This window comes from Ictalurus furcatus, chromosome 7, assembly GCF_023375685.1.
Source record: "Ictalurus furcatus strain D&B chromosome 7, Billie_1.0, whole genome shotgun sequence".
NCBI classification, from domain to species: domain Eukaryota; kingdom Metazoa; phylum Chordata; class Actinopteri; order Siluriformes; family Ictaluridae; genus Ictalurus; species Ictalurus furcatus.
This window is the reverse complement of record NC_071261.1, coordinates 147,406-215,398: the sequence shown is the minus strand read 5'-3', so window position 1 is coordinate 215,398 and position 67,993 is coordinate 147,406. Positions and strand designations below refer to the sequence as shown.

The following is a 67,993-nucleotide window of genomic DNA, read 5'->3' as shown; positions in this document are numbered from 1 at the left end:
GTTATATATAATCCTTCCTGATTTATTGTTCATTTTATTTGATTTCATTTCTCTATTCAAACTGTAATATTAACTCCAGATGCATATTCAGCACCGTGTACTCAGAGACAGGTGTAACAATGACACTGTGATGTAACCGCTCTCAGCAAACATGTGTCTCATTCACAAGAGATGACAGGAACGAGGCCTTTTCATTTGTATTTCTATTGAACGGAATGATTGTGTGTGGGTGTGTAACAGTTGAGTTTGATTCACGGTACACCGTGGCTCTCCCACTGCTGGGGAGAGGAGCCTTCAGCACTGTCCACACTGGAATCCGTAAGGAAGATGGGAAAGAGGTCAGTTTGAACGCTCTTTGAAAGCATCACCACAAGGCCTCAGTGCTCTACCAATGAAGCATGAGGTCATGCTGTAGTAGATAGATGTTTGCTGCTGTTGTGTGTTAGAGTGTTTTTCAGGAACCGCCAAATGCACCTCGCTTTGATTGTGAAGGGGGGAGCAGATGTTTGCTGCTGGTGTCCTTGATGTCACCCAAGCTGGCCTGATGGAAGTGTGTTGGACCATTTCTTCATTTTTGGCAGCAGCAGAATTGTATAATTTTCTATCAGAGCCGCTGCTGGTGCTGTTTTACTCTACAGCATACAGCTGTGGAAGAGTATTGATTTATACATCACAGTATTCGGTCTCCCAGAAGACGATGGGTTCCCTTTTAAGTCTGGTTCCTCTCGAGGTTTCTACCTACTGTAGAATCTCAGAGTTTTTTTTCGCCGACACCTCTGGCTTGCTCATTCGGGATCTAAACCTACAATCTGCTGCTGCCAAAATGAAACAAACACACATTAAAACTTTGTTATAAATAAATGTTTTTTGTTTTTTTTTACATTTGTCTGTTATTTTGTTGTTCTTGTCACACATAATATTAAAAAAGGTAAAACACTGACATTAATACCAATGAAATACACTCACCATCCACTTTATTAGGAACACCTGTACACCTGCACATTCATGGGCAGCAGTGCAATGCAAAAAATCATTCAGATAAAGGCAAGAGCTGCAGTTAATATTTACATCAAACAAACAAGTGTGAACTCTGGGACTGTGATTGTGGCATGGATGTTGGTACCAGAAAGGCTGGTTTCCTTGGTTGGACACCCCTGGTCTACAGGCTGAAACATCTAGTTGATGAGAGAGATCAGAAGAGACCAGACTGGTCTGAGCTGACAGGAAGTCTTTAGTAACTCAAATAAGCACTCTTTACAATTGTGGTGAGCAGAATAAAAAGCATCTCAGAACACCCAACACATCAAACCTTCAGGTGGATGGGCTACAACAGCAGAAGACCACATCAGCTTCCACTGCTTTCAGCCAGGAACAGGAATCTGAGGCTATCATGGGCACAGACTCATCTGGACAGTTGAAGACCGGAAAAAGATGAGGTGATTTGCTCAGCTCTGTATCACTCATTCACGTTGATTGGTTGAAGCATCGACAGTGGGCGGGGGAATGAACATAGGTGCAGTTACTTGGGCTTTAGATTAGTTAGTGAATTATCATAGTGTTGGATAACAGAGAAAACATAATAGTGGAGCACGCACACAAACATTTGACTGACTTTGAATGTGCTTGAAGAATGCAAAAAGCATTGTGTATAAGCAAATATGCAAGTGGTTACAGAGCCTGTGGTGGAGGGGGAACCGTACTCACAGCATCTACAAGCAGCTAATGCTATCCAGTAATTTTCAGCCCACAATTGGGCCCCATTATTAGCACATATGGGCATCGCCATGTGAGACCACCGTGGAAACTGCGTACAAAAGTTGGTGGGGCCCAGCTGAGCTGTCCACATTGGTCCTGGTTTCAAGCCCGTTTGGGACCCATGTTGGCCCTACATGAACATGCCATCTGAGAAGTCATGGGAACAAGATAATTAAGTCATGGTTATGACTTAGTAAGTCATTTGAACAAGATAATGGCTATCGTGTAGTAGGGCATAAGAAAGAGAAAATGAGGACACAAATGAAATGTCATGGGAATGAGATACTTAAGATACGGTTACCACTTACTAAGGCACAGGAATGCCCAAGTAATGGCCATGACTTAGTAAGGCATGAGAATGAGACAATTAAGTCATGGCCATGACTTACTAAGGTGTGAGAAAGAGATAATTAAGCCATGGCCACCATCCCCCACTGTTGCCACAAAGTTTGAAGCACACAGTTGTCTAGAACATCTAGCAGGAAACTCATTCATAGGTAAGAAGTGATACTTTGCTTACTTGTCACACTGTTAAATGGGAAGGAACTTGTAGTTGAAAAGACTCAAGTCATAGCCGCACCTAGTAATGTATGGAACCCTGCTGGTGACATCCCTTAATAAAATGAATGCGTGGCCATGACGTAGTAAAGAGAGTAAAGAGTGTGAACAAGATAATTAAGTGATGAACATGACTTAGTAAGGCCAAAAAGATTGAGATAATTTAGGTACATGTATGTTTGTTGGGAAATTCTTGACATCATCCTTCACAAGCTCTAGCAGAATTTTTTTTTTTTTTTTTTTACGTAATACTGCCTGAATGAAACTGTTATTCTTATATAACACTGGGCTATTATTAATCCTCTGCAGATAAGGGACGGGGACAGGAGCATGACAATATAGTGCATTGTACAGGGATAAGGACACAGTGTATGCCTAATTTACTTTACCTTTTCAATTCATAATATGTTCTTTAACCTTTTAAAGCCATAGCTTACTCAGTTATTCATCTAGAAACTCAAACATTATGAATTATTCAGAAACTGAGAAAATCTTAGGAAAGGTATAGTCAAGGAACCATCGGGTCATAAATGTTTAAGTGGTTACCTCCACAGCATAATGGTTTTCAGTGTGTTGTTCTACTTGCTTTCTTCAAGAAATGAATGAATGAATGCCTTTTATTGTCACTATACACATGTACAATGAAATTAAGAGCCACTCCTTTTTGTTCCGTTCCAACATGTACATAAAATAAACAAGATAGAATAAAATAAAATAAAATAAATAAATATAACAACACGAAATAAGTAAATAATAAATAAATAAATAAATAGTACCAGGGGGGAGGAGGGGTGGTGGGGGTTACTATAAAATGCACAGTTTTGAGACACTATATACCTATACTGTGAACTCAGTACATGTATGTGTTTAGAATGGTAATAGCTTTTGGGAAAAAACTATTCTTAAATCTATTAGTCCTTGTTCTGATGCACCTGTAACGTCTCCCTGAGGGCAACAGATTGAACAGATCAGAGCCAGGGTGAGAGCTGTCCTTAATGATGGTTTTTCCTCTGCTGAGGCAACGGGAGGTGTAAATATCCATCAGGTAGGACAGAGGGCAGCCGATGACCTTCTGTGCTGCTCTTACTACTCTCTGAAGCCTCTCCCTGTCTGCCGCGGTGCAGCTACCATACCACACCGTGATACAGTATGTCAGCAGGCTCTCGACGGACAAGCGGTAGAAGATCAGCAGCAGATTGGGGGCCAGATTGTACTTCCTGAGAACCCTCAGGAAGTGTAGCCGCGTTTGAGCCTTCTTAATGACCGCTGTGATGTTGTCCGTCCAGGAGATGTCTGCAGAGATAAGGACGCCAAGAAACCGGAAGGTGTGGACCCTCTCCACACACTCACCATTGATGAAAAGGGGGGCCAGCTCAGTGTTGTGCTTCCTGAAGTCTACAATGAGCTCCTTGGTTTTCTTGGTGTTTAGAGCCAGATTGTTCTCTGAACACCAGGCTGCCAAGTTCAGGACTTCCTCTCTGTAGGCTACCTCATCTCCTTTTGAGATGAGTCCGACCACTGTGGTGTCGTCAGCAAACTTGACGATAAGATTATTATTGTGGACTGGACTACAGTCGTATGTGTAGAGACAGTACAGGAGGGGGCTCAGCACACAGCCCTGTGGAGAACCGGTGCTCAACGTGCGAGTGGAGGAGAGGTGGGGTCCGAGTCTCACTGTCTGAGACCGGTTGGTGAGAAAGTCCTTTATCCAGGCACATGTGAGGGGGGGGAGGCCAAGAGTGACCAATTTGGTGATGAGAATATCCGGAATGATTGTATTAAAAGCCGAAATGTAATCCACAAAAAGCATCCGGACGTAGCTCTGTTGCTGCTCTAGATGTCTCAACACGGAGTGGACAGCTACGGTGATAGCATCCTCTGTGGATCTGTTTGCGCGATATGCAAACTGATAAGGATCGAAGTCTGGGGGGAGGTAGTCCTTGATGTGCTGAAGAACCAATCTCTCAAAGCACTTCATGATAACTGGAGTGAGGGCCACAACACAAGAAACCTCCAGTTTAGGATTACATCAGCTGAGAAATGTTAAACCATTGCATTTGCTCAGTTCAAAAATACAGAAATTACTGTGCATTATACAATTATGACTGACTATAGCTGACTGTAGGAATGTTACGGAACGAATTTGATGTTCTTCTTGAACTGACTGCAGATATGACACCTGTAGGGGGTGCTCATTAGCCTTTTTTATTTTAAGAGTATTGTAAAGCAGCATTAAAATGGTCCTGTTATTGACCTACATTATTAATGGCGTTCAGGTCGGGGGAACGTCTTCATTTTCAATTATTAGAACCATTTAATAATCTGTTCACCCCTGCTGCCTAGTGTAATGTTAGTACTAAATCCCAACACTTCTCCTGCTGTGGCTCCTCTCGCCTTCTAAACCTGCCTGATTCATCCTGTTGCTCTATTCCAGCTTTGCTCCTCCTGCTTCTTTTGCTTTCTTTATTATGACTCACCTCAAGTCAAGTGCAAAACAAAAATACTGTAGCACAGTGCACAGTAAAAGCTGAACATCGCCGTGAAGTTAAAACCAGTTCAAGAAAACGACTGTAAACTCTACAAAATAAAGCAACTGAAAAATTGGGACATTACGTTGTCCCAAATATCACAGTGGTTGAGTGTTGAGAGTGTTGAGTGGCAGTAAGACTGGGATAAAAGGTTTACCATAGCAGCATAATTGTCTCTGAAGGCCTAATACTGTCCAGATGCTTTAGTTATAAAGTGCACATGTGGTGATGGTCGTTCTAAGGTGGGTATTGGTGGGGGCAACAGGGTGTTAATCGTCTTGACTGCCTCTGGGAAGATATTGTAGAGTCTGTTGCTCTGGTACCTTCTGCTAGATGGTAGGAGGTTTTAAATGTCCATGATAGAGGTGGGACGGATCATCTATGGTGCAAGTAGCCTTGCGGCTGCAGCTCTTTCTATAGGTGTTGATAGTTGGTAGACATCCCAATGATTGTTTAGCAAAATCTACCGTAGAGTCTTACTGTCTAAGACAGTGCAGTTGCCAAACCAGACAGGATGGAAGAAAGAGGGTTTGCCCTTCAGATCTTCCACAAGAAGTGGACAAGCTGAGGTCCTCTGTGACAAACTTTTGACTCTCTCCACAATGTGCTACAAACAGTAGGTATATAGGTAGTAGAGAGTGAACACCTCAGGCTCTCCTGAAATCAACGATCACAGATATTGACTCATTAAATTAGCCTGTTACGACTTCTGCAAGCTGATCAACCCATCAAGTATGGTGTCAGGACCAGCAGCCTCCCACAGGTCAACTTGTCCTGATGTCTTCTACAGAAAGACAGTGTACTTGGTCAGCAGAGGGTGGGGTGGTCTTCCTTCAGTCACAAGGACTGCCATCACAGACACATTATATCACTTTGTAGTCAGTGATCACCTGAATGCTGTACCACCTACACCTTTACTCTGGTGTCTAAAAAGTGTCACCGGATTGACACTTATGAAATAATTGGATTTAATTTCTGATAGACCGGGGACTCTCTCGCTGTGCTCAGGGCTGTTTCGTTGTCTGAACTAGTTCCCTGGGTTTTCTGCAGTCAGGATACCTCTGCAGTCAGGATACCTCTGCAGTCATCTACAGCACCTGGTCAATGCAAATGGTGATGGTCGGTGCTCGGCCCTCGGCCCTGGCAACCATAAGATTCTGAAGAAATCCCTGTGGCCTGTTCTGTTTTGTGACGTGAAATGCCACCAAATTGATTGTGCTTTGATTTTTGGTATAGTTCATTCTGTAAGTCAGTGGATATTATTCAAGATTATGCCTGCATAAAAATGAAGACCTTTTATAAACATTAAGTGCTGTTGTGTAATGTAAACTTAATGTAGTACCCAACATTAGTGCTCGGTGTCTAGTTAGCTAGTTTGCATTTAGCTAGCCGTGACAGAAGTTAGGCCTGCACTTCAAGGTCAGCAGAGAACAGCAAGTGAAATTACAAGTACAGGGCAGATGGAAAGAAAAAAGGTTTAAGCTATCAGTCACAAGAGGCAATTTCAATAATTCCATATCAGTGATCGTTTTGAAATGAGATGATGTACAGGAGATCCTAATAAACTGGAAGGTGAGTACATTGCAGAGTGGTCGGTGGCCCCAAAACTGGGTGTATGGGGTAGTCTAGGTGGTTGTGAGACTCTTGGCCTGAATTGGCCCTGGAAGTGACATTATCTATGCACTTGCTAAAGTGGTCACACATGGCTGCAGTGTATTCCTATAAATCAGTAGGATAGTCACAAACAGCAGCCTGCTTGAACATATTCCAGGCCGGATACTCAAAACAATCCTGAAGTGGTGAGCTGGCCACCAAGTTCTAATTTGTTTCAATGCTAGTCCGGTATGTTTGAGCAGTGGTTTGTAAGCTGGAATTATCCGAACAAATAACTGATCCCAGCAGTCGAGATGCCTCAACCCTGACCAGGCAGTTACTAAGGATGCTGCAAGTGCATAAAACGGCAACTTTCTGACAAGCACAAATAAAATGAACTAAAAAGATCTGACCCATGAAAACATTTACATGCAACTTTATAACAATGTCACTATGTGAAGCTTACCTTGAATGCAAGCCAAGTGTCTGTACACTAGTTTTATACACTATATGGCCAAAAGTTTGTGGACAACTGACTATCACACCCATATGTAGGTCTTGCCCAAACTGTACAAAATTATATACAATGTCTTTGTATGCTGTGGCCTAAGATTTCTCTTCACTGGAGCTAAGGGGCCCAATTCTGTTCCAGCATGACAATGCCTCTGTGCACAAAGCAAGGTCCATGAAGACATGACTTACCAAGGCTGGAGCAGAAGAACTTGATGGCCTGCACAGACTGCACCCCTGTGGCCTAACCTCCCTAATGCTCTTGTGGCTGAATGGGCAAATCCCTACAGCCACATTTCAAAACCTAGTTGAAAGCCCTCCTAGAAGACTAGAGGTTATTATGACCACAATTAAGGGACTAAATCTGGAATGGGATGTTCTACAAGCACGTATGGGTGTGATGGTCAGGCGTCCACAAACTTTTGGCCATACAGTGTAGCTTCCTCCTTGCCTTATAGAAAATTGGCCAATCATTTATTAAAACACTGATTAAAAACAATACATCATTTAAAGAAAAAAGAAGATATAAATTTGGCTTTTATTGAAAACATTTTTTCATGGAACAACGAAAGGTATTTCTTGTGCTCCTCTAAGATTCTCCACAAATCCAAGTGGGAAGAGTGTGAAAGTTAATTATATCTTACCAGTGCAAACAGGTTGGCTGCCCGACAAGACGGTGTTTCTCAGTCCAAAATATGCCCAAGAAAATGATCATGAATATATCCTGTAATCTGCCTGCTCTCTATAAATAAATAAGCAGCCTAATATTTCAATGAAAGAGACAAATCGTTATGATTTTTTTTTATTCATCTCATATGACAAGTGTCATCAGGAAGAACATAAAACAGTATGAAAAGGGAGTTATGACAATAATAATAATAAAAAAAAGATATCAGTTTCGTTATCTAGCTTCGGGTCAGTTTGGATATCCTGTGAACTTGGCAGTTCAGTGCACAGAACCAAGATTAGAAAACTTTCAGTGGGTGTAGTGACAGTAAGCCCAGATGCTCAAATGTTACCAAGACTGTAACCAAATACAAAAAAAAATCATGCTCAAAACTGGCCAAAGCTATCAAGTGCTGCACTGTACTATTTTTTTTTGTTTGTTTGTTTTGACTAGAGACCAAAATTACATAATACGTCTCCCTCTACAAGCCAATAGTGTAAGACCGTCCCGCGGGGTTGTGAATGGCCGAGCAGATGGGATCGGTGACAGCCCACTCGTACCACACCTTCTTCCCGTTGTTACACCTCCAGAACTTCACACTCACCTCATCGCCACCAGACAGGGGAATGGGTTGCTACGGGGGGGATGCAGAGAAGCCAAAAATGCAGTGCAATCAGCTTCATCAGTCTATATGGGGAACTCATTAAAATAAGTCAGAAGTGCTTACCTTGAGAGGAAAGAGGATTGGGAACCAGGAGAACATTCCTGGTGAGTGGGTCTCTGGTCTAATACCTAAAATGGAAAACAGCAATGATCAAACCTCTATAACAGAGCTCATCAGTGTGTTTAACATCACTGTGCATGAAATCGCCGAAGTTTACAGTTCGACTCGGAAACCAGATGGACAGGGCTACTTCGGCTGTGATGAGCCATCTAGTGGAAGCCGCATTTAATCCTCCAGATGTACGTCTTGTGAAAGCACCGAAAAAGTGATACTTACTAAGCATGACGTCTTTGTACAACGTGGTCTCAAAATATCCAGCAAAACCATGAAGCACAGAGTTACAGGACATGGTGAAACACAGACACTGGTATCTATTGTTGTTCATATCTGAGAGAGAACAAAAAAGTAGTAGGTTTTAAAGGACTTCTGCCTGGCTAAACAATTACGTGTAGATGATGAGACGTTCTCTTTTGTATAAGGTCTGAGCATGTGTACCTGCACAACTAGGCCTCTTACCTGTGGTTGGGTGTACAAAGGTAAAGCAGGGTTTGGGGTCAGCAAGCTGGTGGAAGTTGTGGAGCCTCACTACATATGGGGTCTCAAAATGGCACTCAGGGTCCTTGTCGCGCTCCCGACACCCTCGAACTTCATTATACAGCTTTGATGAGGACAGGGGTGCCAAAAACGAGGTGTAGGAGCAGGGAATACTCACTCCACCTTCTGCACAAAAAAAAAGGCCACCAAGAGCATTGACATTATTGGCAATAATTTCGAAGTCAATGCTGAGGTCTGTGACTAACCGTGAAATGGTTACAACATACCTTTAAGAAAGTGCTGCGCTCCATCAAGGCACTCAGGCGAAAGCTCATTGTCACCAAAAGATCCTAAAAGCTCACTGACAATGATGTCAGCTTTCTCTGGAGCGGTCCACTCCCGCATGTCACATGATACAACGGTCACCTGATCTCCCCATTCTTCAAACTTCCAGTTCTCCAGTCTGCAGAGAACAACAAACAAACAAACAAACAAACAAAAAAACCTTTACTGCTTTTTTGTGACACCTTTAGCAAAAAAAACACTGGTTTTAAATAAAGATGTCACCATATGCCTAGAAATAAAACAAATATATAAGTGTACATACGTGACAACAGCATTGGGGTTCTTTTCAACAGCATACACACGCAGCTTTCTGTCTGCCTGCTTGGCGGCACGTAGCGAGGCATTCACCAGAGGGCCACGTCCAGCACCTAGCACCATCAGCACCCTAGGAAAGGCAGAGTAATGCCACAAAATTACAAAAAAACAACACGTTCCTGCTTAGTGAACTGTCAATCATCATTCTCCAGAATGAGGTTCGTTATTTAAGGATTTTCCTTTGAAGTCAGATTCTGAGAACCCGCTCACTCAGAGAAACAGAATTTGTGAAAACAAAAAGGTACTTCGGGGCTACAGGAAACTGCATCTGGAGATAAAGTTTTAATTTTTACTACTAACGTTGAGCTATAAATTACGTGTGAAGTGGCAAGGCCCTTTGAGGTTACAAGGCAAGTCAGAGAAGCTGACTCCAACAGCTCCACTGCATGAAGGCACAGATCACACTTTTTTTTATCTGGCACTTTAGCCATTCGAGTTCAAGATGATCCACACACCAGGGGCACAGTCGGTAAGTGGCAAATTATCTCTCCTGCCAAGGTGTTTTGGGGGACAGTCTGCTTAAAGGCCAGATGGCTCCATAGCCTGAGTCAGGCACTGGGGGTATGTGGCAGCGGGGGCTTGGTTGAGCATCAGCTGCGGACGGAAAGGATGCAGGTTGAAACGGCAGGTAATGCTTGATGCTCACCTTTGTTTTCTTACCGTTAGTCTGCACATGTAGCATGCTTTCAGTAACTGGCATAACCCGAAAAACATAGTGGCATAGCTGGCGGAGCTTGCAACACACACATGTACGGAACATGAACCGTGAACCTGATCAGAGCCAAAAAATAAAAATAAAAATAGGTGGTTCACCTGCCTCCCGAGTCTTCTTCCGCACGCATACACACAATTCTTCTAAACACAGTTTTTCACAAGCCAACAGACCATCATACTAGCCACGCCCCCTTGAGTCTCACACCAGTGAATGCCTTTGAAAATCAGAGCACTAATGTAACTAGCCATGTTTCATTTTGTTACATTCTAATGCACAGCTTTTGCTCCAACTGAAAATGAAGCCTGAGGCACGCATTCTGGAAATGCTACTTTCTGCTGCAGATTTGCATAAAATTGGAATTTTGTGTAATTATGTTCTTTAAAAAAATCTGGTGGAAAATACTCACTGTACATTGGTTTCTTTTTGCTCCTCGGGAACTCTGTCTATCAGACATTTATACACAGCCTAAGGAAGTGGATAAATGAATAACGTTACCGCCACGCGGTATACAAATACAATGTACAAATGAAACAGCTGAACCACTGTGTCCTCGTCTCACCTGCTGGTATTGTGAATACTTAATGGGATCTTTTTCGAAAACCTCATACGTCTGTGACTCCAAATTGTCCATCAGAGGCTTAAAAAAAAGGGGGAAAAAAGAGCGCATTTATAAGACATCAATGGGACACTTGGTGGGCTCTGAAGTTCTGTTTGTTCATGTATAGGTAGACACCTGTAATGGTGACTGCAGGTAGTCCTCATATCCCTTGGCGAACAGCTCATAAGCGTTGGGTGCTGGACGGTTTTGGTTGAGGTATTCTAGGTACTGCAGGTAGGTGCGGAACTCCTTGTCACTGTGGCGACTTGTCCCAGTAAATATAAACTGCGACTCGAGCTGGAGTGGACAAGAAGAAAGTAAAGCTCACAGGGTAACGATAAAAACATCAAAGAACAACAGGCAACGGCGCTCACCTTGAAGAGGCGGAAAATGATCCTCTGATGGGCTTTTGAGAGCACCGGAAATCCTTTCTTATTAGTCAGGAATATGCTGGTGGGAAGAATGGCAGCTTTGATTGGTTCCCCAAGCCACTTGTCAATCACGTTGTCAGAGGGAACATCTGCCCCGATCTCAATGGCTTTGGACAGATGTAAAAGATAGAATCAGGGTATGATAAAATACAAAACACTTTCTTTGAAACGTTAAAAATGTCGCACTCACCAAGGCAAATTCTTTTGTTGTAGTCACAAAGTGTTCTGAATGAATGCCACCTAAGAGAATTGAAGCAAAGACAAAGAAAAGCTAATATTTTTCATATCAGGGTTTCATACAATGAAGCTAATGATGTATTGAGCCTAGGGTTTTAAATGTAAGCCTTTGCCTGAAGAAAATAAAGAAAACGTACTGATAATCCTACTTCAAAACACCACATACTGTATAAATGCTAGAATTGCAAGACAATCAGTTTAATTTCAGCTTAAACATCAACAACTTAAATACAACTGAGCTGTTCGTCCCCATTGAAATGCTACAGTACAATTATTTCTCACCAGCCCCAGGTCTTCTCTTCGTTGTCAGCATCATCTATTTGTTTACTCGGCTCGTTTTCAACGAGGTCTTCACGAGTGTCCTCGGGTGCTAACAGGGGAACTCGGATCCAATACTGAAACGCCATGAAAAGCATCGTGGATACAAGCGGCACAAACGGGTAAACGGGTACAGTGCAAATCGGTGTGCACTGAAGTGCACTCAAAGCACGATTAAGTGTTGTACTCTACCACTCTCGCTAATGGTGCTAGCTTATTGTTGATGAGAAAGGCCAGAAAGGATGTGAAGTTTGCTTGAGCACCTCCTTACTTAGCAAATTTAATCTGTAGGTTTAAGGAACACCTTTGATTTTGATAGCAAATAGCTGCATGCTCACCATGGAAGAATGGTGTCCAGTATGTAAGTGGTTTAGCAGGACTCGGGCCAAGTTGGCACACCGTGCACCCCTCAGTGGAATCATGAATGCAGGTAACCCCAGGTAGGCACAGAAATTCAGCTCCTGTACCAGTGCCTGGAAATACGGAGAGTTAATTGTGAACGCTGAGGAGATACAAAAGTTAACAAAAGCACCCATGACACTTACAGCTCAGAGCTCCTAAAATCGTTCTCCAAACAGTCGCGATCATTAGAAAGTGTATTCATTTCAAAACAAGCAGGTTAATCTTTTAGTTTTTAAGCGCATTCTCTAAACTAAAAGAATAGATCAGTTTGTTGTTCAAAACCCAGCTGTTGTAGAAACACAAAAAACGAGTTCTAACTTACTGCCTCGGAGTTCCTGCGCTCGGTGGTCAGTTCCGAGTCGGCATCTATCCATGGGGAGAGCTTCCCCACAATAAGCGTGTTCCAGTCTGGTTTTACACATACACACACAGCTTAATAATGCTTATGTAATACACCTTGTTATGCCTTCAACAAGTCATTGGTAAACATTTCAGCTGAGTAGTGGTGTTCTGTCCTCACATCACATGTGAAATATATTATATAAATCTGGCTAGTATCTTTATTTTTAACCATGAGGCGACCGCTGGACAGTTACATGATGGATGTTGTGTATTAGTATTATTTTAATTTTTTTAAAGCAGTATGATTTTCTCTATATATGCAGAATGTAAAATGATATACAAGTGACTTTTTACCACGTCCACACAGCAGCAGGTCAGAGCGGGTTTGAGCTCCGGGTCTGGCCTTAGCAGGGTCCAGTTCATACTCTCTTCGGAAACGAGGATGGAAGAGGGGCATGCACAGGAAGTCAAAGCTGTAAAAAAACAAAGCTTTCAAGGACTTTAAATAAATAAATGTAGCACCCTTATAACTCAAGTCCCTTGGAAGGAAAACTTGATAGGTAGAACAATTCATCAGCAGTGTTACCTGCTGACAGCTTTTTAGAACCCTTTAGTGACTTTATTTATTTTTAAAAAAAAAAAAAAAAGGTAAAAAAAAAAAAAAAAAAAAAAAAAAAAAAGAGTCTAGAGACAAATCTCTGGACTTTCTGAGCCATGTTGATGACCACAGTGAACTTGATTTAACTCTCCAGCTCACATTAAAGCTGCTGGTTATATGTATCGAGAGTGCAAGTTTTGAGACTCCCCATCAGTGTGTAAAGCCCGAGTTGTGGGTGTGCTTCCCAACAACCAATCACTGATCACCATCGTTCCCAATAACTGGTCAACATTGCGCTCAACGACCAATCACCTATGTTCTCAACGACTAATCACTCATTAACATTGTTCCCCAAAACCAATCACTGACCAAGTAAACAGATCACAGGTAACGTTATAGCTTTTTCTAACATTATTTTTTCTGACTTGAAGCTGATCTGATGTTAAAAACTGTCAAAGAATTGAAAAATTGACAATGTTAAAGAATTTTCATTTGGGCCTGTAAAACATAGCTTTACATATAGTGTGTGTATGTATACACATATACATTTATAACACACACACTATATATATATAATATATATAATATATATATATATATATATATATATATATATATATATATATATATATATATATATAACATGAATAAATACACAGTATCTCACAAAAGTGAGTACACCCCTCACATTTGTGTAAATATTTGATGATATCTTTTCATGTGACAACACTGAAGAAATGACACTTTGCTACAATGTAAAGTAGTGAGTGTACAGCTTGTGTAACAGTGTAAATTTGCTGTCCCCTCAAAATAACTCAACATACAGCCATTAATGTCTAAACCACTGGCAACAAAGGTGAGTACACCCCTAAGTGAAAATGTCCAAACTGGGTCCAAAGTGTCAATATTTTGTGTGGCCATCATTATTTTCCAGCACTGCCTTAACCCTCTTGGGCATGGAGTTCACCAGAGCTTCACAGGTTCCACTGGAGTCCTCTTCCACTCCTCCATGACCACATCACGGAGCTGGTGGATGTTAGAGACCTTGTGCTCCTCCACCTTCCGTTTGAGGATGCCCCACAGATGCTCAATAGGGTTTAGGTCTGGAGACATGCTTGGCCAGTCCATCACCTTCACCCTCAGCTTCTTTAGCAAGGCAGTGGTCGTCTTGGAGGTGTGTTTGGGGTCGTTATCATGCTGGAATACTGCATACTGATCATGCTCTGCTTCAGTATGTCACAGTACATGTTGGCATTCATGGTTCCCTCAATGAATAGACGTATGAGTGCTGCCAGTATTGCTGCAGAGGTTGACGGGGTGGGGGGTCAGCCTGTCAGTGCTCAGACCATACGCCGCACACTGCATCAAATTGGTCTGCATGGCTGTCGTCCCAGAAGGAAGCCTCTTCTAAAGAGGATGCACAAGAAAGCCCGCAAACAGTTTGCTGAAGACAAGCAGACTAAGGACATGGATTACTGGAACCATGTCCTGTGGTCTGATGAGACCAAGATAAACTTATTTGGTTCAGATGGTGTCAAGCGTGTGTGGCGGCAACCAGGTGAGGAGTACAAAGACAAGTGTGTCTTGCCTACAGTCAAGCATGGTGGTGGGAGTGTCATGGTCTGGGGCTGCATGAGTGCTGCCGGCACTGGGGAGCTACAGTTCATTGAGGGAACATGAATGCCAACATGTACTGTGACACACTGAAGCAGAGCATGATCCCCTCCCTTCGGAGACTGGGCTGCAGGGCAGTATTCCAGCATGATAACGACCCCAAGTACACCTCCAAGACGACCACTGCCCTGCTAAAGAAGCTGAGGGTGAAGGTGATGGACTGGCCAAGCATGTCTCCAGACCTAAACCCTATTGAGCATCTGTGGGGCATCCTCAAACAGAAGGTGGAGGAGCACAAGGTCTCAAACATCCACCAGCTCCGTGATGTGGTCATGGAGGAGTGGAAGAGGACTCCAGTGGAACCTGTGAAGCTCTGGTGAACTCCATGCCCAAGAGGGTTAAGGCAGTGCTGGAAAATAATGATGGCCACACAAAATATTGACACTTTGGGCCCAATTTGGACATTTTCACTTAGGGGTGTACTCACTTTTGTTGCCAGCGGTTTAGACATTAATGGCTGTGTGTTGAGTTATTTTGAGGGGACAGCAAATTTACACTGTTACACAAGCTGTACACCCACTACTTTACATTGTAGCACAGTGTCATTTCTTCAGTGTTGTCACATGAAAAGATATCATCAAATATTTACACAAATGTGAGGGGTGTACTCACTTTTGTGAGATACTGTACACACACACACACATATATATATATATATATATATATATATATATATATATATACACACACACAGAGACAGACACGTGCGTCCCCTCGCAACATGCAGTGATTAATGGCGTCACCTGGCGACTTCTAAAGCAGGCATTATCTCCTCTCCTCTGAAATGAATGCTCAGGCTATGTTACTACATTAAACTTGTACAAGTGCAGCAGCCTTACTGAATGTCTTAGCACCGCTGAAAACCCGCAAATTTGCGTGAACAGACACTTTAATGATGACTTTCTCCTCATAACTTGCGATTTCAGCACGTCCATGAGCAACCCTCGTGGGTGTCGGAACATATTTATACCCCTTTTGTTTTTTGTTTTTTAAAAATCACATGTTAATGAACTTTAGTGACTCGAACACACCAGTAGCCATGACTGTTCGTCAGCATGATAAACACACATCGGCTTCGTTGATAATTTTATCCTATCTATAGCTAGCAAGTGCATTAGCTAACCTACCAGACCGATTGGTTAGCAGCAATAAATTAAGTAAACAAATAACTATATATAGCTATTTACGAGCCAAACAACCCGTCCAAAATCCTCAGCAGAACACTACATAGTGTGTGAGAATACTTCTGTACACGGGTGTATGATTTTGATAAGCCGCTTAGCATCGCAGCCGAGGATTCAGTCAGATTACAGAGTCTGTGAGCATCACGTGCAGTAACCCAGAGAGCCGAACTTCACTGTAAACCCATCCTGAACTGTTCTTTCTCGGTGCAGCTCTAGCACCGGGTGTACACATGGCTTACCCTAGTTTTGCGACTGCGGCGAGTGTATCCGCTACCTCGGGAACACAACTTAAATCTCTCCCGCAGGACACCCTGCTCCCTGTGCTGGCAGACGCCATCGTGTACAGCAGAGACGGGAGGGAAAAACCAAAAGTCCGACAGCCAGCTACAGTTAAATGGGCACCATGTTGGCTCAAAGGCAGTGAACATGGACGGTAAAAAACAATTGGTTTTCAGATCCAAAATGGCGCCTGCTGACGGTGTAGTTTCTTCCCGTGACATCCCGCGAGATTGAAACGCGAGACTGTGGACCAGACGAGACCAGACTAGTCTTGGCATGGAAATGAATGTAAATTTTCAGTACTGTTCTGAACTATCCTACATGTTTTCCTTGTGTTTATGTTTATATATATATATATATATATATATATATATATATATATATATATATATATAATGTGTATGTTTTTTGTTTCTTGTCATTTCTTGTTTCAATTCATTCATACATTCATTTATTGTTTTGTTGCTTTTGAAGAAGCCTTTATTTTTCCACATATAGGTTACAGTACAATAAAAAAAAATTCTTCACATATTGAACTCTATTTCCTAACCCAATTGCCAAGATAAGATACGCTAGACAATCAGGTACAGAATAGAAGGTGATGAATCCTGACCTCTGGGGCTCTGGAGTCTTGAAAAGTGGAAGAAGTTGTTCTTTGTAGGCAGTTCAGATGGTTGTTTTGAAGGAGAAAATAATAAACCTTGTCTATTTTTTCAAACTCCAGCCTCACAGCGTCTAATGTTCCCTTCATACATGAATAAGAAGCAGTACTGAGGCAACAGGGTGTGTTACCAATAAATAAAATAATACAGCTGGATCCAGTGGCTTTTTCTGTATTGCCCTGTCACTGCCATATCAGGTGACATCATATGCAATATATTATGTATATGACATAAGCACTTCTTACAGATACACAGTAGTCATTCTGGCTGTTATAAGTACAGTGTACTGAGTACAATTATATTATTATTTGGATGTCTTTCTTCAGCCAAGGTCAGACAGTAAACATACAGTAACAATACTATAAGAAACATATATTACCGTACAATAACGTATAAAGACAGATATATAAGCATTAGTTCAAATATAACATAAATATACAAATATAAGATGAACCCCAGATCTTCTGAACAGAAAACCCAGAGCCTTTAACCCTTGAACCACCACTGGCACTAAGGGTGTGTCCCAGTGGGACAAAAACAAAGTAGAATACAAGTTCAATTAAAGAGTGAGAATTCCATTAAAATATAACCACAAGCAGTGATCATCGTGGTTCAAGCACCTTCAGTAAACATTGGCCCCGGTGGCCAGTTCTTGCCAAGATACATAAAACAATAAAGATGGCAAAATGAACATTCTTCTCGAGACTTGTGAGCATTACTCAATATCAATTGTATGAATTGTCTGCTGAAAGACTATTACCTGAAGGTGTTCATGATTTTGATGTAACCCAATGGGAATAAAAATCCAGTTACAGAATAAAAAAAATCATCTCTGGAAAAATACGGTTAACAGTGAAATTTCTTTTTTCCTTTTGACTTTCTAATAGTTCATAATGTTAATAAACACATAAAATATGCCTTTGAGATAGTTTAGCCACACCCACTTACATTAACAATACCTTACATAATATACAGTCATGTGAAAAAATAAGTACACACCATGGAAATTGTTGGCTTTTTTGACATATTTGGACAAGGAAACATTTGATCCTCTTTGAAACAGTGCCTATTAATAAAGTTGACACACTATGAAATGACACATAAAATCGACATTTTGTAGTCATTTTCAAAATTTAATTTAAGGCCTTCAGAAAAAAAGGTTGTGGATGCCTATGAGTCTGGTAAGGGATTTAAAAAGACCTCCAAATTATTTTAAATATATTATTTTACTGTAAGCAAAATAATCTACAAATGGCATGGTTTCAAACGAATACCAATTAGTCTAGGACTGGCCGTCCCTGCAAATTCAGCCCAAGAGCAAAAAGAAGTCTCCAAGAACCGCAACATTTCATCACAGGATCTGCAGTAAGCCGTCCATCTGTTGGTGTGAAAGTGCATGCTTCTACAATCAGAAGAGATTGACAGATTTGACCTGCATGTGAGGCGTGTCAGGAAAAAGCCTTTGCAAGACTAGAATTTTTTAATGAGCATACAGGCAAAGACCAGGCCTTCTCGAATAATGTGCTCTGGACAGACGGATCAAAGATAGGGTTGTTTGGACACAGTAAGAGCAGACATGTTTACTGCAGACCAAAGACAGCTTTTCAGGAGAAGCACCTCATACCAACTGTGAAGCACGGTGGTGGAAATGTTATGGTTTGGGGTTGCTTCTCTGCCTCAGGGACTGGACAGCTTGCATTCATTGATTTAACTATGAATTCTGCATCATATCAAAGAGTGCTTGAAGATAATGTGAGGACATCTGTCTGAAAGTTGAAGTTGAACCGAAAGTGGACCTTTCAACAGGATAATTATCCTAAGCACGCTAGCAAATCTACCATGGAACAGCTCAAAAAGAAGAAAAGAAGAAAAGAAGGAGAGTTATGGAATGGCCTAGTCAAAGCCCGGATTTGAACTGCATTGAAATGTTGTGTGGGATTTGAAACAGGCAGAACATGCAAGAAAACCCTCAAACATCTTGCAACTGAAAGAATATTGCATGGAAAAGTGGTCAAAAATTCCAGCAAGCCTGGTGGACGTTTATGCAAAAACGCCTACAAGTAGTGATTTCTGCTAATTTCTGCTAGATGGACAGTAGAGAGAGAATTGGTTTGTATATTATGTAACTTTATTTTTGACAGGTCTTAAATGATACATATTATTACTCTCTATGCACAGGTCAAAGGTCATCATCAAATTTAATTATGTTGACAGGCCAAATGTCATTAGCAACCGTCATTTTCGAATTAGCTGTCGCTAATGGTCATCACCAACCGTCATTTTCAAATTAGCTGTCGCTAAAGGTCATCACCAACCGTCATTTTCGAATTAGCTGTTGCTAATGGTCATCACCAACTATCATATTCTTAACATCTATTGTTAACAGTCATCATCTTCAATCCTAATTATGTTGAGAGTTGTATATCAAACATAATGTTACATACATTTTTCACTTATGGTCTGCACTTATATCAAGTAATCATATTATGTTGAGACATGTACACATATGGTCTGTACTTATATCAAGTAATCATATTATATTGGGACATGTACACTTATGGTCTGCACTTCTATCAAGTAATCGAGTAACACTGAACATCATCTGCTTCTCTCAGCTTCCCAATCTCACAACCGCCATCTTTTATTGATCACGCAAAATGACCTGCACCTGCTCGTGTAGACACAGCAGTAAATGAATAATAATGTTAATGCTACAAAGTGGGTTTTAATTCAAACTTCTTTATTAAATAATTCCTCACCAATCATAATCAAGAGTAGCATCTGTCCAGTCTGTAAACATATAGTACACTGCCGCTCTACTGCTACACCAACTCACAGCACATTTACTTCATTTAAACTCAGGGTTGCCAGATAGATGGCCTGTCTTGGCTTGAAGCCTCTGCTCCTCTTGGCCGAACTCAATGCCGAGCGCATGGCCAAGAATGATGAGATCCAGAGACTCAGGGTACACACACGTGCACACACACACCATAATGAGACACATGAAGAGGTGGACTAGAGTTTGTAGTCAGAAAACAAAACATCTGTCTCAACTGTTATTTTCAATCTTTATAGTAATGTGTGTGTGTGTGTGTGTGTGTGTGTGTGTGTGTGTTTTTCCAGGCTCAGCTCAATGAAAAGGAGAATATGCGTTTGGAGATCCAGACTCTACTGGAGCAGTTCTATGACACACAGAACCAACAATCACAGAACCGCAACACCACCGAGTGAGACACGGGATTTATCATGAGAAATAAACCAGTCCATTTAAAACATATTCAAAAACATTTTCATAAAAATCTCTCTCTCTATAAATCTAACACACATTACCTACAGCACAAACCAGAGTTAAACATGCCAACAATATTACAGAAAAATAATAATAGAATGGTTTAAAAAAAAAAAAAATTAAGTATTTGAAATGTACAAATTTTTATATTTCAGCGATAGTCCATCTGCTGGGAGGGGTCAATATGAAACACATTCTTATATAACACAGATTCTTATTAAAAAAAAAACACCCTATAAAATATTAAGATGCGTTTTAATGGAACTCTTTATCCAAACAGTACACAAACTCCAAAGCCTGTGTCCAGTAGTACGGTTACTGGGGGGGTAGTACCTCCTGCTTAAGGAATATTCGGCACATCCTGGCCTGCACCAGCTTGTCCTCCTAGTCGGCTGCACATTAAACGCAGTCGGTGAAACCGGTGCGTAATGAACCTGTAGAGAGAGAGTTCTCTCGTTGTTTTTAGTAGGCTGCACGTTAAACACAGTCAGTCAAACAGTGTGTAATGAACGCGCAGAGAGAGAGAGAGAGAGAGAGAGAGAGAGAGAGAGAGAGAGAGACAGAGAATAAGAGTGAATAAGTTCAGACGTTACCCTAACAAAGCAGTGGCGTTATTGAGGCTTGCGCAGGTGGTGCTTGCGGAGGTGGTCGACGTCCGGACATGTTCCAGTTAATTATTTTTCTCCACAAAACTATAAATGAACACAAAAATATATCTATGAATATATACAGTAAAATAACAACAACGAACACAAACTTGTCCCAATTTGTGAAGGTCAAACATAAGCACGCACCACACAGCGCTGACTGCCTCGTGCAGTGACGGTTAGCGCGTTTTCTTGTTAACAAAAACATTGTTTTTAAATGAAGTGTCGATTAAACAGTATTTTTTGCATAAAGAAGAGTTTTACATATACAAATATTTATTTGTATATCGTTTTACATATACAAATATGAATTAAATACATTAAGAAGATTGAATACAAATTGTGTGTGTGTTAAGACCAAAAACAAACGTTATGTGGAACAATCATGCTAATCATGAGGCAAAAAAAGATTAGGCTAGGCGTTTACGACCAAAAGTTTTTTTTTAACGTAATTCATAGAATTTCCATACTTGAAGCACTTTTAATACTTATTTTTCTGTACAAAACTTGTTGAACAAATATTTTCTTCACTTATTATAATTTAGATTAACGAGCAAGGCCTAATTATCTGACTAAAACTGGCTGGCATTTGCTCGTTACTTACTACAAACTAAACAGCATTAGTTTAAAAACAAGAACACAATTCTAAACATAACTATTAAAGTAAACATCGTATTTCACTTATTCTTTGTTTTGGTCATTATTCCATATTATCTGGACTGATATTTAAAAAACAAAAGTCAAACAATCTTTTTCAACACAAGACAAGGTATTATTTTCAGTGGAAGAATACTAGTTCAATCTGGGTAGTCAGATGAACATCGGCGCTACTTTTTCCTCTTTGACCTGGAATTAGAAAATGGCGCGAGATTCAATTCAAAATGGCGTCTGTCCTCCAGATGACACTCAAACACAGACAAATACAGTACAAACCTACAGACCTTGTGGGTGGAAAGACTGGTAATTACACCGTTTTTATTTTTAGTTATTACTAATGTTATACGATTTAAAATTAGTAATTTTTCCTGGTTTAAAAGGCTGAATTCAACTGGAGAAAATCTAAACGGAGCAACAGAATTTTAAAATGATCGTCAACTTAACAACTTGTGTTCATAATTATGGTAAATAAGTGGTTGTGACCTGGCTCTTGTTTGGCAGGTGGATGTCATCGTACCCGTGATGGAGGAGGGGATCTTGCTGAAGGTGATGGGCTCAGTGGGGATGGGGGTGTTCTGCTCCAGGCAGTGGTCTCTGTAGTTCATACCCACACACACCACCTTGTCCGGGCCGGTGACCGGAGCTGAATATCAGTGTGAGGGAGCACACACTCGCCACTGGACATGGCTCTGAAACGGAGAAGCAGCTATGGAGTTAGAATCATGCCATTAGAAATCTGAATGCAAAACACTTAAGGGTGAATGAGTGAATATTCGTGGACCTACAGGAGAGAAATACACCAAGCCTGGACACACCCGTGTGAGCGAGTGTATGTCTTGTGTTGCTGATGGCCGATACAATTTTTTTTTAAAGTTAAAAAATCAGATACATATCCTGATATACAATTATAAGGTCAAAAATTAAACAGACGTTAACAGGTTTAATTAACGAGGATTTTTTTTTACTGTCAAAAGCCGAATCATCAATATAAATATAAGGACTGTACTTATAATGTGACTTAAGGAGAAGTCTCGAGACTTTTAACCAGAAGCAGATTTTACACTTTGCTGTAAAATTTTCACCCCTTCGTCAACAAATCACAAGTTGTATGCAGCCAAAAGTTGTTTTACACAAATACCCCACTTCCTGTGAGCGATTAGCTCCCTCTAGTGTCTCACTGTGTGTTTAGAGACATTACCAGTGTTTTAAAAGCATGATTTCCACCAATGCCAAGAACATTTTGTTGGCCAACTGATATTGATTACTGGAGGTACATTTTAACAGCTAAGATTGATCTTTAGACAACAGGACAATGTTTTATCATGTTTCAGTCATTTAGTTGTTAGTTATAGACTAAATTTAGTCAGCTAAACCTGATCTAAACATTAAGGACTGAAAGATGTTTTGGATATCAGCCAAAAGATTTCATATAAGTGAGTCCATGAAGTCTGCCCCACCTCTGAGCACACTCTATGTCCTTCTCTCCCAGCTCCAAGAACTCTCTCATGGTGGACGGCACGGTCTGATCCAACGCCTTCAGGTCGACGACGCCTTTCGTGCTCTCCACAACGACCTTCGCACTTCCCTCTACTCCCCGTCGGCAGTACTGGACCAGGCGCATGCTGGCTGAGGTGAGGGTGCGTGTGCCTGTGCCTACAGAAAACACATGACCGAGTCTCCTCAAACTGAGCCACGAGCCCCACACCACTCTCATCTACACTCTCTCTCACACACACACAGGGGTGAAGGGTCAGAGAGAGAGCCAAGAGGACATCAGGGTCAGAAAAAAAGAGAAAGATTTGAGACTTAGAAAGTGTATAAACGATGTTTTGGATAAAAAATTCTGTCGTATTATCAATTCTTTATTCTAATATTTTGAGATACTGGATTTTTGATTTCCAAGAGCTGTACACCGTAATAATCAAGATTAAAACAAAAAAAAGGCTTACAACATTTCGCTTTATGTGTAATGAACCTAGAATATATGAAAGTTCCACTTTTTGAATTAAATTACTGGAAAAACAAACTTTTCCACAATTTTTTTGAGATGCACCTGTATTTCTCCATCTATGAAACTCACAGTGAACTATGAATTCACTAATCCCATCCATCCATCCATCCATCCATCCATTTTCCATACCACTTATCCTATACAGGGTCGTGGGGAGCCTGGAGCGTATCCCAGGGAACTCGGGGCACACCCTGAACAGGTGCCAACACTTCACAGGGCACAATCACACACTATGGACAATTTGGAAATGCAAATCAGCCTACAGCACACGTCTTTGGACTAGGAGTGGAAACCGGAGTACCTGGAGGAAACCCCCAGAGCACGGGGAGATCATGCAAGCTCGGTGCACACAGTGCCGAGACGGGATTAGAAGTCCCATACAAAGAGGTGTTTAGCAGTTGGAATGTCCTTCCCTTCACCGATCAATCGGTCTGCTGTTCTTTTCAGGAAGCCACCTACCCCATCAGCACCCTTCCCATGGCTGGCCTCAAAAAAATTCCATGTGCCAGCCCTGAATCCATGCTTGTCTAGTTCTGTACTAAACAGGAAGAAGATGCATCATATTCTGGAGCAATTTGATAAACACAGTTTGTACAGGTATTGCATTCTCTGTACATGCATGCTTTCTGTTTTGCATCACAGCATGATTTCTCTGCAAGGGACTCCAAGTCCTTGCATCTGAGAAGACTGAGTTGATTAAGTTTGTCAACAACAGATGACAAATTTTCATGTACGTTACAAAGGCATGTTTGCCTGTCTGAGATGGTTGGATGGAGAATCCAAAATGGATGTACTTGGCAGGAGAGGGAATAAGGGAGATGGCTCAGTGGATTTTCCAGCAGGAATCTCCTATGAAGGTTTTTCAGTGTGTTATTTGAAAAGCGTTTTTGCATTTTGCGCTTTCCTTTAGTTATGGTCTGTTTTTGTCAGCTGTTGAACGACGTATCATCCCTAATGAAAAAGCCAACAACGCTCTGATGTAGTTTAGATTGTTTTGTGGTGTATTTCTCCCTTTCGAAAAAAGTTATATTTTCAGCATTTCTCAGACCCTTGCAGAAACGTTTCCTTCAAACACCAACATTTCTTGAATATATTTCTGGAGCTTGTGTTTTCTCAGGATTTTTCCACATACAATTCTGGATATAATTTGCCTGGTCTTCTCCTGTGTTGCTGTGTGAAATTTCTGTTTTATGTTTTCAACCAGTGCATGATGATGGACTAGAGTTTTGTGCACTGCGTCATTGGCTGGAAGTCTTTGGAGCAACTTTGTTGTTTTGGTGCGAGGAGATTCCAAATCTCACTTCAGTCTTGCGTAACGTTTTCTGTATTTGTCAGTGGTTCATTGTTGAGTATGAAGTAATTTTTTGAGTTTTTGATTCTTTCTGTACAATCTTGAGTATCTCTTTATTGTCTTTCTTCTCCCTGATAGTCGCTGCCTCCAATTAACGATTTGTAAGAAACAGGAAACACATTTCACAAAGTTGAGTACAATGCTGTCTACTTTAATCTCATATACTACCCAGAACATCATCTTCATATTCTTTAGTCGCTCACTGTTGTAACATACTAGATACTTCTCGATCTTCTAACCGTGATGACTGTGCTTGTGGAGCAGGCTCTACACCAGGCTCAGGACTTTGTGGTGCGTTACATTGGACTCAGCCGGCTTCTTCCTCATTCTACTCTGCTGCTTGACTTTCCTTCAGTAAGAACGTTTCCTACGCTTCTCTCTTTCTGTCACATCTGCTACTGCCTTGACTTTCCCTTGATCTCTTAACTCTCTCCATTTCTGATGGAATCTGAAATCTGAATCTGAAAGCTTCCCTCTTCACAGGATCAGAATCTTGCCGAGCCTACTGTTTTCCTGCAGCAGATAATCTTGGCATTTTCCTGGAACACACTACAATTCTTATCTTTACTTCTGTTGTTTTGGTTCCTATTAATTCCATTATCCCTGTCCAGGGTGTACCCTGCCTTGTGCCCGATGCTCCCTGGGATAGGCTCCAGGTTCCCCCGTGACCCTGAAAAGGATAAGCGGTATAGAAGATGAATGGATGGATGGATAATTGCATTATTAAAACTCATCTGCATTTGGATCCTTTTTCCTTCATCCCTGAGTTTCACCAAGTGTAACTGTTTCCTACTGTCCACTATGTTACCTTTCCTGGGTAACACAGTTGACAGGTAACTTAGTTGACATTTTTAGCGTTTGGGGCCTGTACTCAACATGGAAGCCTAGAACTACTAAACACATGGTATGTTGAATATGTTGCATTCAGTAACCCTCAATACACCATATACAGACACGCCTTTTGCTTTGTCTTAACTGGTTCTTGTCCCTACACCCCTGTTCGATAATTTCCTGGATTAACCTCTGGTTGAGCAATTGCTGAGAAATCTAATTTAGTAAAGCAGGTCAATTTGGTCATAGCGCCACAGCTTGCAACAAGAAGTGACATGTTTTACACTGATGTAGCAACATTCTAAATGTTATGCTATAATGCTAGCAATATGCATGAAACATGTTAAAACATGCTAGCAACACTTAGCTAAGTGCTAACGCATGCTATTACTGCAATTAAACAGGAAGTTATGAGTCAAGCATACAATGCCTAATCTTCCCAAAACTTCACATTTTTGGTCTGAAGACATCTACATGTCAATATTCAGTTAGTCATAGCGCCACCTACTGCCAACAGGAAATTACATGTTTTAGATCATGATACACTCCTAACAACATCCATTCATCCATCCATCTTCTACTGCTTACTCCTTTTCAGGGTCACGGGGAACCTGGAGCCTATCCCAGGGTTACACGGTGTTAGGGTCACAAGGCGGGGTACACCCTGGACAGGGTGCCAGTCCATCGCAGGGCACAATCACATACACACTCACACACCCATTCATACACTGCGGACACTTTAGACCCGCCAATCAGCCTACCGTGCATGTCTTTGGACTGGGGGAGGACTGGGAGAGTACCCGGAGGAAAGCCCCGCAGCACGGGGAGAACATGCAAACAACATATAAGTCCTAAAGTGTTTTAAAAAATGGATTGGCGTTTCCCTGGCAGAGCAGCCCCAACCTGCACCCGGGTGCAAGGGCCTGTTCATCGCTGCTTGCAGCTTTAATTACATATTAATTCAATTGAGCATCAGTTTGTCTACATTTAGATATTTTCTCATCTTTTTTGCAGGTTTCATAGAATAATTAAACTGTTTAAATGAAGAGCCGCAGCCACTTGTCATATTCTTCATGAGCCTTTCCCATGCCATTGCTGTCAACATCTATTCATGCTGAATGGACCGTTGTTATGATATCACTGACGGGGGTTTGGCCAGAATATGGCGAGTGCATTATGCCCAAAAATTGTTGTGACAGGAAACAGTGCAGGAGCAGGTTTCTGCCGTGTGTTTACTTTTCAAGATGTTGAAATTAATTACAGCAAACTTCTTGAAAATGTTCTCTACCTTCTCTCCAAGCTACACGACAATGGCAGCGGATGGCTAGTTCTCTGCGTACTTCAATTGTATTGATATTAATTTAAGTTTATTGTCATTATATGCTGTATCTGTAAATTCTGTCGTTTATTATAACGGAAGTGACGTGTTCGTAACGAGGCCGCGTTGCTCCGTACAGTAAGATCTGTAATGTTTAAAACACTACGATCAAAAGTAAACACAAGTAAAATAATGTCTAAAGGCAGTGAGGGACAGAAACCACAGGGTGCAGTGAAAGTGAGTTTTTATTATTAATTTAGGACTGTGGTTTAATTCTGTGCTTTTTGTGCATCCATAAAAAATAATTCATGAATACTTTATAGTATAGTATTTTAGTTTATATTATGTTTTATTTATTTTATTAAATATTTAAATTATATATATATATTTTACTTTATATTGTGTATACGCATTTATGCGTTATTTTTTATGGATGCACAAAAAGCACAGGATTAAACTACAGTCCTAAATGAATAATGTATATTCTGGTGTGTATCTGTGTGTGTATTGGAATCTTTTCAGTCTTATATAATTGGACTACCAGTTTAGTTTTAGTCTGAAGTTTATATTTGTAACAGTCAGTTTGTGGATTTTATTTTAAATAAACAAACGGGGGGTACTGAAAGTTTGGCCCCGCATCCGATTAATCTGCTGATTTTTACATTGCTGAATGAACATATTTATGTTCGTGAATATACAGCATTTGTAGGCATTGTCGAGTCCTAGCTTGAAGTACTCTTCAAGTGAGACTCTGCCGTCTTTTACAGCGTGAGGGAGAATCAGGTTCTCTTCCTGGCTGGAAAGACCACGGGCTGTTTTTATACTTCCCTGTACCTCGATGACTATGGAGAAACTGTCCAAGGGCTCAGGTGAGAACTCAAAGAAGATACTCAACATGCCTTGTAAAATTTGTGTATAAACCACTGTTTATCATTCTCTTTCCCTCCCAGATGGAGGAACCCTTTACACCTGTGCCGTGAGCGCTACAGAAAGATTCAGAAGCTCTGGCAGCATCACGGCATCACCGAGGAGATCGGTCATGCACAGGAAGCTAATCAGACTCTGGAGGACATTGATTGGGACATCCTGGATTTTCTTGGCTAATGCCAAATCTAAACTAACCAGAGATCTTCACATTTACAGCAGAGGTTGCCACATCAATGCAGCCTCTTGCACACTCTTTTCCCTCCTCAGGTTTGTTTTATTCCTCTCCTTGAGTGGATGAACACATAGCGCTTTTTTCTGTCATTTTTGGGAGGTTCTTACCTCTCAATTTATTGTTTGATATTTAAATATAAAAGTTACAAAAACATATTGCCATGGTATTTATCTGCAAAATGAACTTTCTCCTGTAGCATAGGTTTCTCAAAGTAACTGAGACTGCAGAGAAAAGCTATTTAACCCATTTCGCCCCGACACTAGCGTTCATTCCGCCGGCGGAATGGAAAACGACTTATCGGACATTCTCAATTAGTATAAATAAATGAATGATTTTATCGCCGCAGTTCTGGTATAAGATTAGTCAGGACACTGGTGGCTTTCTGTGTGTGCAGTTTCATGACTGTGTGCTTAACTGATGGTGAGCAGGGGGATGGGAAAGGGGCAGAGTTTGAGCCCCCTGCTGGGCAAACAAGTCACACCGCTCCATGAAAACACTGAGACAGCGATAAATCGGAGAGCAGGAGTAAAGCTTTTTTGATAGTAAAACACCGTATACAACTGCCACAATAAAATTATAACATTTAAACCAAAGATCGGTCTTGTGTAAACGTTTACTACCTTACATTACCTACATTCACTCGTGGTTTTATAAATCATGCACATTTCCATCGGTATAAAGTCCATCAGCTTTATTGAAGAAAACAAACGCAAAGTTCCATATTTAGTCACAAATGTCCTCTTCAAAATGCATTAAGTGTTTTGATATCCCACTCCTCTGGAATTTAGTAATTAGCCATAAACGGAACTGAGACACGTTCTTTTAAAAAAACAAAAAAAAAAAAAAAAAAAACCTAATCTGCTTTGGCTATGCTGAACAACCCGCCTCCTAAATTATAATCAGGCAGTCTAACTTGATTGACACCCACTTGGGCCAATTGTAGATACTTCTAGCTTTCAAACAAGCCCAAACTCGACATGATTGACCACTCAGAGGCTGAGAAAATCAAACGCGTAATCAGCACAACCAAACCTTTTACGCGTGCGTCTTGAGTTGTGTATCAGCGGTACAGGCCAATCAGCACAGCGCTACAGGGCCGTGCAGAGAAACTATCAGGAAATGGCACCTCCCTCTAGCGGTCTTCCTGCAGAATGCCATGCTGAATGCGTCACAGCTTCTGGAGCAGTTATTTTCGAGTGGCTCTTTTTGTGTTGTTTTTGAGTATGGAAATTCTATAAATTACGTTAAAAAAAACACATAACTTTTTTTTTTGTCTTAACACACAAAATGTGTATTCAATCTTCTTAATGTATTCCAAAGACGAGCTTAACTCTTCTTTATGCAACAAACACTATTTAATCAACACTTCTTTATTTAAAAACAATGTTAACAGGAAAGAACGCTAACAGTCAGGTGTGGAGCACGTGCTTGGTGTGTGGTGCTTAGATGTTTGATGTGCACATATTGGGACAAGTTTGTATTCATTGTTTTTTTTAGTGTATATATTTATAGATATATTTTTTGTATCCATTTATAGTTTTGGTGGAAAAAGAACTGTCCAGACCTCCGCCAGGACCTGCACAGGCTGTAGCTCTATCGGCGGTAAGTATAAAAGCGGCGGTTTATCAGTGTTTATTTACAGTCACAGTGTTTAACCTCACGCTTCCTACCTCGCTAAGCAGATCATGTCTGAGGTCAAGGCACTCATCACTCAGATAACAGATGCGTTAAAGTAACATCTGAAGTAGTTGGCCAGACTGAGCCTAGTGCTTCAGCAGCTGGTGAAGGTGGGAGCGGAGGGAGAGAAGGACTCTTGAGCAGAAGGTACTGCACTGAAATGCTTCAAGCTGCTTTCACACTTGGGTGTGTTTGAATACACACCTGGTCAGAATAACTTTCAGACATCATGTCCGGACCTGCGCACGACCAACAGGCTGTAGCTCTAGACCCGGCGGTAAGGATGCACAGTAAGGTGATGTAATGACGTGTGCCGTTAATCTAATTATGTTCTATAACATGTAAAACGGGTACCAGTATTCTAAAAGTGACTCATGTAAACGCTTTAATCACATTATTATCTTACTCAGAGTGAGGTTAATAATTAGATTACTGCTGTCCATGTAAACGTAGTCTTATTCTCGGTCTCTCTCTACGTATTCATTACACACCTGTTTGACTGACTGTGTTTAACGTGCAGAACAAGCAGTAGGACTACCTGGCGCAGGCCGAGCTGAGCCGAATGCTTCAGGAGAAACAACAGCTGGCCAAGATGGGAGCGGAGGGAGCGACGGTGGAGAAGAATCTTGAGCAGAAGGTACTACACTGAAATACTTCAAGCTGCTTCCCCCTGGTTAGAATTACTCTTCTGCACTGTAGCTTTGTAGATAGAAGTTGTTTTAGTTTGAGATGGCGTCGTAACCCTCAGGTTCGAGTTTAAAGCAAAAGAAGCATTACAGGAACTTGTCATTAATCTCTCAAAGTCAGTACAGCTAACTGTGTGTGTGTGTGTGTGTGTGTGTGTGTGTAGGATAAAGTCAGTACAGCTAACTGTGTGTGTGTGTGTGTGTGTGTGTGTGTGTAGGATAAAGTCAGTACAGCTAAGTGTGTGTGTGTGTAGGATAAAGTCAGTACAGCTAACTGTGTGTGTGTGTGTAGGATAAAGTCAGTACAGCTAAGTGTGTGTGTGTGTAGGATAAAGTCAGTACAGCTAACTGTGTGTGTGTGTGGGGGGGGGGTAGTCAGTACAGCTAACTGTGTGTGTGTGTGTAGGATAAAGTCAGTACAGCTAAGTGTGTGTGTAGGATAGTCAGTACAGCTAACTGTGTGTGTGTGGGGGGGGTAGTCAGTACAGCTAACTGTGTGTGTGTGTGTAGGATAAAGTCAGTACAGCTAAGTGTGTGTGTGTAGGATAGTCAGTACAGCTAACTGTGTGTGTGTGTGTGTAGGATAAAGTCAGTACAGCTAAGTGTGTGTGTGTGTAGGATAAAGTCAGTACAGCTAACTGTGTGTGTGTGTGTAGGATAAAGTCAGTACAGCTAAGTGTGTGTGTGTGTAGGATAAAGTCAGTACAGCTAACTGTGTGTGTGTGGGGGGGGGGGTAGTCAGTACAGCTAACTGTGTGTGTGTGTAGGATAAAGTCAGTACAGCTAACTGTGTGTGTGTGTGTGTAGGATAAAGTCAGTACAGCTAAGTGTGTGTGTGTAGGATAGTCAGTACAGCTAACTGTGTGTGTGTGTGTGTAGGATAAAGTCAGTACAGCTAAGTGTGTGTGTGTGTGTATAGGATAGTCAGTACAGCTAACTGTGTGTGTGTGGGGGGGGGGGGGGGTAGTCAGTACAGCTAACTGTGTGTGTGTGTAGGATAAAGTCAGTACAGCTAACTGTGTGTGTGTGTGTGTGTGTGTGTGTAGGATAAAGTCAGTACAGCTAACTGTGTGTGTGTGTAGGATAAAGTCAGTACAGCTAACTGTGTGTGTGTGTGTGTGTATAGGATAGTCAGTACAGCTAAGTGTGTGTGTGTGTGTATAGGATAGTCAGTACAGCTAACTGTGTGTGTGTGGGGGGGGGGGGGTAGTCAGTACAGCTAACTGTGTGTGTGTGTAGGATAAAGTCAGTACAGCTAACTGTGTGTGTGTGTGTGTGTGTGTGTGTGTGTGTGTGTGTAGGATAAAGTCAGTACAGCTAACTGTGTGTGTGTGTAGGATAAAGTCAGTACAGCTAAGTGTGTGTGTGTGTGTGTATAGGATAGTCAGTACAGCTAAGTGTGTGTGTGTGTGTGTATAGGATAGTCAGTACAGCTAACTGTGTGTGTGTGGGGGGGGGGGGGTAGTCAGTACAGCTAACTGTGTGTGTGTGTGTAGGATAAAGTCAGTACAGCTAACTGTGTGTGTGTGTGTGTGTGTGTGTGTGTGTAGGATAAAGTCAGTACAGCTAACTGTGTGTGTGTGTGTGTGTAGGATAAGTCAGTACAGCTAAGTGTGTGTGTGTAGGATGAAGTCAGTACAGCTAAGTGTGTGTGTGTGTATAGGATAGTCAGTACAGCTAACTGTGTGTGTGGGGGGGGGGTAGTCAGTACAGCTAACTGTGTGTGTGTGTAGGATAAAGTCAGTACAGCTAACTGTGTGTGTGTGTGTGTGTGTGTGTGTGTGTGTAGGATAAAGTCAGTACAGCTAACTGTGTGTGTGTGTAGGATAAAGTCAGTACAGCTAACTGTGTGTGTGTGTGTGTGTGTGTGTAGGATAAAGTCAGTATAGCTAACTGTGTGTGTGTGTGTAGGATAAGTCAGTACAGCTAAGTGTGTGTGTGTAGGATGAAGTCAGTACAGCTAAGTGTGTGTGTGTGTGTGTATAGGATAGTCAGTACAGCTAACTGTGTGTGTGTGTAGGATAAAGTCAGTACAGCTAACTGTGTGTGTGTGTGTGTGTGTGTGTGTAGGATAAAGTCAGTACAGCTAACTGTGTGTGTGTGTGTAGGATAAAGTCAGTACAGCTAACTGTGTGTGTGTGTGTAGGATAAAGTCAGTACAGCTAAGTGTGTGTGTGTAGGATGAAGTCAGTACAGCTAACTGTGTGTGTGTGTGTGTGTGTGTGTGTGTGTAGGATAAAGTCAGTACAGCTAACTGTGTGTGTGTGTGTAGGATAAAGTCAGTACAGCTAACTGTGTGTGTGTGTGTAGGATAAAGTCAGTACAGCTAACTGTGTGTGTGTGTGTAGGATAGTCAGTACAGCTAACTGTGTGTGTGTGTGTAGGATAAAGTCAGTACAGCTAACTGTGTGTGTGTGTAGGATAAAGTCAGTACAGCTAACTGTGTGTGTGTGTGTGTGTGTAGGATAAAGTCAGTACAGCTAACTGTGTGTGTGTGTGTAGGATAGTCAGTACAGCTAACTGTGTGTGTGTGTGTAGGATAGTCAGTACAGCTAACTGTGTGTGTAGGATAAAGTCAGTACAGCTTACTGTGTGTGTGTGTGTGTGTGTGTAGGATAAAGTCAGTACAGCTAACTGTGTGTGTGTGTGTGTAGGATAAAGTCAGTACAGCTAAGTGTGTGTGTGTGTAGGATAGTCAGTACAGCTAACTGTGTGTGTGTGTAGGATAGTCAGTACAGCTAACTGTGTGTGTGTAGGATAGTCAGTACAGCTAACTGTGTGTGTGTGTGTGTGTAGGATAAAGTCAGTACAGCTAACTGTGTGTGTGTGTGTGTGTAGGATAAAGTCAGTACAGCTAACTGTGTGTGTGTGTGTAGGATAAAGTCAGTACAGCTAACTGTGTGTGTGTGTGTAGGATAAAGTCAGTACAGCTAAGTGTGTGTAGGATAAAGTCAGTACAGCTAACTGTGTGTGTGTGTAGGATAAAGTCAGTACAGCTAACTGTGTGTGTGTGTAGGATAAGTCAGTACAGCTAACTGTGTGTGTGTGTGTGTAGGATAAAGTCAGTACAGCTAACTGTGTGTGTGTAGGATAAGTCAGTACAGCTAAGTGTGTGTGTGTAGGATAAAGTCAGTACAGCTAAGTGTGTGTGTGTGTAGGATAAAGTCAGTACAGCTAACTGTGTGTGTGTGTAGGATAAAGTCAGTACAGCTAAGTGTGTGTGTGTAGGATAAAGTCAGTACAGCTAACTGTGTGTGTGTGTGTGTGTGTGTGTGTGTGTAGGATAGTCAGTACAGCTAACTGTGTGTGTGTGTGTGTGTAGGATAAAGTCAGTACAGCTAACTGTGTGTGTGTGTGTGTAGGATAAGTCAGTACAGCTAAGTGTGTGTGTGTGTAGGATAGTCAGTACAGCTAACTGTGTGTGTGTGTAGGATAAGTCAGTACAGCTAACTGTGTGTGTGTGTGTAGGATAAGTCAGTACAGCTAAGTGTGTGTGTAGGATAAAGTCAGTACAGCTAAGTGTGTGTGTAGGATAGTCAGTACAGCTAACTGTGTGTGTGTAGGATAGTCAGTACAGCTAACTGTGTGTGTGTGTGTGTGTGTGTAGGATAAAGTCAGTACAGCTAACTGTGTGTGTGTGTGTGTGTGTGTAGGATAAAGTCAGTACAGCTAACTGTGTGTGTGTGTGTAGGATAAAGTCAGTACAGCTAACTGTGTGTGTGTGTGTGTGTGTGTGTAGGATAAAGTCAGTACAGCTAACTGTGTGTGTGTAGGATAGTCAGTACAGCTAACTGTGTGTGTGTGTGTGTAGGATAAAGTCAGTACAGCTAACTGTGTGTGTGTGTAGGATAAAGTCAGTACAGCTAACTGTGTGTGTGTGTAGGATAAAGTCAGTACAGCTAACTGTGTGTGTGTGTAGGATAAAGTCAGTACAGCTAACTGTGTGTGTGTGTGTGTGTGTAGGATAAAGTCAGTACAGCTAACTGTGTGTGTGTAGGATAGTCAGTACAGCTAACTGTGTGTGTGTGTGTGTGTGTGTGTGTGTGTGTGTGTGTGTAGGATAAAGTCAGTACAGCTAACTGTGTGTGTGTGTGTGTGTGTGTGTGTAGGATAAAGTCAGTACAGCTAACTGTGTGTGTGTGTGTGTGTGTGTGTGTGTGTGTGTGTAGGATAAAGTCAGTACAGCTAACTGTGTGTGTGTGTAGGATAAAGTCAGTACAGCTAACTGTGTGTGTGTGTGTGTAGGATAAGTCAGTACAGCTAAGTGTGTGTGTGTAGGATGAAGTCAGTACAGCTAAGTGTGTGTGTGTGTGTATAGGATAGTCAGTACAGCTAAGTGTGTGTGTGTGTGTGTATAGGATAGTCAGTACAGCTAACTGTGTGTGTGTGGGGGGGGGGTAGTCAGTACAGCTAACTGTGTGTGTGTGTGTAGGATAAAGTCAGTACAGCTAACTGTGTGTGTGTGTGTGTGTGTGTGTGTGTGTGTAGGATAAAGTCAGTACAGCTAACTGTGTGTGTGTGTAGGATAAAGTCAGTACAGCTAACTGTGTGTGTGTGTGTGTAGGATAAGTCAGTACAGCTAAGTGTGTGTGTGTGTGTGTGTAGGATAAAGTCAGTACAGCTAACTGTGTGTGTGTGTAGGATAAAGTCAGTACAGCTAACTGTGTGTGTGTGTGTGTGTGTAGGATAAAGTCAGTACAGCTAACTGTGTGTGTGTGTGTAGGATAAGTCAGTACAGCTAAGTGTGTGTGTGTAGGATGAAGTCAGTACAGCTAAGTGTGTGTGTGTGTGTATAGGATAGTCAGTACAGCTAACTGTGTGTGTGTGTAGGATAAAGTCAGTACAGCTAACTGTGTGTGTGTGTGTGTGTGTAGGATAAAGTCAGTACAGCTAACTGTGTGTGTGTGTGTGTGTAGGATAAGTCAGTACAGCTAAGTGTGTGTGTGTGTAGGATGAAGTCAGTACAGCTAACTGTGTGTGTGTGTGTGTGTGTAGGATAAAGTCAGTACAGCTAACTGTGTGTGTGTGTGTAGGATAAAGTCAGTACAGCTAACTGTGTGTGTGTGTGTGTGTGTGTGTAGGATAAAGTCAGTACAGCTAACTGTGTGTGTGTGTGTAGGATAGTCAGTACAGCTAACTGTGTGTGTGTGTGTAGGATAAAGTCAGTACAGCTTACTGTGTGTGTGTGTGTGTGTGTAGGATAAAGTCAGTACAGCTAACTGTGTGTGTGTGTGTAGGATAAAGTCAGTACAGCTAAGTGTGTGTGTGTGTAGGATAGTCAGTACAGCTAACTGTGTGTGTGTGTAGGATAGTCAGTACAGCTAACTGTGTGTGTGTAGGATAGTCAGTACAGCTAACTGTGTGTGTGTGTGTGTAGGATAAAGTCAGTACAGCTAACTGTGTGTGTGTGTGTAGGATAAAGTCAGTACAGCTAACTGTGTGTGTGTAGGATAGTCAGTACAGCTAACTGTGTGTGTGTGTGTGTGTGTGTGTGTAGGATAAAGTCAGTACAGCTAACTGTGTGTGTGTGTGTGTAGGATAAAGTCAGTACAGCTAACTGTGTGTGTGTGTAGGATAAGTCAGTACAGCTAACTGTGTGTGTGTGTGTAGGATAAGTCAGTACAGCTAACTGTGTGTGTGTGTGTAGGATAAAGTCAGTACAGCTAACTGTGTGTGTGTGTGTAGGATAGTCAGTACAGCTAAGTGTGTGTGTGTAGGATAAAGTCAGTACAGCTAAGTGTGTGTGTAGGATAAAGTCAGTACAGCTAACTGTGTGTGTGTGTGTGTGTGTGTGTAGGATAGTCAGTACAGCTAACTGTGTGTGTGTGTAGGATAAGTCAGTACAGCTAACTGTGTGTGTGTGTGTGTGTGTAGGATAAGTCAGTACAGCTAAGTGTGTGTGTAGGATAAAGTCAGTACAGCTAAGTGTGTGTGTAGGATAGTCAGTACAGCTAACTGTGTGTGTGTGTAGGATAAAGTCAGTACAGCTAACTGTGTGTGTGTAGGATAGTCAGTACAGCTAACTGTGTGTGTGTGTGTGTGTGTAGGATAAAGTCAGTACAGCTAACTGTGTGTGTGTGTGTGTGTAGGATAAGTCAGTACAGCTAACTGTGTGTGTGTGTGTAGGATAAAGTCAGTACAGCTAACTGTGTGTGTGTGTAGGATAAAGTCAGTACAGCTAACTGTGTGTGTGTGTGTGTGTGTGTGTGTGTGTAGGATAAAGTCAGTACAGCTAACTGTGTGTGTGTAGGATAGTCAGTACAGCTAACTGTGTGTGTGTGTGTAGGATAAAGTCAGTACAGCTAACTGTGTGTGTGTGTAGGATAAAGTCAGTACAGCTAACTGTGTGTGTGTGTAGGATAAAGTCAGTACAGCTAACTGTGTGTGTGTGTGTGTGTGTGTGTGTAGGATAAAGTCAGTACAGCTAACTGTGTGTGTGTAGGATAGTCAGTACAGCTAACTGTGTGTGTGTGTGTGTGTAGGATAAAGTCAGTACAGCTAACTGTGTGTGTGTGTGTGTGTGTGTGTGTGTGTGTGTAGGATAAAGTCAGTACAGCTAACTGTGTGTGTGTGTGTAGGATAAAGTCAGTACAGCTAACTGTGTGTGTGTGTGTAGGATAAAGTCAGTACAGCTAACTGTGTGTGTGTGTGTAGGATAAAGTCAGTACAGCTAACTGTGTGTGTGTGTGTAGGATAAAGTCAGTACAGCTAACTGTGTGTGTGTGTAGGATAAAGTCAGTACAGCTAACTGTGTGTGTGTGTAGGATAAAGTCAGTACAGCTAACTGTGTGTGTGTGTGTGTGTAGGATAAAGTCAGTACAGCTAACTGTGTGTGTAGGATAAGTCAGTACAGCTAAGTGTGTGTGTGTGTGTGTGGTGGGAGGGGATAAAGTCAGTACAGGTAACTGTGTGTGTGTGTGTTTGTGTTTGAGAAAGATCAGCACAGAGAACAGCATTGTGCTCTACCAGTGTGGGTGATTATCCTGATAGTGATGATTTTGCTGCTGGATGTTGGACTGGTTCTGATATTTCTGCACCAGAGGAGAGAAATTCAGTCCTTAGAAAGGAGATGTGTAAGTACCGCTGTGACATCAGAGATCACATGACTGTGTGCTGTAAACAGAATAAAATCCACAGCACATCCCCCTGATTAGACGCCACTCAGTCACTGCATGGACACTTCCACAACAGAAATATAATTATCTCCTATAAATGACACTTTTACTGTCAGAATAGTTCCACATTTTATTCAGTAATGTCACATGATCACTGAGAGAGAACACTTCACCCTTTAAACATCAGATTATTCATAGTTTAAAATATTTATCTGAACACTCAGCATTGCATACCATGCTCTGACTCTTTAAAAGTGAATTCCTCCAGTCTCACACTGAGAAGAAATCCTCTACAGTTTCTTTATAAATAAACACTTTCAACTGAATTGTATTCACCAGGCTTGGAGGAGATGTGATGTTACTGAGAGTAGGCATGTCGAGCTGGTGTTTAACCATTATTAATAGTGTTTAATGACTCTGTGTGTGTGTTAACTTGTACAGAGGAACAGCAAGATGAGCTCAGAACCGACACAGAATAACAGTGATGACCTCTGGATGAAGATGAAGGTGTGCACCTGGATGCATGAGACCGTGCAGGAATGAAGAACTTGCACAAAGAGACTCAGAAATCTCCAGACCTCATTTATAAGAAGTGTGTACACAACCTCCCTCACACATTACTCTCTGTATCACTGTATACCGTAGACGTCTGGGCCGATTCTCAGAACAGCAGGAAGTGTCCTGAACTACATTACTGAGTTAGTAAAGAGTGTGTGTTGTAGTTAGAAGTTACAGAGTGGATTCAGTAAAATGAAGCTCACTGATGTTTGGGCCAGCGTTGAAATCAGATTCTTTAACCCTAACGGACTGGGATTGAATTTAGTGTATAGGTTTAGATACGAGAGGACACTCACCGCGTTGACCCCGAGCGCGGTGTCGTTTCCGGGCCGGATGCTGTACACGATGCCGCTCACCACCGTGGCCCCCAGCATCTGGGCCAGGATGTAGAAGGCGGCACGGAGGATGCTGATCTGACAGCTGACCAGCATGCCGACGGTGACGGCCAGGTTCAGGTGCGCGCCACTGATGTGGCCCAGACTCTGTGCCAGCGTGGCTATGGCCAGCCCGAACGTCAGTGACACCTTCACCTCCTGGTCCGGGTGCGTGTTGTGCTCCTTTCCGATGGCGGCGGTGATGCTGACGAAGATAAAGCGTCATCCCAACCACCTCAGCCAGCACGGCTTTCCAAAACAACTTACTCTTCAGCTCAGTCACGGCTTTCAGATGCAACCCTCCAGAGAAGGAGCAAAATGAGGAAGTGCAGAAAATTTCAGAAGGAAATGTTAGAAAAGATCAAACACATTAAACCCGACTACCGTCTGGCCAAAGATCTTGAGAGACAAATACAGGGGTCTAAAAGAGCCGAGCATGTCTTCAACAACAAAATCCTTAAATTTCATTCTAACGATGCTGGAGAGGGAGTGTCACCCAAGTGTCGTAAAAATTTTAAAAAAGAAGAACCAAAAGAGTAACAGTACCTGGGTGGACGAGCGTAGCTTTTTACGTGGGTTTTCTCCAGGGAAATGAAACCTCCCCCACTGCTTCTGGTAGAAGAAATGCCTGAGTGAGAGGAAAAGGACTTTTTAAAGATATAATATATGGTCAAAACACTTACAGACATGAGTATATTGGTGGTGTTGTCCAAAAAGCTTACCTTCCAACAAGATACTTTCTCCTATACAGCATTTCTCCCTTCTTCTCCAAAGATCTATTGCAACTTTGTGTGTGAACATTGATATAAAAATATTACAAAATGGAAAATGTACATGATATTTTGTATGTTGAATGTACAGTATAAAGCCAATATCAATATAATGATTGAGAAACAGAGCTCTGGCACTTTGGGTTTATGTGAAAAGATGTAATATAGCCTACTTTTATGGAAATGTCATTCATATTAGATAAATAAAAAATGATTTCATAAAAAAATCAATGTTTTCTTTCCATTAAGGCAAATGTTAACAACAAAGTTTTCTGTAAACAATTTACTCTTGAGTGTGTCTTCACTGTGAGATATATTTAGATTCTTAACATCAAAACACTTCTTGTTTTTTTTTAAATTTTATTACTATGCAAAAATGTATGTAAATTTACTTCATGAAACCTACAGCGTCTGAAAGGAAATTCTCTTATATCATGTACTCTCTTATATTACGAACCGCTATCAAATACCTATGATGAATGTAATCATTTAATCACCTCTTTAAATAAGCTGATCAACTGCCATCTTTATTATAGCTGGCACATGTATTTCCTGTCTCTTGAAAAGACTTATTTTCATAGTGTGCTGTGTGTTTTGTCTATCTGTCTGGCACCTGCTCCAGTAGAAACCGTCCAGGCACCGCTGTTATCAATGTGCACACTGTGTATAAATACTTCTGTTTAGAATGAATGAACCGGAAGTCTCAGTGAACATTCATGTGTGAGTGTGTGTGTGTTCATTTAGACTCTCCAGGTCTGAACTCTGCGGTAAACCACACTTTCTAGCTCGTAGCAGCACAGAACTAAAAGTTAATAGAAGTTAATGGTAAAACAGGCTGGAAGGCATGATGGACGATCTGACAGGCATAATCTGAGATTCCTGAGATACTTCGAAATCTAACAGTGTGTCTCCACCGATTTATTTCACATTGGAGTACAACCATTTTTCTTTTTTACCATTATGGACGAAACACCAGTTTCTTTTAAAACATCATCTTTAAATGTTTTTCTACCTCCTAAATAAACCTTCGGACTTAAGACACAATCTTCGGAGTTGTTGATGCCCTGCTCAGGGTTAAACAACAACGTCTTTACAATATCTTCATGGAGAAATTGTCAAATTAACATCTTGGGTTTTTTTTCTTGGAGCAGAAGTCAGGTCCTCTCTCATTTCAGCAGGTCCTCTTGTTGGTGAATACACAGCGTTCTTCTAGGGGTATTAGGACTTCTCGGAGCAGACATTGTAACAGATAGTTGCAGAGTTTCTTCTGGGTTTTAACTACAACGTCTTAACCATTATTTAAGCACTGAGACGCACGACTCTCTCCTTAATTAGTTAACATATACACATTTGTAAGCATTCTAGTCAGCAACAACCCCAGAAATCACATGTCTCTCTCTCCCACAGACAGACAACTGCCAGGAAAGATCACACATTCATGTTAAACAGTGTTACCAGAGGTCATTAATTTACACGACTTGACAGTCGGCCAGTGGGTACATGGGATGTCAAAGCATAGACAAAAGCTTGTGTATTTAGCCACAGTTCTGTGTAAGTGTCCTCGTTGGTGAACCATTTTCCAAAAACTTGTTTGTAGTTGAAACAAAATGCACGATTCTTTTTAAACACCATCTTTTAAAAGGGTGTATTTTTTTACCCTTAAAGTACCTTGTTTGGAAAGTAGTCTATGTAATAAATATTTTTAATTTTCTTCTGACATATTGTCACTTCAGTCTCCACAATGAGTAACACCGATGGTTTTTGTCTTTATTTCAGTAAAAGAGAACAACGTCATCATACAGCCTTGGCAGAATGTAGAAATGTTTTACACATCAACGTGTTTTTCGCAACAACATTGGCAATAAAATGTTATCTGTTCATTTCTTGACAGAAGGATTACACAAATCATACACATAGGTAGCTACACACACATAAAATGTCCACAATTCTAATACATCTACCACATTCAGACACCGGGTCTAGTATTTTCTGGTAGATTAGTTACACAAACTGATTATTACCACAGAAGTCATTTCAGAACCAAAGATTCACTTAAACCACAAATGTACACAATGGTAGGGATCGTAAAACACTGAAACACACGACTCGTCCCTTAATTCATTAACATAAACACATTGTAAGCATTCTGGTCAGCAAACCTCCAGGAAACACATGACTCTCTCTCTCTCTCACACACTCACACACACGCACGCACACACACACACACACACAAAGAGCAAGTCCCTGTGCTGAGGGATGTTCAAGGGGTCCTCGATGTTGTAGTAATGACGGCCGATTTACTGCATGTTTAGAATCTTCAGAATACTGAAAGCAAGAAAAGTTGAACAACCGAGGCGAAGGAAATAATCAGTGAAATTTACTGCTTAATAGAAGTATCTCCTCATACCTCTTGAAGATAATGTTGTAGAACTGCAGGCACACGGGCAAGGATGGAGGCAGTTCGTTGGTCAGCGTGACAGTGATCTGGACTTTCTCTCCCTTCTTGCTTTCAGTCCACAGCACCGTCTCCTAGAGAAACACTACTAAACAAGTAGAGAGCTCTCAAAGTAATGCCACAGCATTTTCTCTACCTGCTTGGCGTGTATTTGTGATTACCGTGGACAGTAATGAACATGTTTCCCTTACCAAAAACAGCCAAAACCCCTTTGACCTAAAATTTAGTCTAGAATGTTAAAAGTCTAAGCATGAAAATGTCTTTCTAAGTCTGTTCTATGTGTATTATGTATGCATGTTCTGTGGCACCCATTAGGCAGAAATGTATTGTTGATTGTCTTTTCATTTTATACGGGGAATTTAGTTAGCATATGGTCCTTTAGGAAGTACACTACCAGTCAGAAGTTTCTGGACACTCGACTGAAATGTTTCTCATGATGCTAAAAATCTTTTGATCTGAAGGTGTGAGAGTAAATGTGTGAAATCGGTGTCGTAGACAAAAATATAATTGTGCCGACATGTTCGTTTCTTTCATTAGAAAACTAACATTTTATTTACAACAAAAATATTTTTTTAAATGGACGGAAAGAAATATTCTGAAAAGCAGGAGTTAAGAGTCCAGTGTCGGTGTGAACTCCTTTTAATACTGTTTAAAAAGCATCTCAGGGAAATTCCCCAAGATATCGAGTGAGAAAATGCTGATTCAGTTATGATTTGAACATCAGACACAAAGTAAACATCCCAAAGTTATCAAGTTATTTCATTATAGAAATATTATTATTGGAATATCTCTGATTTTACAAAATGTAAATCTCCTTATATTACCTCATATATATTACACTACAGAGATTCTCTGTGTTTATGTACATCTCATACTAAATAGTTTTAGATCTTCAAACGAAATATATCAAAACAAAGCCAACCTGAATAAACACACAATACATTTTTATTTTTTATTGGAGCAAAAAAATGTTATCCAACACCCATGTGAAAAACTAATTCCCCCCTTACACTTAAAATCTGGTTGTGCTGCCTTTAGCAGCAATAACTGTAACCAAACTCTTCTGATAACTGGAGATCAGTCTTTCACTTACTTCTAGGACTAGGATTTACTCCTACACTTCGGATTGTTGTCTAATCCAGTTACGCTCGAGTTTCAATTTACGGACTGAAGACATTCTCCTTTAGGATTTTCTGGTAGAGAGCAGAATTCATCTTTCCCTCAATTACTGCAAGTTGCCCAAACCCTGAAGCAGCAGAGCATCCCCACAACATCACAATTCCTCCACCATGCTTGACCGTAGGTATGATGATCTTTTTGTGGAATTCTGTGTTTGGTTTACTCCAGATGTTATGGAACTCCTCTCTTCCAAAAAGTTCCACTTTCCACTCCTCAGTCCACAGAACATTCTCCCAAAAGCTTTGAGGATCATCAAGGTGTGTTTTGGTGAAATTCAGATGAGCCTTAATGTTCTTCTCGGTTAGCAGTGGTTTTCACTTCACCACTCTTCCATGTAGCCGTTTTCCCCCAGTCTCTTTCTGATAGTGGAGTCATGAACACTGATCTTTATTGATGCAGGAGAGGCCTGTAGTTCCTTTGATGTTGTCCTTGGCTCTTTTGTGACTTCCTGGATGAGTTGTCGCTGTGCTCCTGGAGGAATTTTGGAAGGTTCACCACTACTGAGTTTTCCATTTAGAGATAACGGCTCTCACTGTGGTTCTTTGGAGTCCCAAAACCTTCCCAGACTGATGTATTTCAGTCACCTTCTTCCTCAACATTTCTGACATAGTGTGTTACTGAGAAAGATCTTTTAACCAACTTCAAGCTGTTGAAAAAGTTCTATGTAAGTGTAGATGTGATTGAACAGGGTTTGCAGTAATCAAGTCTGGTTGTGTCTAGTCCAGCTGAACCCCATTATCAATGCAGTGTCATCGATTTGGGGAATTAATAACTATGGGGGCAAATACATTTACACACAGGCCCAGTTGGTATTGGATAACATTTTTTGCTTCAATAAAGAACATCATTATCACTTATAAACTGTATTGTGTGTTTACTCAGGCTGCCTTTGTTTTATCTTAGATTTTGTTTGAATTTTTTAAACAGTTTAGTAAGAGATACACAAAAACAGAAGAAATCAGGATGGGGCAAATACTTTTTCACAACACTGTATAGAAGTCCTGTCTAGACTACATGAATGGCCTTCCTTTCTCTGATGCATGTTTCAGGTAGTTTTTAGTGTTTCGTCTCTGTATTTATAGATTATAGAATACTTTTTCACAGCAGTGTATATAGATATATGTTTTGTCCTAAGAGCTGATTGGGTAGGAGATTAAAACAGCAGTGTTTTTCTGAACAGTTTAACATTTTAAACATAGGGAGCGACGATTTGTAAAAACTGGCTGTTGTGCAACGAAAATCTGATGCTTTCCCTCCAATAGAATGTGGAATAGTTAATGTCACTAAAAGACCATCGGGCAGCATGGAAACTACTGCCAAATGTGTCTCCATGGGTTCTGTCTACCATAGAAAAGGGTTACGGGTCCTGTTTATAGCTCGACCCCCCCGGTTCAGAGGTGTGCTCACCACAGTAGTCAGCACAGGCCAGAGCCCGGTGTTAGCGTAGGAAGTAAGATCCCTCTTGGACAAAGGGGTCATAGAACATGTACCTCGTTCCCTGAGGGAGGGAGGTTTTTACAGCCGTTATTTCCTGGTCCGCAAAAAAATAGGAGTATGCGGCCAATTTTAGATCTCCGTCATCTGAACTGTACTCTTCGGACATACAGGTTCAAGATGCTGACGCCCAAACTTATCGTTCCACAGATTCAGTTTGAGGACTGGTTTGTGACGATAGATCTAAAAGGTGCATATTTCCACATTAGCAATATCGCTAGCTTTATCCCCTCGGACGTTCACAAAGTGCATGGATGTCACTCTGGCTCCATTGTGACTCCAGGGCATCCGTGTACTAAACTACCTGGACGACTGGTTAATTCTAGCACGATCCAGGGAACTAGTGGTTCAACATCGAGATATTGTTCTCACCCACATGAAGAGCTTGGGACTCAGGTTGAATCTCAGAAAAGTATGCTTTCCACAGTGAAGTAGACAACTTTTCTAGGGGTTATAAGGATTCTACTACGATGAGGGCATTTCTATCCCCAACATGCGTAGGGTCAATTCTATCAACACTGAGCAAGATAAAGCTGGATCTTGGGAGACTATTGGCACTTATGGGCCTATTGCAAAGGCGACCGTTTAGTGGTGGCTGAGATGTTGGGGCTTTCGTCCAAGGACGAAACCTCAGAGAGTAATCAGTGTCACGCGGTGCTGCCTACGTGATCTGAGAATTTGGTTTCTAGCCGGTTTCTAGCCTTGGGTCACACTCTGGGGTGTCTCCTTAGCGCAAGACAGTAATAACAGACACCTCCCTCACGTGTTGAAGCACGTTCTTAGACAGCTGTCTAGCTCATGGTCTCTGGTGCGGCCCTCATCTGGAGCAGGGTGGCTCCATCCACAAGTGGTGGAGTCCATATGGCGAGGTTTGGCCAAGCGGGATGGCATGTGTTCGCCTCCGAGGAGACAACACATGGCCCGCTGTGGTTCGCCCTCACTCCTCCCACACAATTAGGGCTGGATGCCATGGTGCACATGTGGCCGAGGTCACATCTGTACGCTGTTCCCCCCATCGCTCTGCTTCCACAAGTTCTAGCGAGAGTTTGCCAAGACAGTCTATGTCTGCTGCTAGTAGCACCTTATTGGCCAGCTCGAATATGGTTCTGAGAGATAATATCTCTGCGAGATGGCACTCCTTGGGAGATTCCCATCCACAGGGATCCACTGTAGACCCAGTGAACTGCGCAATAGCTACAGTCCTGGAGTTCTTACAGGAACATTTCTCAGCGGGGTGGGCTCCTTCTACAATCAGGTTTTACGTGGCTGCTAGTTCGGCCAGTCACGCCCCTGTTGATGGAGCCTCTGTGGGGCAACGTCCTCTAACTTCGAGGTTTATGCATGGTGTCAGGCGGCTGATGCCCATCTGCAGGCCGCGTATACCTTCCTGGGACCTTCTGTGGCCCTGGAAGGTCTGTCAGGTGCCCCATTTGAGCCCTTAGAGTGGATCGAGTGGATCTACTGTCTCAAGCTGGAGGGCTGATTTTTCACCCTCGGCCAGAACTATGGAAACTGTGGGTCTCTCTCTCTCTCTCTCTCTCTCTCTCTCTCTCTTTCATTCTCTCTCTCTCTCTCTCTCTCTCTTTCATTCTCTCCCTCATTCTCTCTCCCTCTCTCTCTTTCATTCTCTCTTTCTCTCTCTCTCTCTATATATATATCTCATTCTCTCTCTCATTCACTCTCTCCCTCTCTCTCATTCTCTCTCTCTATATCTCATTCTCTCTCTCTCTCATTCTCTCTCTTTCATTCTCTCTCTCTCTCTCTCTCTCTCTCTCTATATATATCTCATTCTCTCTCTCTCTTTCATTCTCTCTCTCCCTCTCTCTCTTTCATTCTCTCTCTCTCTCTCTCTCTCTCTTGTGCGCATGGACTGAGTGAGTGAGCGGAGTCGGAGCGGTAGTGAGTGAGTGTGTGCAGAGCGTGGCCGAGGCCGCTGCTCCAAATTTCGGTCGTTCCATATTCTATCTTTTCATCCTTCAGAAATGCGATTTCCTTTTGGTCTTTGTTTTCTGAGGGAGTCTAAATTTATTCTTGTTTGTTGTGTGTGTGTGTGTGTGTGCGGGCGGGTGGGTGCGTGTGCGTGTGTTTGTGTTTGTGTGTGATTTTTCTCGCTGGCCTGGGCGGCTGTTTCCGTGGTTGGGAGCATGGCTGCCTCAGGTACGGGGAAGTATGATTGCCTCAGGTACGGGGAAGTATGATTCCCTCACGCGGCGGCATGCTATTAAAGTAGCCACTACCGCCAGCGTTGAGGAGGTTAGTCTGGCCATGGGGGAGAGTATTGGATACGACAACATTCTGTCTGCGGCCCGGATGAATAGTGCCGTCGTGCTGTTTCTGAAAACGGTGGAATTGGCAAACGAAATGGTGGACAACGGAGTTGTGATTGATGGTGTGTTTACCTTAGTGCTTCCTTTATCAATCTTGTCTAAAAAAGTCATTTTGTCTAATGTTCCTCCTTTTATTAAGGATGAGATTCTGTCCCAAACTCTATCCCGCTATGGAAAACTGGTCTCTCAGATCAAGAAGATAGCGACTACAAGTAAATCCCCTCGTGTAAAACATATCATGTCTTTCAGACGGTTTGTGTACATGGTTATGAAGGATAATAATGATCTGGATCTGACACTGAATGTAAAGGTGGAAGATTTTAATTATGTCATTTACGCTACTACTACTACAATGAAGTGTTTTGGGTGCGGTTTAACGGGTCATCTGTTGCGGGCCTGTCCGGAAAAACGTGTGAATCCCGCAAATGGTGATAATGCTAACGAGGCCGCTGGTAACAAGGTTACTGCTGGAGAGGGCGTTGGGGTGGATGGGGCCCACACACCGGGAGAGGGAGCGGCAGCACCTTCTCAGGTGGAGACACCTGAAGCTGGCCCCTCTCACCAGGGTGTCGGTGTTCAACCAGGTGAAGAAGAGAAGGCTGAGAGTGAGCCTGAGTTATGTGATAAGGATACACAGGACAGTATGGTGTCACTAGATAGTGTTGATCCGTCCCTTGCTGATGAAGTTGGGGATGAAAGCTCTCACATGGACACGGAAGAGAATGTTTTCAAGGTGCCCCAGAGAAAGAGACGGAGAAACCGTCCTCATGCACAGGCAAAGAGGAAAGATGTTGCAGAGGAGCTGAATACTGTGGAGGTAGAGAGCGAGAGCGAAGCGTCTGACTGTAGTATTACATGTAGTCTAAATCAAAGTGGCTTTTCAAGCCATGAATATAGCGAAGATGACATCAAAGCTTTTCTGAAAAAGACTAAACATGCTAGGAATGTGAGGATTGATGAGTTTTTTCCGGATGTGGAACAGTTCATTAAAAAAAACATGGGGATTTATGGGAGAAGGGGGTTTCACTGATCAGGAGGGATACCGTCTAAAGAAAATCCTTACAAAAGTCAATGTAATGTTAGACTATAATGATAGTGTTAGTCAATCCTAGACCTTTATTATGTACATAAATCTATTATTTTTCCTCTTATTTATGAGTGAGTTTCGAATCGCTTCGTTGAATTTAAATGGGGCAAGGGAAAGAAATAAAAGATTTTTGTTATTTGAAACGGTAAAGCAAAAGAAAATTGATGTAATCTTTGCTCAGGAAACCCACACAGACGCCAGTAATGCTGTGGACTGGGCCAGGGAGTTTAAAGGGTTATCCTTTTTAAGTCATAAGACATCTTCCAGTGGGGGAGTAGCTATTTTATTTTCCCATAATTTTATCCCCTGTTCTTATCAAGTTGATGAAATCATAAAGGGTCGACTGTTAAAGGTTAGAGCTCAATATGAGAATAGGTGGGTTGTTTTTGTTTGTGTTTATGCCCCGACCGCAGCCATTGAAAGAATGTTATTTTTACGAAGCTTAGATAATGTCCCGAAGAATTGTAATTCTGAAGATTTTTTAATTTTAGGGGGGGGGGGGGGGGGGATTTTAATTGTACAGAGCTGGGTATAGACAGGAATCATGTAGAGCCCCATATGCCATCACGTAGAAGGCTAGTCGAGTTAATGAATTCCTGTGACCTTGTGGACATTTGGAGAAATTTTCACCACATGCAGAAGCAGTATACCTGGGTGCACTCCTGTAATAATATGCTCTCTATGGCCAGATTGGATAAATTTTATGGTTTTAAACACCAGTTAAGTGCTTTTAGAAGTTGTGTAATTATACCAGTAGGATTTACGGACCATTGTATGGTTCTCTCCACTGTGTATTTAAGTAAACTCAAACATAAGAGTGCGTATTGGCATTTTAACACCAGTTTATTGCAAGACGTTCATTTTAGGGATGTGTTTAAATATTTTTGGAGTGATTTTAGAACCACAAAGCGTTCTTTTAAATTGGTGCAACAGTGGTGGGATTTTGCCTAAATGCAAATTAAACAGCTCTGTCAACAGTATACCTCCAATGTCACGAGAGACACAACTCTACGCATGAAATCCTTGGAGGATGAAATAATGGCGCTTCAAGAGTTAATGAAAAACACAGGACGGCAGGTATGCATAGAAAATTTAAGAACAAAAAAGAGTTTATTGACTAAATTGCTAGACGTTACCGCACAAGGAGCTCTGGTCAGGTCACGGTTTCAGACTGTAGAGTGTATGGATGCACCGTCAAAATTCTTTTTTAATTTGGAAAAAAAGAATGGTCAGAATAAGATGATACATGGCCTGTTTTCTGATGATGGGACACTTTTAGTGGACCATAGAGAAATTCGAAAGAGAGCAGTCGGTTTCTACAAGGAACTGTACAGGTGTGAAATCTCCGATGAGCAGGCCCATGATAACGTCTTCTTGAAGGATCTCCCTCAGGTGTCAAAGGAAACACATGCAGACCTCAGAGGGGCGTTGACCCTAGAGGAACTGCTACGAGCCCTCCAGGGTATGGAGAGTGGCAAGGCACCAGGGATCGATGGTCTACCGGCTGACTTTTATAAGTCTTTTTGGCCTGAAATGGGTGCAGACCTACTGGAGGTACTGGGTGACAGTTTAGTCACGGGGCGGCTGCCACTCAGTTGTCACAGAGCAGTATTGACTCTGTTGCCCAAAAAAGGAGATCTACACGACATAAGATCATGGAGACCTGTTTCAGTTCTCTGTGTGGAATACCGGCTGCTCTCTAAGGTATTGGCAAACTGACTTAGTATAGTCATGGAAGAGGTGATCCATCCAGACCAGACCTACTGTGTGCCAGGTAGATTTATTCACGATAACATTTCGTTCATTAGGGATGTTGTAGAGGTCGGAAGGATTTTTGATTTGGAATGTGGTTTTGGTTTTAATTGACCAGGAAAAGGCTTTCGACAGGGTTGAGCATACTTACTTATGGAACGTTTTGACTGCTTTTGGTTTTAATTCGGATTTTATCTATAAAATAAGAGTTCTGTACGGTGACAGTGAAAGCACACTGAAGATTAATGGTGACTTGTGTGCTCCTTTAAAAGTTCATAGGGGAATAAGACAAGGATGCCCGCTATCAGGCATGTTGTATTCCCTTGCGATTGAAGCTCTTTTAGCAAAACTGAGAACAGAACTGCAAGGTATAAGAATTCCAAAGTGTGAGGGTGTTTTTAAACTATCAGCATATGCTGACGATGTGGCGATACTTGTTGGCAGCCAGAGGGATGTTGATACGATGTTGAAGATCACTGACGATTTTAGAATTGTTTCTTCCGCCAAGGTAAACTGGGAGAAAAGCATGGCGTTTTTAATCGGGAGATGGTCAGGCGGCGTCCCAAGCCTCCCAGACCGCTTATTATGGTGTAGAGATGGTTTTAAGTATTTGGGGTGTTTTTAGGAGACAAAGGGTTTATGGGGAAAAACTTCAAAGGGACTGTCGAGAAGGTAAAGGGTCGTCTGGAGAAATGGAATTTTTTAATAAAAAAGTGTCTTTTAGGGGGTGTGTGCTTATAATCAACAACCTGGTAGCATCATCCCTCTGGCATAGGCTTGCGTGCATCGATCCCCCAATACATGTTTTATCTAAAATCCAGTCAATTTTGGTTAATTTTTTCTGGGACAATCTACACTGGGTTCCACAGAGTGTTCTGTTTCTCCCCAAGGATGAAGGGGGACATGGACTGGTACACCTGCAGAGCAGGACTGCAGCCTTTCGGTTACAGTTTGTGCAAAGGCTGCTACATGGACCTGTAAATGCAAACTGGAAGGCTGTAGCATGTGCCATTTTACGGACACTTGAAGGGCTGGATTTAAATAAACCTCTTTTCTCGATGGACCTGAAAAAGATGGACATCAGGAAACTTCCTGTTTTTACCACCAGGAGCCCTCTTATCCTTTCAAACACCGACACTGACAACTTTGGAGGATGCCTCCAAGAAAGCGCTGTACGAAACATGCATCAAGGTTGTGAACAGAGGTGCTTTGACTGGACTAAAGGAGTCACACTGGTCAGGGCTGTTGGCACCGGACTCTTCCCCACGAGGATGCTGGAGGTCCCTGTACAAACCGCCCATCGAGAAGCGCACAGCTGATCTTCAGTGGCGGATAGTGCATGGGGCCGTGGCCACAAACAGACACGTGGCACACATCGACCCCGCTAGGGGCAGGGAGTGTCTCTTCTGTGGCGAGGATGAAACAGTAGAACACTTGTTTTTGCATTGTCGAAGATTACAAAGGTTGTTCTCTCTACTTAGAGCCTGGTGCAGAGGGTTGGGTGTTACATGGGCAGAAAGCCTTTACATATATGGGCCAAAGTACGTTCCAAAAAATAAAGCTGTGGTTCTACTAAATTTTATAATAGGTCAAGCCAAGCTTGCTATCTGGCTTTCAAGAAAAAACAAAATGCAGGGAGGAGGCACTCAGGAGGCGGAAAAACTGCTAACTGCTCTAGTTAAAGCTAGACTCAAAGTTGAATATGTTTTTTTAAAATGACTCGTAGGATGCGGGAATTTTGGGAAGTATGGGCAGTTGGGGAGGTTTTATACTCTGTAGATGCAGGAGTTTTAAGTTTTAATTTTTTTAAAAAAGAGTGGGATGTGAAATAGTTTTCTTTTTTACCTCTTTTTTTGTCATTTTTATTTTTTTTAATTTTTAGCGCTGGAAATTAATGGTGGCCACACAAAGTATTGACATTCTGGGCCCAATTTGGACATTTTCACTTAGGGGTGTACTCACTTTTGTTTCCAGCGGTTTAGACATTAATGGCTGTGTGTTGAGTTATTTTGAGGGGACAGCAAATTTACACTGTTACACAAGCTGCACACTCACTACTTTACATTGTAGCAAAGTGTCATTTCTTCAGTGTTGTCACATGAAAAGATATCATCAAATATTTACACAAATGTGAGGGGTGTACTCACTTTTGTGAGATACTGTATGTACATAATACGGGAACACTTTAAATGACCATTCCCATAACTTAACATTTTAAAAAATGGTATTGTCTAATAATAACAACAAACCATATATCTTAAACCTCCACGTAAATAAGCTATAAAAACTATCAACAAAGTCATTAAAAAGTTAGGACATGTTACACTAAATACAGCTGGGTTTCCTAATGTTTATACAATTCATTACTACAAATACATGACAGGAGCTAAACTGAAAACTGAAACTGGAACACACCTCTGAGCCTCATTTATGAATTTTACTATAAATGAATTAATGTTAGATTTTTTTTTTTAGATCATATCCATTATTTGTTATGAATTCATTTGAATAACATTTCATTATTTGGATTAATTGGAGAGGGGCATGGTGGGTTAGTGGTTAGCATGTTGACCTCGCTTCTCTGGGGTTGGGGTCTGGGGTTCGAATCGAGATTTAGTGCTTCAGTGCTGTGGTTCGTGATAAAAGCCTAGTTTATGGTTTCTGAGACCCTCATTGTATCTGCATTATTATAACGTATTGCACCGGGGAGCTGTTTACAGTCAGTAAACCCTGCTGGAAGCGTCTTTTTTTTTATTTTAGCCCAAATCACTTTCTGTGCGAGGGTGGATTGAGTGTTTTCAGTCCCGTCTCGGGCTGAACCATCACAGCTCTATTAAAATTCTGTCATCAAGTCTCAACATTAGAACCCAGCTTCCTTTTTTTTCCAAGAACACACTATATGGCCAAAAGTTTGTGGACACCTGACCATCACACCCATACAGTATACACTTGTTGAACATCCCCTTCCAGATGTATTTCCCCTTTGCCGTTACAATAACGTCCACTCTTCTGGCCAGTGAAGTTCTTCTGCATCAACCTTAACACACTGTGTCTTCATGGAGCTGGGTTTGTGTACAGGGGCGTTGTGATGCTGGAACCGGTTTGGGTCTGTTAGTTCCAGTGAAGGGAAATTCTAACGCTACAGCGTACAGAGACGTTCTATACAGTTGTGTGATTTCAGCGGTGTGGCAACAGTTCAGGGAAGACGCACATGTGGGTGTTATGGTCAGGCGTCCATATACTTTTGGTAACATAGTGTATCATGTTTATGCTGTAATGAATATTCAGTGAACTGCAGGCTGGTGACTGATTTCAGCACCAAGAATAGCACCAGCTGAGCCCTGAGTCACTACAAGAGCCTGAGAGAAACAAGTGTCTCTCTATTTCTTTATCTCTTTCTGTCTGTCTGTCTGACTGTCTTTCCACCTCTCTTGATCGGTCTCTGTCTCACTCTCTCAGTGTATGTGTGTCTCACTGTCATCTCTATCTCTGTCTCTCACTTTCTGTCTGTCTGTCTGTCTGTCATTCTCTCTCACTTTCTGTCTGTCTGTTTTTCTCCCTCTCTCTTTCTGTCTGACTGCCTTTCTGTCTCTATTGATCTGTTTCTGTCTTTCTTTCTTTCTCTCTCTTGCTCACTCTCTCTGTGTATGTGTGTCTCACTGTCGTCTCTATCTCTCTCACTTTGTCTGTCTGTCATTCTCTCTCACTTTCTGTCTGTCTGTTTTTCTCTCTCTCTCTTTCTGTCTGACTGCCTTTCTGTCTCTTGCTCACTCTCTCTCTGTGTAAGTATGTCTGACTGTATTTGTCTCTATCTCCTTCTCTCACTTTCTTTCTGTCTGTCATTTGTCTGTCTGTCTGTCATTTGTCTGTCTGTCTGTCTCTCTCTTGCTGTCTGTCTGTCTGTCTGTCTGTCTTTCTGTCTCTCTTCATATGCCTCTCTCTCTCCCCCTCTCTCTGGTGCATGCTGGGAGTTTGTGAGCGAGAGTGGCGTGTGAGCGTGGTGTTAGAGCGAATTAACTTTTTTCTATCTTTTATATATATATATATATTCTTTCTGTACAATTTGGAATTTCAGAGCACAATCACTGGGTGAGCGTGTGATAGTATTATCAAGGAAGCGGTGTTATTAGTTGTTTTTTTGCTGCGGGGAGCTGTTGATCTCGTGGCGGGGTGTAGGGATGGCGGCTCACCTGAGCGGTGGAGCCCGGCCTCTCTCACTCCGTCACGGGGTGCGGTGTGAGGTGAGCTCCGAGGTCTCGGTGGAGCAGGTGCTAATGGCGGTAGGGGAGTTTATTAAATGCGAAAACATTGTGGCGGCATCGAGAATGAACAAGGCCGTGGTGGTGTTCGTGAAGGAGAGGGAACTTGTGCACCAGCTGACTGAAAATGGAATAAAGGTAATTGGAGAGCTTTATTCCGTCACTCCGCTGGGGGCTACAACAGTTAAAGTTACGGTTTCGAATATTCCGCCGTTCATCCCTAATGAGGATATCGAGCGGGAGCTGTCTCGCTTCGGTAAAATAGTGAGCGGTGTGAGAATGGTTCCGTTAAACTGTAAAAACCCCGCGCTGAAGCACGTGACCTCTCTCAGGCGCACAGTGCTCATGTTTCTGAATGAACCCACGCTGGATATTTCATTCAGAGTATGGCATGAGGGAAAATCATACATGCTGTACGCCAACACTGGGAGCATGAGGTGCTTCGAATGCGGGGACATTGGGCACAAAAAGTTTGCGTGTCCACATAAAAAACAAGACGGAGAGGAAGCCGGGCCGAGCGGAGTCAGGGTGGAGAAGCAGGTTAATGTGAGCAGTGTAGAGTAGTCAGAGACTGCTGGAGGACAGGACACTGACCAAACCACGGCGGGGGGTAATGGACCTGATAGACCTGAGCAAACAAGGGTGGAACTAAAAGATGGGTCAGATGAGCTGACTCCTGGAGGGAGAGGCCCAGAAGTAGAAAGAACTCAGGAATCTATAGTACAGGCACATAAACGGAGCAGAGTAGGGGGGTCAGACAGCACCAGGGGTGCGGCAGTGGAAGCGGGGTCAGATAGCACTGGGGGTGCAGCAGTGGAGGAGGGGGTCAGATAGCACCGGGGGTGCAGCAGTGAAGGGGGGGTCAGATAGCACTGGGGGTGCAGCAGTGGAGGGGGGGTCAGCTAGCATGAGGGGTGCAGCAGTGGAGGGGGGGGGCAGACAGCATGGGGGGTGCAGCAGGGGAGGGGGGGTCAGACAGCATGGGGGGTGCAGCAGGGGAGGGGGGGTCAGACAGCACCGGGGGTGCAGCAGTGGAGGGGGGGGGGTCAGCTAGCATGAGGGGTGTAGCAGTGGAGGGGCGGGGGCAGACAGCATGGGGGGTGCAGCAGGGGAGGAGGGGTCAGACAGCACCGGGGGTGCAGCAGTGGAGGGGGGGTCAGACAGAAAATGGGGTACAGCAGTGGGGGGGTCAGATAGCATGGGGGGTGTAGAAGGGGAGGGGGGTGTAGAAGGGGAGGGGGGTCAGAAAACATGGATATAGCAGACAGTAGTGAGAAGTCAGTAAGTATTCAAGCAGAGCAGGAGAAGAAAGTGGAAGAGGAGGAATTCCAGGATGACAACCTCTCCGATATCTCAGACATTAGTGGGTCGCAGTTGGGGGGAGATCGACAGCTCTATTCACTAACTGAAATCGTTAGATTTCTGGATGATACATTTGGCAGACCGGTTGAGGTCAAGGAATTTTTTCCGGATATTGAAAAATTTATTGCTTCAGCAGTACAGTTACAACGTACAGCAAGTTACGAGGAGCTACACCAAAGGAAGAGATACCGTTTAAAAAGTCATCTAGCTAGATTACGGAAATCTTCGGCCAAAAGAAAGAAAAAATGAAGGCGTTACGCTGGGTGTTTTTCTTTTTCTGCACTGCTGTCTTTACTGTTTTCTCTTTTTTCTCTTTAATCCCTCCAATGGAGAAATTAAAAATAGGCTCCTTAAACATCAATGGTGGTAGGGATAGGAACAAAAGAGCAGCAGTTGGAGAACTGATAAAACTAAAAAACATGGATATAATTTTTTTTTACAAGAGACTCATAGTAACTGGGAAAATGAGATAGAGTGGGCAATGTGGTGGGAAGGGAAAATTTTCCAGAGCCATGGAACAAATGTTAGTGCTGGGGTAGCAATACTTTTTAACAGAACATTAGGGCAAACCAACACACGCATAACAGAACTGGAGCAGGGTAGGGTTTTAATGGTGCAGGCGGAAATAAAGGGAATAGAGTGCATTTTTATAAATGTTTATGCCCCCAGTAATGGCAGTGAGAGAGCACAACTTTTCAACAAACTAAAAAATGCAATACAACAAAGTGGAAGAAATCCCCTAGTAATATTGGGAGCGGATTGGAACTGCACCACAGATTTTACCCTAGACAGGATCGGGGAGGAACCACACCCACAGTCTGCTAAGGCACTTGAGGGGCTTATCAGACAGTGTGGCTTGGTTGACGTGTGGAGGGAGAGAAACCAGGGAATCAAACAATACACTTGGGTCAAAATTACTAATACGAAGATCACTGCAGCAAGATTGGACAGGTTCTACGCCACCAGAACAAACGGAAATAAATTCTATAAAGCAGTCATGAGCCCCTCTGGTTTTTCAGATCACCATTTAATTCCTGTAGACCTACTGATGTCTGTCACTAAAAAGCATAGATCATACTGGCATTTCAACACAAAACTGCTTCAGGACGAGGGATTCTGCGAAACTTTAAGGCTTTTTGGGGTGAGTGGAAAAAAACTAAAGAAGATTTTAACAGCTTGGTCTCCTGGTGGGAGGTGGGAAAAACACAAATTAAAGTATTTTGTCAGAAATACACAGCACACTCAATAGAGACAATAAAAGGTCAAATACAAGAACTCGAGGCGGAGATAATGTTAACAGAAAGCGAAATAATTGGTAGAAATGACCCAAACACGAGCAGTTTCCTGGAGGGAAAGAGAAAGTTTTTAAGCTCCTTCCTCCACGAAAAGGCCAAAACAGCACTAATAAGATCCCGTTTTTCAAATATCAAGGACATGGACTCTCCCAGTGCCTTCTTTTTCAACCTCTCCAGGAAGGCGAAACCACAAAACCAGATGCTGTACCTCAGACGAGCGGATGGAACTATAACAAAAGAGGCGGCTGAAATGAGGAGAGAAGCTACAGTCTTTTACACCGACCTCTACAGCGCTGAGACTTGCGATCCATCCTGCAGGGAGGAGCTGTTCAGGGAGCTGCCCAAACTGACTCTCGAACAAAGCAGTATGCTGGACGCAAACCTTGAAATGCAAGAAGTGACCACTGCTGTTCAGCAGCTCGCACAGGGACGAGCACCTGGAATAGATGGAATACCAAACGAGCTGTACAAACATTTTTGGGGACTCCTAGGTGCAGATCTACTGGAGGTCTTCAAGTGTTCGTTCAGCACGGGAAGGTTACCAGTGAGCTGCACAAGAGCGGCCTTGACTTTGCTTCCTAAAAAAGGAGACCTGGGACTCTTGAGGAATTGGAGACCTGTGGCACTTCTTTGCAGTGACTACAAAATCTTATCAAAATGCCTGGCAAACAGACTAAAAAAGTGCATGCACACAATTGTACACAGAAGCCAATCATACTGCATACCGGACCGTACAATAATGGACAACATTTTTGTTGTTAGAGACGTAATACAGCTAAGTAAACTGAATTCATGTGATTTAGGTCTTCTTTCATTAGATCAAGAAAAAGCTTTCGACAAGGTTGATCACGAATATCTATTTCAGGCACTTGAAGCCTTTGGTGTGGGGAGAAATTTTTTTACTGTGGTTGAAAATGTTTTATTCTGAGGCCTTTTTTACACTCAAGGTTGGAGGGGGTCTTAGCTGCCCAGTTAAAATGGGAAGAGGAATTAGACAGGGGTGCCCGTTATCTGGCCAGCTTTACAGTCTGGCTATAGAACCGCTGCTATGCCGCCTTAGAGCAGAACTACGGGGATTGTCCGTGAGCGGAGCGCAGGAAAAGCTGTTCTTGTCTGCATACGCAGATGACGTGACAGTTTTTATAAAAAACCAGAACGATATCCAAACACTGACTCACAGCCTAGAAATGTACACAAGAGCTTCTTCAGCACGCATTAACTGGAATAAATGTGAGAGTCTTTTAATAGGGCAGTGGCAGGAACAAGGCCCTCCCACACTACCGGGCAATCTCCAGTGGGGAAAAGCTGGGTTGAAATATCTGGGAGTTTTTTTAGGAACACCAGACTTTCAAAACAGGAACTGGGAGGGGGTAGTGGAGAAGGTGTGTGCCAAGTTGTCTCAATGGACCTGGGTTCAGTCCCAGTTGTCCTATAGGGGGAGAGTACTGGTTGTCAACAACCTGATTGCCTCCATGCTGTGGCATCGGTTCACTGCTTTTGACCCCCCAGGGACTTTGATCAAGGAAATTCAAAAGAAGATTGTGAACTTTTTCTGGGCTGGACAGCACTGGACTTGTGCCCCTGTTCTCTACCTGCCATTGCAGGAGGGGGGGCAGGGTTTGATTGACCTGTCATGTCGAGTCAAGACCTTCCGACTGCAGACGGCACAGAGGTTACTCTATGGGGAAGGGATAGCGTGGGCCGGTACAGCCTGTGCCTTACTTCAGCGCATTGAAAATCTGGCGTACGATAAACATCTGTTTGTACTGAATCTGAAGGAAATGGACCTATCAGCTACAACAACTTTCTACCAGTCTGTCCTGAGAGCCTGGTCTTAAGTACTGAACATCAGCAGGACCGGTGCAAAATTTTTTCCCAACATAGAAGAAGAGCCGTTGTTCTACAACTCAGTGATACAGTCCAAAATGTTAGAATCTGCATATTTTTGACAGCGCTTACGGAGAGCAGGACAAAAATTAAGAATCTGAGGGCTGGCAACAGATGGAAGACGACTAGCGAACTGTGCACTGAGACGGGGGTACTGTCAGGCCGCCTCATGCAGAGACTGTTGGGAGAGGTGGTCTCTGCACTTCCCTCCCTTTTCAGGGAAGCATTGGGGCAGGACCCAGAGGAAAACCAGCAGGCCCCTTTACTTCTACGAATCTCTGTGGCAGTAGAGGGGAATCAGCGAGAGGAAGGAGCTCTTTTATCCTTTAAAACACCGACACGACAATTTTGGAGGATGCCTCCAAGAACGCGCTGTATGAAATATGCATTAAGGTTGTGCACAGAGGTGCTTTGACTGGACTAAAGGAGTCACACTGGTCAGGGCTGTTGGCACCGGACTCTTCCCCACGAGGATGCTGGAGGTCCCTGTACAAACCGCCCATCAAGAAGCGCACAGCTGATCTTCAGTGGCGGATAGTGCATGGGGCCGTGGCCACAAACAGACACGTGGCACACATCGACCCCGCTAGGGGCAGGGAGTGTCTCTTCTGTGGCGAGGATGAAACAGTAGAACACTTGTTTTTGCATTGTCGAAGATTACAAAGGTTGTTCTCTCTACTTAGAGCCTGGTGCAGAGGGTTGGGTGTTACATGGGCAGAAAGCCTTTACATATATGGGCCAAAGTACGTTCCAAAAAATAAAGCTGTGGTTCTACTAAATTTTATAATAGGTCAAGTCAAGCTTGCTATCTGGCTTTCAAGAAAAAACAAAATGCAGGGAGGAGGCACTCAGGAGGCGGAAAAACTGCTAACTGCACTAGTTAAAGCTAGACTCAAAGTTGAATATGTTTTTTTTTTAAATGACTCGTAGGATGCAGGAATTTTGGGAAGTATGGGCAGTTGGGGAGGTTTTATACTCTGTAGGTGCAGGAGTTTTAAGTTTTAACTTTAAAAAAAAAAAAGAGTGGCATGTGAAATAGTTTTCTTTTTACCTTGTCTTTTTGTCATTTTTATCTTTTTATCATTTTTACTTTTTTCTACACTTTTATATTTTATTTATTTATTTATTAATGGAATTTTTTTCATTATCTACCATGTCTCAAAAATTTGGAGGAATCTAAATGACTAAATAAAAGGACAATTTAAAAGTCAAAGTCAAAGTCTCTCTCTCTCTCTGTGTATGTCTCACTGTCTTTGTCTCTATCTCTGTCTCTCACTTTCTGTGTCTGTCTGTCTGTCTCTCTGTTTTTCTGTCTGTGTTTCTGTCTCTCTTTCTCTCTGTTACTCTCACCTTCACTCTGTCAGTCTGTCTCTATCTATCTGTCTCTCGCTCTCTGTATCTCTATTTATCTCTATCCATATCTCTGTCTGTCTCTCCTCTTTTTCTGCATCACCCTCTCTTTCATTTTCTGTCTCTGTGTGTGTGTGTGTGTGTGTGTGTGTGTGTGTGCTCACTCTGTGTGCCAGATTTCCACTGTAACTCGATCAGCAGCTCCATTGCCGTCTCTCAGATCCAATTACTGCACCCCATGGCCAGGTCCAGAAACTTCCAGAACCTTGTGTGTTTTTGAGAGAGAGAGAGAGAGAGAGTTACTCAGTCATCTCGGTCATATTGAAAAAGAGTGTGTGTGTGTGTGTGTGTATGCGGTTGTAAGAGGAAGGCAAAGCTTATTGCTGATTGTCGGGAGGTGAGAGAGGACCATGAGAGAGCTGACTCTCCAGTACTGCTCCATATGTCTGTGGGAGAAGGTAAGAGAGAGATAGATAGGTTTATGGAGAGAGAGAGAGAGAGAGAGAGAGAGAGAGAGAATTGTATATGCATTCTGCATCAAACAGTATTGAGTGTTTTTTTGTCGTATTAGTGTTGAGAGAATATAAACGCTGCTGAAGGAGCAACTGGTTTTTCCATAAGTGATGTTTCACAACATTAAATGTAATTATAAATGGATAAAAAGTACATTCATTAAAAAAAATCACTGATATTTCACTGATATTTATCCAGATAACAAAATACTGTTGTTATTTTGTTCTAAACTGTTCAGCATGTATATGAACACATATTTGAGTTAAAAATATGATGGATAAATATGTGAAAAAGCGATTTGTGAGAGTGTGAGTGTGTGTGTGTGGACACTATTCATAAGTAGTTAATGAAAACGGCATCTTGTAAAACCATTTTGTTTAAACATGTCTGTCTCTCTGGGAAAAATGAGAAGCTTTTATTGTTTTTAATCACTTCCTGCTTCTTATATAGTGCGACTGTTTATTTTTCCAGGGCTGGGCCTCGCTTCATACCTGATACCTGATTCCCATCCGGTGCTGTTTTTTCAGAAGCTGCTGCTGTGAGGACGCGCTCGCGCACGGTTTCCTCTTTTAGCTAGCACTAAGCTAATGTTTAGTTCATTAACGTTAAAGTCATTAACATTCATGTCAGATCTGTCAGGGTCTTCTCTCGTTGGTTTCGGTTACTTTGGGCTTGCTCTGTCTCTTCACCATTTTCCTACTAGTTTTGTAGGAATGACAGAAAGTGACATTTTCATTCCTGGGGTCTCGTTTTTGAACCGTATCCATGTAGAGAACGTGCAGCAGGATTGCTGCATCATTGTCAGTGACGTTCATAGATAGTTCGTAGACCTTTGGACACACCCCGTGTTGTGCGTAACGAGCAGTACGAAGAGCCCGTTGCTTGGTGTTTTAATGGGAGGTTGTTTAGCGTATACGGTGATTTGGAGGACGTTTTTTATGCAAATTAGTGTCTCTGTGTACAAGCGCATCAGTTTAATGCGTGGGATTTATCAGTGGGCGTGGTGTTCAGCTCCTCCTACACATGTGTGATAAAATCCATTTGCTTGGAGGGTCTTTTGCACAAATTTAGAACTTTGATCGCTTGCTTTGATAAACCCAGATTTGTTCTTGGATACAAGAATGAATCCAAACCTCTCGTATATCATGACAAATGAGTTTTTATGGTTATTTGTAGTCATTTGTACTGATAAAAATGTCATGGACCTATACATACAGAGAGGTTTCAGTGAAGTGGGTGTGGCCTCTCAGTCTGTCTCAGTGAAGTGGGTGTGGCCTCTCTGTCTGTCTCAGTGATGTAGGTGTGGCATCTCTGTCTGTCTCAGTGAAGTGGGTGTGGCATCTGTCTGTCTCAGTGAAGTGGGTGTGGCCTTTCTCTCTGTTTTAGTGATGTAGGTGTGGCATCTCTGTCTGTCTCAGTGAAGTAGGTGTGGCCTCTCCGTCTGTATCAGTGAAGTAGGTGTGGCCTCTCTGTCTGTCTCAGTGAAGTAGGTGTGGCATCTATGTCTGTATCAGTGAAGTAGGTGTGGCCTCTGTCTGTTTTTGTGAAGTGGGTGTGGCCTCTCTGTCTGTCTCAGTGAAGTTGGTGTGGTCAGTTGCAGGAAAATAAAACTGTACTGCCACACTGTCTCTCTCTTCTCTCTCTCTCTCTCTCTCTCCTTCTCTCTGTCTCTGATTGATAGTATTGATTGTATAGTTACATCAGGAGATGCTCTCTTTAAATAAACTGGATAAAATAGTGGAAGTTGTGTGGTCAAATGTATAATGAGTGAAAAATTGCAGCCACACCAGTGTCTCCCACTATATATACACTGTATGAGAGATGTAGCACGTTCATGTGAATCTGGCATCATCCTACTGCAGTGCTTTGTGTGTGTGTGTGGGGGGGGGGTGTTTTTATGCTATTGAAAATATTGAAAGCCAGTGTGTTAAATTAAGCATATTGGCGGTAGTGAAGGAAGCGTGGCCTCTGTGTCTGTCCATCTCAGTGAAGGAGGTGTGGCCTCTGTGTCTGTCCATCTCAGTGAAGGAGGTGTGGCCTCTGTGTCTGTCCATCTCAGTGAAGGAGGTGTGGCCTCTGTGTCTGTCCATCTCAGTGAAGGAGGTGTGGCCTCTGTGTCTGTCCATCTCAGTGAAGGAGGTGTGGCCTCTGTGTCTGTCCATCTCAGTGAAGGAGGTGTGGCCTCTCTCGCTCTCTGTTTCAATTTCATTAAATTGAATGTAATTCGGAGTGATTTATTGGTGTGACACAGCACAGTGTGCATTGGTAAAACTTGAATTGAGTAAGTAAGTGATAATAACAGTAAAAATAAAAAAAGACAGACAGACCTATTGGTTTGTGCTCTTTTATTAATAAATTAGCATAACCCAATTTTTTATTGTTATTCCACTGAATTTCACTTCACACACACACACGTGTGAGTGTATGTGTGTGTGTGTGTATGTGAGACTGTGTGAGTGTATGTGTGAGTGTGTGTGTGAGTGTGTGTGTCTGTATGTGAGTGTGTGTGTATGTGTGAGTGTGTGTGTATATGTGTATGTGTGTGTGTATGTGAGACTGTGTGAGTGTGTGTATGTGAGACTGTGTGTATATGTGTGAGTGTATGTGTGAGAGTGTGTGTATGTGTGTGTGTGAGTGTGTATGTGAGTGTGTATGTGTGTGTGTATGTGAGACTGTGTGAGTGTATGTGTGAGTGTATGTGTGAGTGTGTATGTGTGAGAGTGTGTGTCTGTATGTGAGTGTGTGTGTGAATCTCTGAGTGTGTGTGTGTGTGTGTGTGTGTGTGTGTGTAAGATTTAATTCTTGACCATCTCTTGCAGTGTTGTCATTTGATGATGTTCCCTTTTAAATAGCAATTATCAGTCCGTACACGATTTTGCAGAGTTCTTTATTTATTTAGGTCTTTTTTTTTTGCTGCGGCTTTTTACAGAATTTGAGTTTTTTTGTGCTTTTCTTTGCGGAAATCTACTTGCACTGGTGAAATTGCAATTGCACGAAATTGTTTTGTATGGTCTTTTGCAGTCATGTTTGTTTGTAAATGAGTCCCCTACAATTCCACTGTGTGTGTATGTGTGTGTGTGTGTGCACGTGTGTGTGTTTCAGGAGAATGAGAAACTCAGACACAAGAGTACATCCTGACCATTGGTACTGTGTACACATCAACATACACACACGTCTCCATGCTGGACATCTCAGGAGCTTTCACACACAGTGCTAGGAATATCCCGGGACAGAGAAACGCACCTCCTACGTGAGCGAGTTTAGCATCAAACAGTGAAATTTGCTGTAGCGTGAACACTTCGCCCCTGTAAGCTTCACTCTCCGTCAGGTTCACTGTAGTTAGACGTAAAATGTACATAATGTTTATCTTTCATACATTTAGGATTTAATGTTTTTTTTTGTTTTTTTTTAAACTCTTCGAGGAACAGAAATGATCTTTTGAGGCAGCTTCTTCATCACTACCTGCTCCGTTTGACTCAAGAACCTAACGACCGGTTTCAAAAAGTCACAATGTCTTCAGTTCATGTGATTTTACTGTTGAATTTAAACAGGAAATGTGAAATATTTTTGTTCCCTTGTTTCCTGTACCGTCTTTTTGCTGTGATCTTGAACACGGTTATAATTTTATTTTTTTAAAATAAATAAATGATCATTCTAGTTCTCTCACTTTCCTTGTCCTAATTGTCCTGTGTCTGTTAAATCTGTTTCATCTGTGGTCTTTCTGTCTGTATGAACACTTGTAGAAATTAAAAACCTCACTTAATACAAGAAATTCATATCCTAAATGTTGCAAGTGATTAATCTGATCATTTTATTCAGCTGTTTAATTGTTACTTTCTAAATAATAAACAAATGAATGTTCTGGATTCATGAGGAATGTTTACATTTTGTGTCCAAAGTTTAAACAAAGTGTATATTTATGATAATAAAGCACAAAGAACATGAAACCTCAACACGACTACAATCATCAATGAATTAAATATTAATTTAAAAAAATTAAATTGAACAAGAGTAAGATAAAGCATATTTTTAATTAAAATTTAATTAGAAAGGAGCACTTTTAAAGTGGATTTGATTTAAAATAATGATAAAGCTGTCTTTTTTATGTATTTGTATATCTTATCCTCTATCGTGTTTAAGAAGAAGAGAATAATGAAGCTTTTTATGAAATAATATTTGGGTTTATTTTATTTTACTTTCTCCTCACAGATTCAAATTTACGTGAACGTCCGTTACGTTGGTGACGTCACCGCGAGCGCGAGAAGTCGAAGTGAGGAGCAGAAAGCGGTGTTAGTGTTAGTTCTGGCCCGTTTGGACCCAAACTAAAGTGAGTTTATTCGCTTCTGTGTAACCGAACCCGTTCTGTTTTGTGCTGTATTGTGTGTATGTGTGTAGTTAACGGTGTTAACACATGTGTTTCAGGTGTATCAGTATGAAGCAGGCGGTGACGGCGCAGTGGTTCACTCTCGGAGCTCGGTTCACTAATGACCGAATCACCGAGGAACCGACCAAAGATAACTCACACCCGCACAGAGAAGAAGAACAAGAGGAGGAGAAGTGAGAAATAACATTTTAGAACTTTTTTTATTCACTCCTCTGGTTCAATATTAATGTTAATATTATACAAATATTTTTGAGGAGGCAGTCCAGTCCACGCATGCGCAGTGTAATTAATGAACAAGCTAATCGAAATGTGATTAGCAAATAGGTCGATGTTATTTTTGATTCTATTTAAAACGATGAATTCACCCTGTCAATAACTGCCCAGTCTGAGAATATTGTATGATTTACTTTTATAAGTGGACGTGGCCGAACGACATTTAGCTTCTCTGGCTAATTAGAGCTCTTTTACTAGTTTAATGGCTGAGTCATCCGGCTTCGCGCGTGGGTTTAGGAGCTATAGTCGTCTTCTTTTTGATTTAATGGCGGTTGGCAAACTAGCTAAAGGTGCATTACCGCCACCTACTGGACTGGAGTGTGGGCAGTAGTTTGGCAGAAAAAATAAAATAAAATGAAAAAAAAAATTATAATAATACCAAAACAATACTACATAAATAAAAGAAAATAAAGAGATAAATAACTATATACTAGATATTCCTACTAGATTACTAAAGTCTCTCACTTATCCCAGTATTTTTAGATAGTTTATTAGGGGCGGTGCATTTTCCCAGATGTTTTCCCCAGCAAGTTCTCTAGTGTCATGTTTTGTTTTCCAATCTGCATCTCTAGCTCAGTTCTTTCCTCCTCATATCCTTTTGCAGTCTAACAGAATGTGTTTCACTGTCTCTTGTGTACTGCAGTGTGTGCAGAGTCCAGTGGGGTGTTTTCCTATTCTGTTTAATGCTAGATTTAAGCCAGCATGACCTATTCTAAGACGCATAATTATCATCTCTTCCTCTGGGTTTCTTCCCTGCCTCACACTCATGCCTACTTGTTTTTGTATGGTATATAGGGGTCGTCCGGTGTCAGCTGTGTCCCAGTATTCCTGCCATATTTTATGCGTGTGTCCCTTTATAATGGTTTTGATCTCTGCTCTACTTAATGGTACTTGTATATCAACTGTTTCATGTTTTATAGATCTTTTTGCCAGTACATCCACAATTTCATTTCCTTCTACCCCTACATGTGCAGGAACCCAGAAGAAGGAAACACTCAGCCCCTTAGCATGAAGTATGAGAAGCAGATGAAGTATTTCGTAGACAACGTCTTCTCTGAATGATGTTTTCCCAGACTGTATGCTTGATAGTGCTGATAGACTATCAGAAGCTATAGCGACATCTTGGTTCTGATGATGTTTTTCCAACCACTGCAATGCCAGTAGGACTCCTAATAATTCTACGGTGTACACTGATAAATGATCGGTCACCCTTTTTTTTTGACTGCTACTTCATACCTAGGAATGAAAAAGCTGCACCGTTGCGGCCAGTCTCAGGCTGTTTTGACCCGTCTGTATATACGAGTAATTTATCCTGATACTGGTCCATATAGTTTTGAATTATTATCCCTTGTGGTGCTATTTTGAATTCTCTTTTAATATTTGTTGTAATCTTGTATCTACAGATGGTTTTATGAATCTCCAGGGTGGTACAGTTGGTATCGCCATAATGGGGCTTACTTGTAGCTGACTGAGACCTGCGTTTTGTGCCTTTGCATTTCCTAACCATCCGAAGCTATTAAAGTTAGTCCTATAAAACTCAGCATTCTTGTAAGATGGCTTTCGTGGGGTGCACCCTGCTATACCCTTGTAGATTTACCCAATATGCCAGCATGATCTTAACCCTCCTGATACACAGCGGCATCTCTCCTGTCTCCACCTGTAATGCAGTCACTGGTGATGATTTAAATGCTCTAGTACAGATCCGAAGTGCTTGTGCCTGTTCCACATCGAGCTTTTTAAGATTTGATTGTGATGAAGACATATATGATAAGCAGCCATAATCAAAGGCGGCCCTCATAAGAGCCTGATATATATTTATGAGCGATGCCCTACTTGCTCCACAGTCTCGCCCTGACAGACATCTCAGAACATTATTAATCTTTTCACATTTGTTCTTAATTTTATCAATGCGCGGACCCCAGGTCAGCTTCTCATCAAAAATCACTCCTAAAAATCTCACAGCCGTGACCTGTTCAGGATCTAGCCCATATCATTTAAGTGGTACTGTTTTATGACGTTTAGAGAAACATATACCTTGTGATTTTGAAATTGATAGTTGAAATCCACATTCATTTGCCCACTGTTCTACTTTCCCTATTGCATGTTGCATTTTCTTTCTTAAATATTCTATATTCCGACCCCTAACCCAGAGTGCCCCATCATCCGCATAAAGCGACTTACCTATATTTCCCCCGACCTGATCAAATACGTCATTAATCATAATATTAAACAGTATTGGGCTACATACACTGCCTTGTGGGGTACCATTTTCCACTGCATACCTCTTTGAGTACTCTGCACCTACTCTAACTTCTATTGCTCTTCTGTTCAGGATGTCTAATACCCAATTATATATCTAAACATTTATTCCTAATTTGTCGAGTTTAATTATATAATTCCATCCTTCCAAAGCATATCATAGGCTTTTTCAACATCAAAAAATACAGCAATTACACTTTCTGTGTTAGTCTGAGCTTTCCTAACTTCTGACTCTAGGCATAATACAGAATCCCTTTATGAAATCCTGACTGATACGGTGAGAGAAGCCCTCTACTTTCTATATAGTGATCTGATCTATCTGTTATCGTCCTCTCCATAGTTTTGCCTAGCTGTGACGTTAATGCTATGGGTTTATAGCTTGCTGGATCTGATGGGTCTTTGCCAGGTTTGAGTATTGGAACTATAACTGCCTGTTTCCATGTTAGTGGGATTTTTCCTGTATTCCATACCATATTGAACAGTCTTAATACTACATCAAGTGTGCTGTCTCTCATGTGATCTAACATGCTATAGCATATTCTGTCTTTCCCTGGTGCCGTTTGCTGTGCATGTGATATGGCTCTTTTTAATTCAAATAGAGTAAATGGTAAGTCCAACTCTCCCCCTGATGTAGTCCTTCTTTCTGCTATCCCTGGGTTTTGGGCAAGTGTCTGATCTCTACACTGCTTAGCTGTTGAGGATAGG

General features: G+C 42.0%; 1 protein-coding gene, 2 long non-coding RNA genes and 2 pseudogenes across 3 annotated transcripts; 2 read left to right on the top strand and 3 right to left on the bottom strand.

Moving 5' to 3' along the window:
• Positions 1–7,730: 7,730 nt before the first annotated feature.
• Positions 7,731–16,472, bottom strand: prmt5 (protein arginine methyltransferase 5). The gene is made up of 16 exons (XM_053627940.1): positions 16,268–16,472; positions 12,927–13,045; positions 12,553–12,638; positions 12,167–12,301; positions 11,793–11,905; positions 11,464–11,513; positions 11,217–11,380; positions 10,978–11,139; positions 10,804–10,881; positions 10,651–10,709; positions 9,477–9,599; positions 9,157–9,332; positions 8,852–9,055; positions 8,612–8,722; positions 8,339–8,403; positions 7,731–8,245 (listed from the first exon to the last, which is right to left on the bottom strand). Exons 1-16 carry the CDS (start codon positions 16,363–16,365, stop codon positions 8,093–8,095), a joined length of 1,896 nt encoding a protein of 631 aa, XP_053483915.1. The 5' UTR covers positions 16,366–16,472; the 3' UTR covers positions 7,731–8,092.
• A 5,243-nt stretch (positions 16,473–21,715) lies between these two features.
• Positions 21,716–23,196, bottom strand: LOC128610628 (fumarylacetoacetate hydrolase domain-containing protein 2-like; annotated as a pseudogene).
• A 6,147-nt stretch (positions 23,197–29,343) lies between these two features.
• On the top strand, positions 29,344–38,143 carry LOC128609466 (uncharacterized). Its single transcript, XR_008386229.1, has 3 exons — positions 29,344–29,663; positions 29,770–30,546; positions 37,532–38,143. It is a non-coding gene; the product is annotated as an uncharacterized LOC128609466 (long non-coding RNA).
• Positions 38,144–38,323: 180 nt separating this feature from the next.
• On the bottom strand, positions 38,324–43,645 carry LOC128610627 (aquaporin-1-like; annotated as a pseudogene).
• A 20,925-nt stretch (positions 43,646–64,570) lies between these two features.
• On the top strand, positions 64,571–67,413 carry LOC128609465 (uncharacterized). The gene is made up of 3 exons (XR_008386228.1): positions 64,571–64,699; positions 64,795–64,929; positions 66,004–67,413. It is a non-coding gene; the product is annotated as an uncharacterized LOC128609465 (long non-coding RNA).
• Positions 67,414–67,993: the final 580 nt, after the last annotated feature.

Excerpts from the sequence above, each read along its gene's own strand:
- prmt5 (XM_053627940.1), bottom strand. The coding sequence starts at position 16,365 with ATGGCGTCTGCCAGCACAGGGAGCAGGGTGTCCTGCGGGAGAGATTTA. Across the intron at positions 11,906-12,166 it reads CTGGACACCATTCTTCCATG|TATTGGATCCGAGTTCCCCT; the intron begins GTGAGCATGCAG and ends ATGGCGTTTCAG. Across the intron at positions 10,882-10,977 it reads ACCTGCAGTCACCATTACAG|CCTCTGATGGACAATTTGGA; the intron begins GTGTCTACCTAT and ends CTTTTTTTTAAG.